The sequence below is a fragment of the Urtica dioica genome, chromosome 12 (genome assembly GCF_054948205.1).
Source record: "Urtica dioica subsp. dioica isolate 48M chromosome 12, U.dioica_male_clone48M_v1_H2, whole genome shotgun sequence".
Lineage (NCBI taxonomy): Eukaryota > Viridiplantae > Streptophyta > Magnoliopsida > Rosales > Urticaceae > Urtica > Urtica dioica.
The window spans coordinates 7,620,108-7,692,196 of record NC_142767.1 but is presented as its reverse complement, the minus strand read 5'-3'; the positions used below and the strand labels follow the sequence as shown (position 1 = coordinate 7,692,196).

The 72,089-nt window shown below is 36.7% G+C and overlaps 4 protein-coding genes and 1 pseudogene across 7 annotated transcripts; 1 reads left to right on the top strand and 4 right to left on the bottom strand.

Annotated features, from left to right (window-relative positions):
- Nucleotides 1–18,075: 18,075 nt before the first annotated feature.
- On the bottom strand, nt 18,076–20,449 carry LOC149378873 (leukocyte immunoglobulin-like receptor family A protein). Its single transcript, XM_089604555.1, has 4 exons — nt 20,296–20,449; nt 19,562–19,651; nt 19,101–19,368; nt 18,076–18,464 (listed from the first exon to the last, which is right to left on the bottom strand). The coding sequence occupies exons 1-4, from the start codon at nt 20,336–20,338 to the stop codon at nt 18,191–18,193; spliced, it is 675 nt and encodes a 224-aa protein (XP_089460681.1). The 5' UTR covers nt 20,339–20,449; the 3' UTR covers nt 18,076–18,190.
- A 5,933-nt stretch (nt 20,450–26,382) lies between these two features.
- LOC149378872 (F1F0-ATPase inhibitor protein) lies at nt 26,383–27,403 on the top strand. Its single transcript, XM_089603754.1, has 3 exons — nt 26,383–26,635; nt 26,724–26,813; nt 27,177–27,403. Exons 1-3 carry the CDS (start codon nt 26,489–26,491, stop codon nt 27,195–27,197), a joined length of 258 nt encoding a protein of 85 aa, XP_089459880.1. The 5' UTR covers nt 26,383–26,488; the 3' UTR covers nt 27,198–27,403.
- A 247-nt stretch (nt 27,404–27,650) lies between these two features.
- Nucleotides 27,651–35,561, bottom strand: LOC149378871 (S-adenosyl-L-methionine-dependent methyltransferases superfamily protein). 4 transcript variants are annotated; one of them, XM_089603751.1, is made up of 6 exons: nt 35,240–35,561; nt 35,028–35,076; nt 34,521–34,713; nt 34,333–34,406; nt 28,080–28,235; nt 27,651–27,948 (listed from the first exon to the last, which is right to left on the bottom strand). In XM_089603751.1, exons 1-6 carry the CDS (start codon nt 35,460–35,462, stop codon nt 27,822–27,824), a joined length of 822 nt encoding a protein of 273 aa, XP_089459877.1. In that variant the 5' UTR covers nt 35,463–35,561; the 3' UTR covers nt 27,651–27,821. The 4 variants fall into 4 exon arrangements, with proteins under 4 accessions (XP_089459877.1, XP_089459876.1, XP_089459878.1 ...); XM_089603750.1 differs by having other exon boundaries at nt 34,997–35,060; XM_089603752.1 differs by having other exon boundaries at nt 28,123–28,235; nt 34,997–35,060.
- A 7,894-nt stretch (nt 35,562–43,455) lies between these two features.
- On the bottom strand, nt 43,456–45,268 carry LOC149378870 (Duplicated homeodomain-like superfamily protein). Its single transcript, XM_089603428.1, has 2 exons — nt 44,800–45,268; nt 43,456–44,133 (listed from the first exon to the last, which is right to left on the bottom strand). The coding sequence occupies exons 1-2, from the start codon at nt 45,126–45,128 to the stop codon at nt 43,791–43,793; spliced, it is 672 nt and encodes a 223-aa protein (XP_089459554.1). The 5' UTR covers nt 45,129–45,268; the 3' UTR covers nt 43,456–43,790.
- Nucleotides 45,269–70,946: 25,678 nt separating this feature from the next.
- On the bottom strand, nt 70,947–71,750 carry LOC149378869 (uncharacterized; annotated as a pseudogene).
- Nucleotides 71,751–72,089: the final 339 nt, after the last annotated feature.

Sequence of the window (72,089 nt, the reverse complement as noted above, 5' to 3'; positions counted from 1 at the left end):
TGTGCAATGATGATGATGTCATCGATAGGGTCTGAACAAGGCCTCCAACACTTGAGCCATTCACATCCTCTGTCTTAGCAGATTGTTGCTATCTCGGAAAGTAAGGCAGTGAAATGCGTGGGTTGCGAGTCCATGATTTCAGGCGAGTCTTATGGATGCGCTCACTATGACTACTTCTTGCATAAACACTGCGCCGAGTCTCCGCTGGAAACATCGCCAAATCTTCGCCACCCTCTCTATGGCCACACTCTTTCGTTCGTTGTCACCGGAAAGAGCTTCAGTTGCAGAATCTGCGAGATGAAAAAGGAAAGCTTGTGCAACTTCAAGCTGAAGTGCAATCACTTGCTAGGCAGTGAACATGAGCAAAATATTTGCACTCCTCGCAATCGTATATGCAGACCGCAAAGCAAGTGATTGCACTTCAGCTTGAAGTTGCATAAGCTTTCCTTTTTCATCTCACAGATTCTGCAGCTGAAGCTCCTTCCGTTGACAACGAACGAAATAGTGTGGCCTAAGAGAGGGTGGCGAAGATTTGGCGATGTTTCCAGCGGAGGCTTGGCGCAGTGTTCATGCAAGAAGTAGTCACAGTGAGCGCATTTATAAACCTCGCCTGAAATCATGGACTCGCAACCCACGCATTTCACTGCCTTACTTTCTGAGACAACAACAAACTGCATTGCTGACTCCACAATGGAAGCAGAATATGTGGCTGCTTGTGAAGCATCCAAAGAGGCTGTATGGCTTAGAAAATTCCTCAAGTATTTGGAAGACGTTCCAAACGTCGACGAGCCCATGACCCTTTATTGTGATAATAGTGGGGATGCCGCTAACTCAAAGGAACCTCGAAGCCATAAGCGCTCTAGGCATATTGAGAGGAAATACCATTTGATTCGAGAGATCGTGTAGCGCGGAGATGTGGTGCTGAAGAAGATCCCAACGGTGGACAACCTAGCAGATCCATTCACTAAGGCCTTATCCAACAAGGTCTTCGACCAACATCGGAAGGGATTAGGCATGAAGGACTACTCACATCTTCTTTGAGTCAAGTGGGAGTTTGTTGTCAATGGTGCCTATAAGAAGAGTAGTTGTCTTTACTTATGTACATTTGATGTAATAAAGTCTCACGAAGACTCTTGCTTGTAACTGCTGAATCATTAATAAAAGTTGAAACGATTATTCATTCTACCTTGTCTGTTTGAAGCTTTATGATAATTTATAGTCTTTAGTCCTTAAACAAACTTAACAACATATGAAGAGACAAATGTAGATTTGCATGAACAAACTCTTCATGGTTTTCTTAAAACAGTATATTCGCAATCTAAGAGTCAAAGGGCTATTGATCCCAGTACAATTGTTAGGAGAATCTATGATGTCTGGTTATGAGGCATAGAGAGTTGGAGACTCTATATTTCTTCTAGGTATCTTCTGAAGGTACATAATTGACCAGTGCACTTTTAGAGACAAAATAAGAACAAACCATTTAACCTCTTATGTCTCGAAGTCAGTACGTATGAATTACATCATGCTTACCTCAATCCTGAAATGAGAAATGTCCTTTCATAACTTACGTATTCTCATTTGAGAAAGTCAGAGTTGGGATTCACTATGTGATTATGAACAGAATCTATTGGTAAAGTACTAAGTTATGAAGATGTCATGAGTAACTTTGTGAAGATCTCATAGATATGGAATTCATGTACAAGATTGCTGAAATGCAATGTATATCACCTCATGCTTTGTTCATTGGAATGTGAATAAACGAACTGGTCAGTGTCCAAATTGAGTCATGACTCTTTTGGATGAATCAATGTGACTTGTTAGCTCCTCGTCATTACATTGTTTCTAACTTATTCACAAGCGACAAAGGAGTTGAGGAAATAACAGTTAGAAAGGTAAAATGGTAATTTTGTAAATCTCGTCTAGTTGATGATATTCATAAAGGGTAAACATAGATAATATTTAGTGGATCCACTCGTCACAACTAAGTTGCATTCTTGAGTAGAAAACAAATTCATTTGAACCAAGAGATTCTCAGTGTCAACTCTTTAGTGGAGTCAGTTGACATTAAGCTAAACTTGGAAAAGGTTTATGTACTTTTGAGTCCAAGTATGTTAGCTCAAGCTTTGTTCATTTGGATCCATGAGGTCACTGTCACAACTCATTTCGAGTAAGATTAGTTAAACTAGAAGCTAAGTCAAAACAAGAACTAGACAAGTTTTACAAAAATTGTCTAAAGGGTAATTTTGTCCTTTTGGACATGGGATGGTATGAATGTCAATAAATAAGTTTTTTGACATTGCCATATGATGACAATGGAAATGGATCACACAGCCGTAATGAATTATTTGGGCCTTGAGGATTAATTTCATTTCATGGAATTTTATTTGAAAATTCTTAATGGACTTTTCTTATGTTGTCATGAACAAATAAAGAAACATCTAGAAGCTCCAAACCGTCCACACCAAAGAGAGAAAAGAATTATTTTGTGCATCTATATATGAAGATACTTGCCAAAAGAAAAATAGGAAACCGATTTCCTCTATGAGGAAACAATATGGGCGGCCAAGGCTAGGAGAGAACAAATGAGGAAACAAATCCAAGGCCGTCTAGAAGGCATCTTGGACGTGTGACATGAGGAAAAAGGGAAGCAAATATTTGCTCGTGAATATGTGATATTCTATGGAAAAGAGGAAACTACCTTTTGAAGGTAAACCTCCTCCTATAATTACCTCACCTCATTCACAACTCACAATACACAATTTTGAGATTGAGAGCTTTTCTCTCTAGATTGTTTGGCCGCCCTTCTCTCTCTCCCTCTAACCCTTCTTGTTCTTTTTTTTTGCACCTATGTCCTCATTAGACCTAGCATTTGTTTTAGCTCTTTGGCTTCAAGACTTGTTCTTGAGTCATCGCGTTTAAAAGTGCCCACATACTAAATCCTAACTACACTCAAAGACTCTAGTGATAGCAACTTTCGTAGTTGCTCAACAGGTTCAAGAAGACTATCTGACACTTTTAATTCTTTTGCTGAGTTGATTTTCAACTTCATCTTTGAACTTTTTGAACATAACTAGTGACTATGACTTTTCATGAATAAGATATATGTAGCTATATCTTGAAAAATCATCTATGAACGTTATAAAATATTGTTGACCGTTCCAAGCATATGCTGGAAAAAGTACACAAATGTCTGTATGAATAAGTGCAAAGACGTCTGAAGTTCTGTTGGCTTCAAATCCCTTCTTACCCGTTTGTTTTCCCTTTACGCAATTCACATAGATGTCAAAGTCCATGAAATCTAAGAGATCTAGAATTTCATATGACACAAGTCTCTCTAATCTACTTTGTGAGATGTGACCTAATCGTTTGTGCCATAACGTAACCGAATTCTCGCTAGTTAGTTTTCTCATTACACCTCGAGTACTTAAATGCAAGGTTCATTAAATGAACCATTTATATCAATGGAATATAAATTATTATATACTAATAAAGAACCGTACTCAACCATATTTGTATTAGCATAGTATATAGCCGCAAAACAACAACCACCATAGTTCCATCAGCGGTCATTGGCCCCATTTAAGGATCCGTACATGTTTGAGCAGTTTCCAGGAGTTCCATGTCTTGCATCCTCATGCTAATAGAGAGAAGGCCACCTCTATACCTAGAATGTAACGCAACAAACCCAAATCATTTATAGCAAAACACCGATCCAAGTCAGACTTCAATGATTCAATCTCATCATAATCATCACCGGTAATAATCATATCATCAACATACAAGAACAGAAGGATACGACATGTACTTGTACGCTTAACGCACAAAGCGGAGGCGTGCTAATTAGGGATAAAGCCAAGAGTGGTGATCACCGTGGAGAACTTCTCAAACCAAGCTCAGGGAGCATGTTAGAAATTTGAATTGCGAAACAAATTAAATTTTTCATTCTCAAATGAACAAGAATAACCGAATTTATCCAAAGAAGAAATAGAAATCAAATTCCGTCTAAAAGACGGTACAACGACAGTTTCATCAAGATCCATACAAAATCCAGTCTTTAACATTAATCTAAATTTCCCGATTGCTTCATCTTTAACCTTCATGCCATCGCGCACATAGATGTATCTTTCTACATCATTTGAATTTCGGCACAAAATTAGTAACTTGTCACAAAATTAGTAAACTTTCGAAAACGATTTTCAAGCTCATAATTTTAATTACATGTACATGCATATCTTTGGCCATAGCTCTGATACCATTTGTTGGAATTGATCTAGGGTTTAAGAAAACATTTAACGCTTCGGGTAAGGGGCGGAATTTCAAAAAATTTCTTTTGAAAAGTAAAACGATTTTAGTAACCTAGACAAAGAGCAAGTACATATAAATAAAAATTATTATAAGCATAAAATAATTTACTAACCTTTGAGAAGCTTGAACGTTGATGAGCCTTCGGAAGGTTGAAACGTTCATCTCCCCTCGCAGCACGTCTCTCTTCTTTCCTCAGCAACTCGAGCAACCACGACAGTTTCTATCACAAGAATCACCCGAGAGAAAATGAATAAGTGAGTGGACACTTTTAAACACAACGACTCGAGAACAAGTCTCAAAGTCGAAGAGCTAAAATTACTAGGTCAAATAAGGACCTAGGTGCCTAAACAAAAACGGAAGAAAATTAGAGAGAGCGAGAGAGAGAGAGCAGAAGTCGGCCAAGTCTAGATAGAGAAGCTCTCAATCTCTAAAACTTTTGAATGAAAGAATGGTGAAGAATTAGGGCTCTATTTATAGGAGAGGTCTCACCTTCAATAAGGTAGTTTCCTCTTCTATAGAATATCACATATTCATTATGCAAATTTCCTCTTCTTCCTTTTATTTCACGCGGCCAAGAGGATCCAAGTAAGTCCTTGGATTTGTTTCCTCTTTTATTTGCTTCTCCCTTGACCCAAGTTGGCCGAAATTCACTTTCCTCTTGGAGGAAATTTGTTTCCTCTTTTTCTTTTTGCAAGTATCTTCTCACATTAATGCACAAAATATCTCCCTTTTTCTTTAGGTGATGGGCGGTCAAGGCTCTCTAGAAGGAGCTTCTAGAAGCTTCTTCATTTGTTCATGACAACATGAGAAAGGTCCATTAAGAATTTTCAATAAAACTCTTATGAAATGAAATTAATCCACAAGGCCCAAACAAATTAACTTGGCTGAGTGGATGTGAGTCATCATATGACCATGTCAAAAAATTTATTTACATTCATTTCATCCTATGTCTAAAAAGACAAAAATACCTTTTTGATAATTTTCATAAAACTTGTCTCGTTCTTGTTTTTACTTAGCTTCTAGTTTAACTATTCCTACTCGATATGATTTGTGACAGTGACCTCATGGATCCAAATGAACAAAACTTGAGCTAAATACTTGGACTCAAAAGTTCACAAACTTTTTCCAAGTTTAGCTTAATGTCAATTGACTCCACTAAAGAGTTGACACTAAAAATCTCTCAGTTCAAATGAATTTATTTTCTACTCAATAATTCAACCTATTTGTAATGAGTGGATCCACTGAATATTATCATTGTTTACCCTTCATGAATATCATCAGTTAGTCGGGATTTACAAAATTACCATTTTACCCTTCTAGTTGTTATTTCCTCAACTCATTTGTCGCTTGTGAATAAGTTAGAAACAATGTATTGACGAGGAGCTAACAAGTCACATTGTTTCATCCAAAAGTGTCAAGACTCAATTTGGACACTGGCCAGTTCATTTATTCACATTCCAAGGAACAAAGCATGAGGTGATATACATTGCATTTCAGCAATCTTGTATATGAATCCATATCTATGAGAACTTCACAAAGTTACTCATGACATCTTCACAACTTAGTACTTCACCAATAGGTCCTGTTCAGAATCACATAGTGAGTCCAAACTCTGACTTTCTCAAATGAGAATACGTAAGTTATGAAATGGCATGTCTCATTTCAGGATTAAGGTAAGCGCGATGCAATTCATACGTAGTCTTCGAGACATAAGAGGTTAGAAGGTTTGTTCTTATTTTTTCTCTAGAAGTGCACTGGTCAATTCAGTACCTTCGGAAGATACCTAGAAGAACTATAGAGTCTCCAACTCTCAATGCCCCATAACCAGACATCATAGATTCTCCTAACAATCGTATTGAGGTCAATAGTCCTTTGACCCTTAGATTTCGAATATATCGTTTTAAGCAAACAACGAAGAGTTTGTTCATGCAAATCTACATTTGTCTCTTCATAAGTTGTTAAGTTTGTTTATGGACTAAAGACTAAGGTTTTATCATAAAGCTTCAAACATACAAGGAAGAATGAATGAACGTTTCAACTTTTATTAATAAATAAGCAATTATAAGCAAGAGTCTTCGTGATACTTTATTACATCAAATGTACAAAAGTAAAGGCTACAACTCTTCTTGTGGGCACCATTGACAACAAACTCCCACTTGACTCAAAGAAGATGTGTGTAGTCCTTCATGCCTAATCCCTCTCGATGTTGGTCGAAGACCTTGTTCGCTAGGGCCTTGGTGAATGGATCTGCCAGGTTGTCCACCGCTGAGATCTTCTTCACTTCCACGTATCCGCGCTGCACGATCTCTCGAATCAAATGGTATTTCCTCTCAATATGTTTGGAGCGCTTATGGCTTTGAGGTTCCTTTGAGTTAGCACAGCCCCACTATTATCACAATAAAGGGTCATGGGCTCGTCGACGTTTGGAACAACTTCCAAATACTTAAGGAATTTTCTAAGCCATACAGCCTCTTTGGATGCTTCACAAGCAGCCACATATTCTGCTTCCATTGTGGAGTCAGACATGCAAGATTGCTTAACACTCCTCCACACAATAGCTCCACCATTACGGATGAACACAGATCCCGAAGTGGATTTTCTGGAATCCTTATCCGCTTGAAAATCGGAGTCGGTATATCCCTTCATAGTCAGGTCAGTACCTGAATATGTAAGCATCAAGTTCCTAGTTCTTCGAATATACTTGAGAACATGCTTAACAGCAATCCGGTGCTCGGGTGCAGGGTTGGATTGAAAACGGCTAACTACGTCAACGGCGAAACAGATGTCAGGTCTAGTGCAAAGCATAGCATACATGAGACTTCCTACGGCTGAGGCGTAAGGAATTTTTCACATGTCCTCAATCTCTTATGCAGTCTTGGGAGACTGGTCCTTAGTGAGTGAGACTCCATGCCTAAAGGGTGTTTGGCCCTTCTTGGAGTCTTGCATCGAGAAGCGATCCATCACCTTATTAATATAAGATGCTTGAGAGAGCGACAGGGTCCAGTTTTTCCGATCTCGAAAGATTTGGATCCCCAGAATGTACGCGGCTTCACATAGATCCTTCATATCGAATTGCTTTGCTCAGATAACTTACCCACATCATTACCTATGAGTAATATATCATCGACATATAGTACCAGAAACACAACTTTGCCTTCGTGCATTAACTTGTAAATGCACGGCTCATCTATTGACTGCTCAAAGCCGAAGCTCTTTATAGTTTCATCGAATCTAATATTCCATAACCTAGATGCTTGCTTTAATCCATAAATGGACTTAAGCAACTCACATACCTTGGTCTCATGACCTTCTTCCATGAAACCATCTGGTTGAGCCATGTAAATACGCTCATCAAGATTGCCATTCAGGAAGGCCGTCTTGACATCCATTTGCTAGATCTCATAGTCGAGAGTTGCAGCTATGGATAGGAGTATGCGGATGGATTTAAGCAACGCGACTGGCGAGAAGGTTTTTTCATAGTCAATCCCTTCTTGTTGGGTATAACCCTTAGCCACAAGTCGTGCTTTAAACGTCTCGACGTTCCCATCCGGACCCATTTTCTTCTTGTATATCCACTTACACCCTATGGGTTTAATCCCTTCAGGATGGTCTACAAGTTTTCAGACTTTGTTGACATACATCAAGTGCATTTCAACTTTCATGGCATCAAGCCAAAGGTTTGATTCAGAACAAGCTATCGCTTGACTATAGGAAACAAGATCATCCATGTCAGAGACGGCTACGAGAGATTCTCCATAGGATATGTACCTGTCAGGCTTTTGAGTAGCCCTCCCACTACGTCGAAGTACTACTTGACGAGATTCTGAAGAGTTAGGTTATGTTTCAGTTGGGGTAAGAACAGTTCTTACAGATGAGGTAGAAGCTTCCTCACCCAACTTTTCTTCAAGCACAATTTTGCTTCTAGGTTTTGCATCCTTCATAAAGTCCTCCTCAAGGAAACGAGCATTCGTGCTAATGAAAGTCGTATCGTCCTTGGAAATATAGAATGTGAAACCTTCGGTTTCCTTTGGATATCCAACGAACAGACATAATTTTGACCTACTAGCCAAATTGCTAGTCTTTTGCCTCAGCACGTGTGCGGGGCAACCCCAAATTTTGATGCGGCCAAGATTTACTTTACGGCCAGTCCATCGTTCATAAGGAGAACCAGGAACCGTATTAGACAGAATTTGGTTCAGAATGTAAGCGGCTGTTTCGAGGGCATATCTCCAAAAGGAAAGATGGAGTGATGAGTAACTCATCATTAATTTAACCATCTCCATAAGAGTTCAATTTCTTCTATATGACACTCCGTTTTGTTGAGGTGTGCCAGGTGCGGTAAACTGAGAAGCGATACATTCTTCTTTAATGAAGTCATCGAACTCTCCAGACATATACTCACCACATCGATCAGATCGAAGGGTTTTGATCACTTTGCCAGTTTGCTTTTCCACTAAAGCCCTAAAGACCTTAAAAACGTTAAAGGTCTTGGAGTGGACCGTCCCTCACAAGTCTCTTAATCTTGTCTAGACTGATATGACCAAGTCTTAAGTGCCAGAGGTATGTTGATTTTGTTAGATCGGATGATTCATAAAGTTTGATCCTCTTTGGCTCCCTAATTAGATCGTTATCTATTTCAATGTCTAAAAGTGAAGGTTGAGTGGGATAAATGTAAAAAAGACCGTTCTTCATACATGCATCAATGACAAAAGAATTTAAAAAAGAAATTCGAATTCCATTCTTTATAAACTTTAAATAATAATCGTGCTCGTAAAGTTGAGCAACAAATATTAGTTTTTCCCAAAGGAAGGAACATATTAAACATTATTCAAATTTAAAATGCGGTCTTCAAAAGACAGCATCATCTTCGCAGACACCATGCTCCCATCACCACACTTGAAGCAGAAGTCGCCATCCTCTAAGCTTTTGCTTTTCCTAAAATCAGTCAAGGAGCAGCAAATATGGTAAGTAGCAGCGGAGTCAATAATCCATGATGATACGTTATCAGTTACTAAACAAGCTTCGGTTATAAGTACAATACCTTTTTCCTTAGTCTTGAGGTAGGCAGGACAATTCCTACGCCAGTGACCAGGCTCATTGCAGTGGTGGCACTTGTTAGATTTGTCCACCTTCGGAGCCTTTGGCGCCTTCTTCTTCTTTTGAACCTTAGGTTGGTTCTTCTTCTCGGCCTTGCGAGATCTCTTCTTAGATCCAGAGATGGAGGCAGTAGCATGTACCTCTCCTAGAGCCCTTTTTTCTTAGTGAGTCCCTCAGCGGTGTGAACCTCCTTCATAAGCTCGGTAACAGTGTACTCTAGCTTGTTCATGGAGTAGTTCAGCTTGAAGGTATCAAAAGACTCGGAGAGAGTTTCCAAGATCATGTCTATTTTAGTCTCCCCATCAATCTCAGATCCAATGATCTCCATTTCGTTTAGATAGCTAATGATCAGCATCATATGATCTCTAATGGGAGTTCCATCTTTCATACGACAATTCATAAACTGTCGGACCGCTTGTTGCCTAGCTTGACATCCGTGCCCTACAAACATCTCATGGAGATTGTAGAGAATATCGGCGGCAGTCTCGATATCACGATGTTGTTGTTGCAACACATTATTCATTGATGCTAGAATATAGCACCTCGCAATCTCATCGGATCGAAGCCAGGCCGCCAAGGCATCTTTCTCCTCTTGTGTCGAATCTTCATTCGTTTGAGGAGGACAGGGGGTGGTGAAAACCTATTTGTGCTTGTCGACATTAAGGACTATGTTGAGGCTACGTTTCCAGTCGACGTAATTGTCGACGTCAAGTTTATTCGAGGAAAGAATGGTTGAGAGAGGGTTGAGAGACATATTTCCTACAAAAGTTGAAACAAGTTTATGATTATTCTTTGGTTTATGATTTAAGTTTTGTTTAAGACTTAATAAAATCCAAAGATGTTATAAACCAAACGATAATTTACTCCCTCAAGAGAAGGCCGTAAAAAATCTCCATTTATAAGTAAATGACACATCATTAATGCTTAGCCAAGATGTCAATACACCAATTTTGACTAGCCACCTTTTAAATTGGTATAATCACTCACATCCTTTCGCAGAGCCGCAAGGGAGGATTATTAGGGATTTGAGCCTAAGTGTGCAACCAACCACTTAGTCAAAAAGATCAACTTTGAAAAAACAATCCCCCAAGAGGAGGCCTTGTCTTCATCGTCTCACTCTCGGACGTAGCTCATTGAGCAATGATCGAAGTAAAAACACCATAGTACTCTCATTTAAGAGATGGCCACAAGAGTGACTCTTAGTCTCACGTTAATTACTTCTTTCATTAGTGTTGGGGATCGTGGGTTACAAAGAACAAGTATAACCCTCCCACTTAGTTTTTGGAGTTGGTACATCGACTCTTATAAGTTCGGAGAGTGGACAACTAGAAAAGAATCCTAGATCTTCATGTTCATAGTAGTGTTAGTGCATAAAGGCACAAGGGAGATAGTCGGATCTTTTCCTATTTTCTATTCGGGAAAGTGCATGAGGGAAGTGTGAACTTCAACTCACTCGAACACTTAAAATTTTGAGATTACAACGAGAAAAAAAAAATTTGCAGACAAAAGGAAAAAAAATATTGATCGACCTCTCGGCCGCCACAACAACCTCACCACCACCATTCTTTTCTCTCTCGCCGCTCCCTCTCTTCTCCTCTCCTGGGCGAGCGCCGAGAGCCCAGCCGTGCGAGCACCGAGAGCCAGCCGCGCGAGCGTCGAGAGCCAGCCGCGCGAGCGCCGAGACCCCGATAGCGCGAGCTTCACCTGCAACACAGAAGAAAAAAAAATTGAATCTCCTCCAAGCTATCTCTCTCGGCCATCATCATCATCATCCCTCCTCGCTATCTTTTTCTTCCTCGCCTTCGTCGCCTTGTCTCCCACGCGTCTCACAGCGGTCTTGCGCCCGCCACCAGCCGAAAGGAGAAAATCGCCGCGCGTTCTAGGAACTCCGGCGAGCACCTCCGGCGAGGAAAAGAGGAAGAAGACGGCTCATATAGTCTGACTCTTCATGCAAGCGCAGTCACAGATCAGGTCGAGATGAGCGAGAGCCGACAGAACTGACCACGTCGAAGCCGGGAAAAAAAGTAGAGAATTCGGAAAAAAAAAAAAAAAAAGATATTAAAGCTAGATCTCACTCGTTCTCGACGCTTCAGAATGTGTTAATGCTCCAGGACGTGTAAAGTCTCGAGAAGCGTGAAAAGCAAGGAAACTCCGGAAGTCAACAAATTTTCAGACGATCTTTTCCGAGTAAGTGTGGAGACTTAAGTCAACTACATACCAAGGGAATAACCTTGTTTACGTGCATTATTGCTTGTTAGTAAACAAGAATAGGAAAAGCTTTAAAATCGAATAATCTCAAAGATTATGGCTTTGGTCGATTTTCCTGAAAACTTAGCCTGAGTTCGCTCAATAAGTTCAAATATAAGATCTATGAATCCCAGCCTCTGCTACGTGATATAATCATCCCTTAAGTTTTGCGGTTGACCCCTTAGAACGGGGGAGACAGGAGAGCCGTGTTTAACTCTCGAATTCGAATCGAGGGTAGAAGTACCGGGAGTCATATCCCGAGTCTTCAACCTAAAATACTAACGAGCATAAAAGGGAAATGAAATCTCTTTCAGGATTTATCCTGAGTCGCTCTCATGTAAGTAGCATAGGTGTGTACTCTGAGTGCTGCGGAGTATCCGAATCCTAAAGAATTGATGTGTCGATAGTACCAAAAGGAAATGAACCCTGACGGGCTATGAGGGCCTGGGGGATGGCGCTGAGTACTCATATCTCGGGAAGTCGACCAAGAGTCGTACCCGACTTTGTTGCCAGGCCATGAAGGCCTGAAGAATGCACCTTGACGGGCTATGTGGGCCTGGGGGTTGCGCCGACGTCGAATGAAGTGGTACCATTAGTGGATCCCAGACAGACGTTAAAACTCTTAGGCCACCGGACGACTGCTGCTTGAAGTCTAAGGCTGGTCTCTTGTCGTTCTGAAGGTTATAGTGATGGATGTGTATAACCTTAAAGACGACAAGTACTAGTTAGAGTGTGCACACATTAGTCATGCTCTAGAACTTGTTAGATTCGCATCAATGCATTCTTATGTGCTTATTTGCACATCACATGTTATCACATGGCATTAGTCACTTTATTTTATAAGTTAGACTCCCACTTGCTGAGTCAATCGACTCATAGTTTATGACCCTTGGTAATGTAGAGAAGGGCAAGACGGCGATGTGAATAACAGAACTAAAGACGAAGACCGGACGTGTATCTCTTGACCTTTGGGCTAATGAGAACTCACCCGGGATCAACCTCTTCTATAGTAATATCTATATTTTGTTGAACCCCTTCCGTACTCTACGCTCCTAAAACTATCTTTTATAATTATACGTAAACACAAGAGCTGATATGTATATATAAAGAGTCGTCGTGAGACTCAAATTCTGAATTGAGAAAAATGAAAAATTTACCCAGGTATTTATATAACGACTTATAATACTTATATGATATCGTATTACGTTTAACATAAGTATTATGATTATTATGTTTATTGGATTCTGTTTCTGTTGGTATGAGATATATTTTTATATTTATGTTGAGACTTGTGACGTAACCCACTGTCGCAGCTCGTGAACCGGCGACGAGAGGTCGAGGGTCGTGACAGGTTTTGTGGTATCTTTTTATTTTTCGGCTCATCTACGAGGAGACTTCCCTCTAAAATTTTCAAGAGCATATAGATTTTGAACATATGTGATATAGATATAGTTTTGAAAATATTTTGAAAACTTATTTGATTTGGATGGCAAAATATTTTCAAGTTTGAAAGCGAAAACGGTTTTTCAAAATTCAAACTAGTTTTGTAAAATTCAATTTCAATTAAATTTTCAAAAATTAAAACATTTTAATATTTCATATTATGTTTATAATCTTATAAAAAAAAATTTCTCAAGAAAATTTTCTCATTAGACTTCTATAACTCATGGTAGTGGGGCTGAAAATCCAGATTTCTAAAAAACTGGACTTTCGGAACAGCCGCGCACCTCAGAGTACAATTGCCATAACCGGAGGCTCTGATGTCCTTTTGACCTAAAACCGGTGGCATTGGAAAGAGAACAGACATACCTTTAATTTGATTTTAGAATCATTAAATTTCGAATTCTGAGCAGAGAGTTATGCCACTTTTACTACGGTTTTTACTCCAGCTCGAAGAAAACATAAATAATTAAAGTTCGGTCTTTGAATGCGTTAAAAGAATCGAGTGTAACGGAACGTTTTAGGAAGTTGTTAAAGCTTTTATTTGTGTTTTATTGACATGGTAATAATATGGTATAAAAGAAATAACAACAAACATAAAAAGATTCAAGTAAATAAAAGAAACTAGTAAGACAAGAAAACTAGTCACAAAATTTACTCGAAATATTCTCAAACTTAAAAACACGTTTTTCAATATAAAAAATTTAAAACTTTTAGAACTGATTCTAATGTGTTTTAATAACATCCCAAACTCATAGAAAATCAACATGATTTTTAATTTAAAGGCAAGAGCAATAAATTAAAAAAAAATATCTAAGAAAACAATTCTAACTTGTCACAAAATTAAAAAACTTTCGAAAACAATTTTCAAACTCATAATTTTAATTACAAGTACATGCATATCTTTGAGCATAAAATAATTTATTAACCTTTGAGAAGCTTGAAAGTTGATGAGCCTTTGGAAGGTTGAAACGTTCGTCTCCTCTCGCAGCACGTCTCTCTTCTTTCCTCAGCAACTCGAGCAACCACAACAGTTTCTATCACAAGAATCAATCGAGAGAAAAGGAATTAGTGAGTGGGCACTTTTAAACACGACGACTCGAGAACAATTCTCAAATTCGAAAAGCTAAAATTAATAGGTCAAATGAGGACATAGGTGCCAAAACTAAAACGAAAGAAAATTAGATAGAGAGAGGAGAAGTCGGCCAAGTCTAGAGAGAGAAGCTCTCAATCTCTAAAACTTTTGAATGAATGAAATGTGAAGAATGAGGGCTCTATTTATAGGAGAGGTCTCACTTTCAATAAGGTAGTTTCCTCTTCTATAGAATATCACATATTCATGAGTCAAATTTCCTCTTCTTCCTTTTATTTCACACGGCCAAGAGGATCCAAGCAAGTCCTTGGATTTGTTTCCTCTTTTATTTGCTTCTCCCTTGACCCTAGTTGGCCGAAATTCACTTTCCTCTTGGAGGAAATTTGTTTCCTCTTTTTCTTTTGGCAAGTATCTTCATACATTAATGCACTAAATAATCTCCCTTTTTCTTTAGGTGATGGGCGGTCAAGGCTCTCTAGAAGGAGCTTCTAGAAGCTTCTTCATTTGTTCATGACAACACGAGAAAGGTCCATTAAGAATTTTCAATAAAACTCTTATGAAATGAAATTAATCCACAAGGCCCAAACAAATTAACTTGGCCGAGTGGATGTGAGTCATCATATGACCATGTCAAAAAATTTATTTACATTCATTTCATCCTATGTCAAAAAAAGACAAAAATACCATTTTGATAATTTTCGTAAAACTTGTCTCGTTCTTGTTTTGACTTAACTTCTAGTTTAACTATTCTTACTCGATATGATTTGTGACAGTGACCTCATGGATCCAAATGAACAAAGCTTGAGCTAAATACTTGGACTCAAAACTTCACAAACCTTTTCCAAGTTTAGCTTAATGTCAACTGACTCTACTAAAGAGTTGACACTGAGAATCTCCCGGTTCAAATGAATTTATTTTCTACTCAAGAATTCAACTAAATTGTGATGAGTGAATCCACTGAAGTTTATCTATGTTTACCCTTCATGAAGATCATCAGCTAGTCGGGATTTACAAAATTACCATTTTACCCTTCTAGTTGTTATTTCCTCAACTCCTTTGTCGCTTGTGAATAAGTTAGAAACAATGTATTGACGAGGAGCTAACAAGTCACATTGTTTCATCCAAAAGAGTCAAGACTCAATTTGGACACTGGCCAGTTCATTTATTCACATTCCAAGGAACAAAGCATGAGGTGATATACATTGCATTTCAGCAATCTTGTACAAGAATTCCATATCTATGAGAACTTCACAAAGTTACTCATGACATCTTCACAACTTAGTACTTCACCAATAGGTCCTGTTCAGAATCACATAGTGAGTCCAAACTCTGACTTTCTCAAATGAGAATACGTAAGTTATGAAATGGCATGTCTCATTTCAGGATTAAGGTAAGCGCGATGCAATTCATACGTAGTCTTCGAGACATAAGAGGTTAGAAGGTTTGTTCTTATTTTTTCTCTAGAAGTGCACTGGTCAATTCAGTACCTTCGGAAGATACCTAGAAGAACTATAGAGTCTCCAACTCTCAATGCCCCATAACCAGACATCATAGATTCTCCTAACAATCGTATTGAGGTCAATAGTCCTTTGACCCTTAGATTTCGAATATATCGTTTTAAGCAAACAACGAAGAGTTTGTTCATGCAAATCTACATTTGTCTCTTCATAAGTTGTTAAGTTTGTTTATGGACTAAAGACTAAGGTTTTATCATAAAGCTTCAAACATACAAGGAAGAATGAATGAACGTTTCAACTTTTATTAATAAATAAGCAATTATAAGCAAGAGTCTTCGTGATACTTTATTACATCAAATGTACAAAAGTAAAGGCTACAACTCTTCTTGTGGGCACCATTGACAACAGGTGTTGTATTTGCAACTTCCTTATCCTTCTTTCTTATCTTTCCATTGTCCTCACTCTTAGAGCTTGAGGCCAAGTCTATTTTATCTTGCTGTAACATTTCCTCTTACTGAACACAGTATGAGATGAGCTCATTCAGAGACAAGGTCTCTTTCTGACAATTGTAGCTCACCTTAAACTGACTAAAATGTGTAGGAAAAGATATCAAAACCAGATGCACTGGCAAGTCCTCTGAGAGTTCAAGCTTAAGTGCTTTCAGCTTTGAAGCAAGATGAGACATCTCCAGTTTGTACTCCCTTATATTACCTTTACCATTTTACTTCATTGAAATCAGACTTGTCAAGAGTGTACCAATTTAAGACTTTTCGTTCTTCACAAATATGTTTCTCAATATCATCAAGGAATTTCATAGTCGTAGCTATAGGATCGGATATAGTGCCCCTGAATGCTTATGGAATGGCTTTCTTCATGATTATCATGCACATGCGATTCGATCTCTCTCACTTTTCTATTTCCCTCTTGTCATCAGAGGTACTCTTTTTCGTAAATGCTGGAGGAGCTTCAGTTCATATCGCCAAGTCAGGATCGATGACCCCGAGAACAATCAGCAAGTTCTCCTTCCATGACTTGAAGTTTGAGTCATTCAACAAAGGAATTGAGTTGATGTTGGCATAAATATTTTCAAGAGTCATAACCGATACAAAGAACAATAAACAAACAAAACATGTTCAGATTTATTCTAAAACAAAATTGAAATTCAAATATGGTAAATCTCATCTCAAGATATCGTGCATTCCATCAATATTGTGTCTTTGTACAAGAATAATGACTTGTAAGTGATATCTTGGTGCACTAATCAAATACGTACAATAATGAACATATCAAATAATAAATCCTCATTTGGGCCGATTACTATTTACATGTAAAACCTAAGAATCATCACATATTTATTAATACATGCATATATGCAATTAAGTTAAACATTTACCTTCTTTTGAGCCGATAAATATCCATACAAAAATTAAACGTACAAAACTTTTTTATACTTTAAAATAAATAAATTTCCACAAGATAGGCCACTTTGGTGACATGTTGCTTCAATCGACTTATTTTAAAATATATACACATCAAATAATACCAATATTTTATTTAATGGCTTAAAAAAATCGCAGCCCAAACAGAAACTAAATAATGGATCAGAACCCAAACTTTGTGAAAACCTAGAGTTTCATTCCATGACGGCCAAAATTGACCGCCAATCCTGAGTCCCGGAAAACAAGACATCGCTCACATACATAAATATAATATGCAAATAACCATCTATAAATGTAATTACTAAAATCAGTCAAAAATAATTTTTAATTACCATTTATTTTTTAATTTGTTGTAACAAACGTGAATATAAAAACCAATTATATTCCGCATTTATTACCATTTATTTTTTACCATTATGTTAAAACAAATCACACAATCTAGGTCACTTGAAACGTTGGATTTGTAATCTAGCCAATGTTTTATATATTTTAAAATCTAGACTCAGTTAATGACGTGACCTCATTAGTCTAATAATATTTTATGACTGCTCCTAACATTTTCATATGTTAATTTTGGTAAATGGCTAATTTATTGAAATAAACGAATCGTTGACTAGTTCTTTAAAGTTAAATTTAAAATTGACTAGATAATTAGAACGATCTTATAATAATAATAATAATAATAAAGCCATTAATGACTCATGAGAACAAACTTCCACATTCTTTACCATTTATTAATTATTATTTATAAAAACGGATTCGCTTTAATTAAGGAACCAATTTCAATGATTCAATATTTAAACTTGACTTTTTATTTATTTATTTATTTTTTGGTTTTAGAGTGGGTATATATATCATACCACCGTTAGCCTTAATTCTCATATCAATTTGGGTTCCAAGTCTAACCCAACTTATCATTACTTATTTCGGTTTTTTTTTTCTTTTTCTTTTTTCTTTTTCAAATCTAAACTTTGTGTTTTAAAGTGCAAAATCCATATATCATATAATAATATTGAGAATATTAATACCAATAGTTAACATGTCAGCTTACATAGGAGAAATGAAAAGAGCAAATAAAGTTTAACAAAGCGGTAATAGCTGGGTCGCAGCTCTCAGTCGGAGTCGGAATCGTGTCTCCTGCGCTTCTTTTCCTTTTCCTTGCCGTGCTTCCTCTTCTCGTCTCGTCTGCTTTCGCGCCTCTCTCGCTTCTCATGTTTCCTCTCCTCACGCTTCCTCCTTTTCCGACTGCTTTCATCCTCGGAAGACTCTTCTTTGGGGCTCCTCGTCGCTACATTCTGAATCGCAGCCTTTGGCATCTCAGCGGGAACAACGTCCCCCTTGATCGTCGAATGAAGAGTATCAGAATCTACATGAGGACGGTTTGCTCTGCACTCAAAGAAAAAAAAAGAAAGGGTAGTGAATACAAGATTCTGAATACTCACAATTGTAAGAAAAAAATGATAAAAAGTCATTTTTGGTGTGTTCCACTTCCACCTACACTTTTGCCCATCTCGTTTCCTATTCTACCAAACAAGCAAATTTTCATTTTCCTCTCTCTAAATCACTCACTAATTTGCTTCCTTCCTAGGAATAGTGTTGGGTCAAGCAGCCAGATCCAAGGTTTACATGGTTTTCGAGGCGTACGCCTCAATACGTAATGAAGCGTAAGCATCAAGCCAATACATATCGGGTTTAAATGGGCTATATACCTAACTCCCCCAATAAATTAACTAAAGCTTATAAGACCAAAGCCTAGATCAATTTATAAATTGAATTCGTCTTTGGATGAAAAAAGGCATAAGGCTTAGTATGCCTCATCTAAGCCTCACCGCCTCTGCTCAGCAAGGTGTAAGCCTTAGAGGCGTTTTCTCCACACCTCACACGCCATTAAAAATGTGGTCAAATCCATAGTTTGCTTTCCCATGTGATACGGGATTTGAATCTTCATAAGGGATCCGAGTTAAGAAAAAATTGTGAGCACGGAAATTTATCTAGGGAGTTAGTTTTGTGAGTGTGACATACTTTGAGAAACCAAGGCCGTGGACGTGAGCGGCCTCGGAGTGGCCTGCGCCGACATCCTCGGCGGTTGAGCCTCGCTTCACAAGCTCGGAGAACTCGTGCTTGTCGAGCCGGTTGCCCTGAGGCCGGCTCGCCCGCTTCGGAGCTAACCCTAGAGCCTCTCTCATCGCCTGCTCTTCCTCTTCCTTTATCCTTCTGATCTCTTCTTTCGCCGCCTCTATATCTGCGCTTCGAGCACCCTTGTCCCTCGCATACCATGTCAGATCTTTCCCTGGACAAATCAACAAATTTCTCGTGATTAAAACGAATTTATTAAGTGGTTTAACTACTCGTTGGTATCTGAAATGAGATCTAAGACTCTCACGGAGTAGTTTGCAAGGTAGATATTTCAAATAAAACAGCAAAACATACAAGAAAAAAAAGTGCTAGAGTATACAGCAAAGTTTGACTATCAAAATAGTTACCTTTCTGCCATCTTCCAACCGGAGCCTTGACACTGTGGCCGAGATAGTTCTCTCGGTGCTTGTCGGCCTTCACATCGTCCCAACTGAACTCTGTACGTTGCGACAGAAACATAGAAACCCGAAATGTCAAAATCAGTCATATGGGCACACCAAAAAAAAAACTAATATCAAAACTATAAGGCATAACTGCAACTCTTAAGTCTGCCACGTATCAGTGAAAAGATTAGAAACTCTGAACACTCTCTCAGCATGGTAGATTAATTCAATATAAAAATTGTTTTCAAATAAGCTAGTGAGTATTTATGCCCACAAAACACATTTCTTGACCACAACCAAGTACTTTACAGAAGAAAATATGTAGATACAAACAATAACAAATAACTCCCACACGCTGATATAAAAAAGAACCTTCAATTAATCCTTCGCTAAAGATCTTGCTTTTACGCTTCCCATAAAAAAAAACCCCCAAAAAACGATTAGGGATTTAACCAAACAGAATCGAAACTTTTAGTAGCCCCAAACTTGTTTGTTTCTTGAAAAGAGGAAAGAAAGAAAGAAAGAAAAAGAAATTAAGATACACAGTTCTACCAATCCAAAGGGAAAATTCGCAATTAAAAGGATAATCGAACCAGAAACCTAATTCGCGTTCATGGTCCAACCGGTTGTTGGATATAAAAAAAAGAGTGATATAAGATAATAAATAAAAAGAAGAGAAAAGGGGAGAAAGTGCATACGATCTCGGCCACCGCGAACGCCACCTCTAGTGGGATGATACATTTTGGGTCACCACCGCGATTCTTCTGTTTCCCTTCAACTGGATGTGGACGTTAGTTTAAAGTATCTAAGTCATTGGTGTTAAAGGCTAATAATCCTTTAAAGTATCTAAGTCATTGGTGTTAAAGGCTAATAATCCATAGTTGAGAAAAATTGGGGGTAATCTATAGTTGCTTTTTAGAGCAAATAGACCTTCTACTTTTGTAGTTGTGCTATTAGTCCCTAACCTTTATTTTGGAGTACTTTGGTCTAGGGCTGTACAAAACCGAACCGAAAATCGGATAAAACCGATATACAAACCGAACCGAAACCGAAATTTGGAGCCACGTCAGCTAACCGAAATTCGGATTCGGATAACCGATCCGGTTTACAAAACTGGACCGGATATCGGATTTGATTTTGGGAAAATCTGGATATCGGTTATTTAACCGATTTTTTTTAATTAAAAATAAATAGATATTAAAAAAAAGACTTGATCCTGTTGTATGGCGAGAATACATGGATGAAGTGGAAGCACTAAATGATTCTAAGCAAGTTGTTTCGGGTAAGATAATTAATTTGATATTTTATTTGACATATTCATTTGTTGTTTGTTTATTAAAACAAATTTATTTTAAATTTATGTCATTATTATTAACAGATGATGGTCAAGTTGTCATAGAAGAATAAACTTCTCATATATCAACTCATACTACTATTACAACTTGATTATGTGATCTATAAAGGTAACATACAAATTCAATTGTTGTACGGTTTATTATGATCATTAGGGTTGTAATTTTAATTTTATATTATGATATTTACATGTGCAGGTAGTTTGAGACGAGTGTCCTTTTGAATTTTATTTATTTTTACTCAGTTTTAGATTATGTATTGTCATTTTGGAGCTTTATAAGAGTCGTTTGTACTCGTTTTTTGAATTTTTACAAACCGGATTTGAATTTTAGAAACTTGATATCCATTTGATAAAACTGGATATTAAACTGGATCTGAAATTTTACAAACTGGATTACCGAATTTTAAAAATTGGATACTGGACTGGATACTGGATTTAAGAAACCAAATAACCGAATATTCGGATAATCGAATTTCGGTTTTAGACTAAATTGGACCGGATACTGGACCAAGTTTTTAAAAACCGAAAATTCATATTCGGATACTAAAAATGTCAAAAACCGAACCGAACCGATCCAGTTTCACCCCTACTTTGGTCCCTAGCCTATTAATTTAGTAGCTTTCTTGTCCTTTTCGAAGAAAAACTATTTTATTAAAATAAAATTTAACACGTTTAAAAATTAAAGAGTTAATGACACTTTTAGACCATCAACTTTGTCACCTTAACAAAGAAGTGTGGCCTGCAATTGGAAGACTTCATTGTTCTTCGTCCCATCTTACAGTCGGACGCCTGTTTCTCACAACTTTTTCAGGTCATCAACGAGTGGTCGCACGAATACATTGATTTCTTTTCCAGGCCACCTCGAGCCCGAGATAGAAGCGTCAACATCAAGTACTCAAATTTTATGCAAAGCAATGGAGGCAAATTGTACGCGGTCAATACCACCGGCTACATGCTATAAGACAAGCCCATGTACCATGATGTACACGCCTACCACAATGCTTATTGAGCCTTGTAGGCTGATTTAAATTGCATTTTTTCAAGCTCATTTAAATCTAAGTGATATTCCAAAATTACTTAAACAATTAATAACTTATTCGTAAAATACTTTATTACGAATGCGAAAGAAACTGCAACCACGATTCAGTAGTGAGAGTGTAATCCATTATCTAATTATTACGAGCATCTTAATCCATCTTATCAGAGTCACCTTTGGAAATATGGGACCTAGTAACTGAAGCTCCTACAAATCCGAACAAATAGACGAAATCTCTATTTTTCTTATTCATTCGATTCGTCAATCTCGGCATCACTCCACAAGATGAACCGAGACTGCACTCTTCTTGTTATTAGAATTGTATTTAATTAGTGAGTAAAGAGTTGGCACACGCCTTGGTCCTTGTTTATTCGGAGAACTGCTCGGAAGACTTGGTGTCGATCAATCCACGAAAAACGTGAGGAACTCAAAGACCTTGAAGATTGTCAACCGGTGTAGAAATTCAAATATCAGAATTTCAGGTGAGTTTTTCTTGATCCTTCTATTTAGAATTGTTCTTATTAGTTATATATATATATATATATATATATATATAATATATATAGTAGTTCATCAATATGTTTAATTAAAATTGAAACTAGATATGTTGTTCATGTTTACATATAATCTAAATCGTTTAGGATTCTAATTTCCGCATTTGTGAAATATGTTTATTTCTCAACAAAATATTCATTTGTTGGAATCTTTGGCATGACAACATTGACTGATTTTAGCTTTTATTCGGGAATTCTCATGTTCTCAACTTGGGAAAAACGAATCCAATTTTGATATTTACGGACTAAGGTGTTCAAGAGACTCCACAGGCGGAAGACAAGCTTTTCTCAGGAAGTGGCAAAGAGAATCTTATTAAATTGGTAATTCAATCGATCCCTAATTATACTATGGGAACTTTTAAATTGTCGTTTTCAATTTGCCAAGAGATGGAACAATTGTGTACAGATTTTTGGTGGGGTTCCGAAGGAAAAAGAAAAACAAATTTCACTGGAAAAAATGGAAATATCTATGCAAGCTTAAGGAAGATGAAGGTTGGGATTTCGTCGGCTCCAAAAATTCAAACAAGCTCTTCTACAAAATCAAGTTTGGAGATTGGCTAACAACTTGAAATATCCAGTCGGTCGAATTCTCAAAGGGAAACATTTCCCGACATTGTCCATTTTGGAGGCACAAATTTTTGATGGGTGCTCATATATGTGTTGTAAAGTCTAATGTCGAGGAAAGAACTTATCAATCAAGGGTGGCGATGGCGGGTCCGAGATGGAAGGTCGATTAAAGTTTATGAGGACATATGGCTATCCGAGGCTAAACTTTCAAGATTCAATCTCCTAAAACGAAGCGCAAATTGTTGATGGGTGCTCACATGTGTTGTAAAGTCTAATGTCGAGGAAAGAACTTATCGATCAAGGGTGGCGATGGCGGGTCCGAGATGGAAGGTCGATTAGAGTTTATGAGGATATATGGCTACCCAAGGCTAAACTTTCAAGATTCAATCTCCTAAAACGATGGCGATGGAGACGAAGGTTAGCGCTCTTATGTTACCAAATGGCACCTGGAACAAGCAGCTTATACTCTATGAAGATAGGGATCTGACCCTATTGCTTGGCAGTTTGACAACAACAAATCATATTCTACAAGGATAGGTTACCGTCTAGCCAAGAAAGAGGAGACTCAAGCTTCAAACGGGGGCCAGCTACACCAATCTTAGAGAAAAGCAATAGCAATACCCAAACTTGGGTACGACCGAAACTAGGTTTAGTGAAAATAAATGTTGACGCGACGTTCAAAGCGGAAAATATTTTCATGGGAGTCGGTTGATGTATAAGACGCGACAATGAGAGTTTGGAAGCAGCGACGACACGCTCTCAAAGATCAGTTTATTATGCTCTTGAGGCAGAACAACTGGCAATCCGAGATGACATAAGGTTTGCGATCAGACTTGATTTCTCAGAGTACGAGATTGAGTACGACTGTCAAACGGCGAACAAATTACTTGAGCAACGGAGCAGCTCAAGACTGAAAGCAGGGAGTCTAGTTGAATATATTTTAATGCCTCTTTTAATTTTAATTTCAGTTTTTGCTTTACAAAAGGTAATTGTAACTCCTTAGCTAATTCCCTTGCTGCATTCGGCAAGGCGTGAAGAACAAAAAAAAACACTTGGTTCACTGAACCACTTTCTTGTATTATGGATATTTTTTAGACCGAGATGTTAAACTCCGGTAGTCGTAAATTGAAAGCTGAATGTTTCTCTAAAAAAGTGGGAAAATCTTATGTTTGAAATTGCTCCTATGAATTATAAACACAATGATCTAAATATATTTAACGTAATTCATTTTCTAAATTTAAAAACGGTTTATAATAATACATTAAAATTTAAAAATGGTTTATAATAATACATTAAGGAGTAATTCTATAAATTCTCATGTGTAGTAACCACTTGCCCCTAATTTAATCGTGTAAAACATTCACCTTAAAAATCTAATACATTAGAAATTTCATCTATGTTGGCATAACAGATTTACTAAAATACCCCCTCTCAATTAATTTAATATATAACCACCTATAAAAGTATTCATTTAACCTTAATTTATGATAAAATTAAAATAAATACATTTTGATTGTGACGGCGACCATGCCCTATATTCCCCGCTGAGGGTGGTTGTTGAGTGTCGAAAGAGGTAATGCATCTTAGACAGTGCAGATGAAGGAAGGCAAGATTGCCCTTAAATTGACGAAGATGGAGCTTCTCTCTCTCTCTCTCTCTCTCTCTCTCTCTCTCTCTCCCTTGTGAGTTCCGTTCTATATTTTTCTCGAACACAAAGGGTTGAGATCAATTTACAATTTAAGTGGCTCGTCCGACGTTAATTTTTATTGGCAATTAGTCATAAAATTATTCACAATTGTAAATTGGTAAAAGCAAAAAAGAACATAAATTTAAATTAAATTTTACTTTTATTTTTGTTAACTTCCATGAACTTAAGTGACTAATTTCTATTAGATATTGAATGAAATAAATAAATATGTAACTTGTTAAGAATATAAGGTAAAGTTTTTTTACGAAACATAAGGAAAAGTTGTTACTGTCTAAGCTCATAGGGAATTATATGTAATTCCTAAAATTAAAGTGGACAAACAAATAGAGCAATTATTTGAGAAATGGACACTTGTTCCATTTTTAACCGTTGACATTATGCTCCACAAGGAAATTTGAGAAGTCAAGTTTAATGTTACATCACATTTGAAAATCAAGCTTTGTTATGCACTAAACAAAATCAAATCGAACTTTAGGTAAGTAAAACATCTAAAATATCCCTATTAAAAAACTTCGAAAGGATGAGAAAAATGAAACTAAAAGCTTTAAAATTACTAGAAAAAGGAAGAGAAAACCGTTGAAGTCAACATAAATATAAAGACAAAAACTTCGAAAACATATTACCATGACGTTGGTGATTTGATAGCTTTTTTCCTTCATCACTTTAATGGTTTCAAAAGTTTTGCCTTCATTTTTCGAGTAATTTCGAAGTTACTGTGTTTATCCTTCTAATAATTTCAAATTTTTTAACATATGATATTTTAGATTTTTACTTACGCAAAAACTTGATTTTCTTAAAATGTTCAATATAGGGTTTGGTTTTCAAATATTAGGTAACATTATGCTTGTTTTCTCTAAATTTATTTCTACACCAATGTCAATTTGTGGTATAAAATTTGATCTATATAATGGCTGTGTTTGACATAGCTTTGCCTTTTAAAAAAGTGATTTTAAAATAGCTGTACGAAAAAACTGTTGTTTTAAAAAACAGATGAGTGTTTGGTAAACTATTGTAAAATAGATGTAGTTGTTAATAAAAGCTGATTTAGTGTTTGGTAAAATATATATTAATATTTATTTGTAATAATTATTTATATAAAATGTAATTAATAATAATAATAAGATATATTTTGGTATATAAAAAATATATCAAAGTGGGTGTCTATAGAATGTAAAAAATAAATTATAAATTTTGGTGACGTCAAAAAAATTATTTGATAAAAGCATATAAAGATAATTAGAATTAAAAGTTAGTGTAAGAGAAAATAAAAGTTAAGAGAGATAAACTACAAACCAAAAACTAAAGCTACGTATAAAAGCTACAAATAGTAGCTTTTAGTTTTTTAGTTAAAATATTCAAAAACACTTTTCAGCTTTTAGAAAAAACAATTTTACCAAACACTTGAACATGATTTAACTTTTAGAAAAAGCTAAAATCAAGCTTAATAAGCTGAGCCAAACATAATCAATATATATGAGGCGCTTAAAAAAACATAAAATGGAGCCATTTTCACTCATTTTTTTTCTTCTTTAAAAAAACAAGCTATGACGTAGGATCCAAACCCAACCCGAACCGTATTGAGCCAAATAAAGAAAAGGTAAAAAAATGAGTAGGCGTAATTTCTAGGGCACGTTGACCAGAAGCGACGCACTAAACCGACAGAGAAACAAAAATGGCAATGAGATCAGTGCTACTGAGCCGATCCGCCGTGTTGACTCGTTCGATGGAGACGACTCGTGGAGCGACTCGCTACTTCAGCGACGGAAAAGGAAGAATCCTGAGCGAGGAAGAACGCGCCAAAGAGAACGTCTACATCCAGGTCCGTACCGTCTTTCCTTTGGGATCATTTGAAATCATTTCCGATCTCATTTCTGTTTTGCGTTTCTTTGTGTTTTTGTTTTGTAAAGAGAATGGAGAGGGAGAGACTGGACAAACTGAAGCTCAAGGCTGAGCAGGGAAAGGAAAAGGCCCAAAAGGAAAAGGAGAGCGCTGAGAAGGTATTTTTTTTTTATATATATATTTTAGGAAAGTATTCCAAGAATGGTAATGTTTGAGCTAAGAATGGGTTTGAAGCAGATTAGGTCTATTCAATATGTTGTGTGTGATTAACTTTGATATTGTGAGCCCTTGTGTGGGATAGGGATTCTATTAATATGGATGTGATGTTGCTTAGTTCTGATCAAAATATTTCCAATCATGTATATGTGCGTATTAGGGCTGTATAGTGGGGTTATCATGTTTAGATGTGTATTCCTTCTTCCTCTTTCTATCGGTCTCTCTTTTCTGAGCTTCATTATTTATTATAGCCGGACCGCAATGTTGACTAGCATATCAATTTATCTATTTATCTATTTATGCAGAAATCTGAAGGAAGCCATTGAAGCTGAAACTGTGATCTACACGTGAACAATGGAAGTCAAGACGAAGATCTAAATAAAACTGGACACGGTTTTAACCACCTGATGAGTGGTTGTTTGGTTGTACAGACTATATAGTGTTACGGTGTCTGATAAAACCTTTTCATATTTGTTGTGTGCAAATACTTGACGATCTACTAAATCTCTTTCGCTTTATTGCTTTCATCATCTTTCTGCTCGTTTCCTAATTTTTCTCTTCCACTTTTGGACTCGCATCCCATTTTTATTTCATCGCAGAAAAATGACGGCGAAGCAAAATAAGAGTTGTGGATTTATTGATGTTTTAATGGTCTGGTATTTGATGATATCAGTCAATATCTTCAAAGAAGTAGACTAAAATTGAATATCAATATCTTCAACTATGAATCTACTCTTTCCTTCGAAGGCCCTCTTTGGTAGTTGGTAAAAGGAAAAGCCTTGAACATCAATAACATACTGTAATTGATAAAGATAAAATTCATTCCTATGTTTTGACAGAAATTAACATGTCAGATGCTATATATTAGTGTTAGTTGGTTAATTCCCAATCAAGCACTCGGTTCTTGCCTGCTTTTATTATCCTAAATGCCATTTCCGACAATCCTCAGACTATGATTTCTTGTACAAGAAAATAAGAACAGGACAGAGCGGTCGGTTTAGCATCTGGAACTTGCAGCAGATCCAACTCCCGACTGGTAATTCGGAAGAAAACTCTTCGACGGTCTCCAATTCCTGGCTGTAATAATAAATGAACACATAGTATGTAAAATAAAAATATACATACCAATTTGAATAATTTTATTGCCTATGACTCGCATGCTTCGCGTAAGAGATTATCATAATATAGCATTAAAAAAAAAAAAATACCCTCCACCGGGGTGACCCATGTAAACTACTAAGCTGATCAGACCTCCAGGCATTACGATATCCTTTGCAGCTTTCAAAGCCTCGAGTGTTGTTTTTGGCTCTGTGATTACTTTTTTATCGCCTCCAGGAAGATAACCCAGGTTGAAAGCTACAAGCCTGAAAAAGAAATAGCCGAAGTAGTTTCATCTTATTTCATAACCGAAAAGATGATTGGCGTTCCCGGGCCTTGGCTTGACCAAAAGGATGCAAGTTGAACAGGATTATAGTAAGATTCGTTCCGATTTCTTCCAGATTTCGGATAATGATAAAACTAAAGCTGCTCCATCTATATTTTTTGGGATCTGCATTGTGTTTTTTTTTTACTTTAGTATTTGTAACATTTTAGCTTATGGATTTTTAGAAGCTCAATCGTCCCATGGGCGAAATCAAGGATTGTTCAATTTCTCAAACTCGAACCAGTGATTTCTACCAAAGTTCTCCCCTTTGTGTTTAATCAATGCCTTAGAGCTTAAGACGTTTGAACAGTAATCTAAAGCACATGAGGACGATGTTATCCTCAATGATACAAGTACAGAGGCAATCGTGCTATAAGCAACCAAATTTTAAAAAAATAAAAAATAAATAAATAAATAAAAAATACAGAACAGAAAACGCTGAAATTCCATATTTTCAGAATAAATATATACATATATATATATATATGTAGAAGTGTGAAGCCCGGATGCACACCTGGCCCAGCCCATCAACAGGTATTTGGTTCGTGTCGTGTAGGGTGAAAAACGACAGCTTGTAGCAGCCTCTTTTGTGTTGCTCGCTGGAAGTCGTTTTATGCCACACGACTTGAGCCATTGGATGACCAAAGGATGAGCGGCTAGGATTGCAGCAAGGGATATTCGTGAAGATATAACGAGTGCTATCGAAGACCAAGAGTCGGAGCGAGAGTCATTCATTAGTCTTCATCTTTTCTAGGGTTTTCTTCTGGTGAGAGCAATTCAGAGAGAAATTGGGATTCCAGAGTTGTGATCTGTTTTTGTTGAGAGTTCGGTTGAGAATATCTCAGTTCTTGATCGCTGTATTGTTCTGGTTGTTTTCTCGGTCAAAGATTGTATCTCTGTAACAAAACCTTGGAAGTTTGAGTAGTAACCCCGATATCGGTCAGCGAGTTCCGTCACCGGAGCTCAACGTGCACGTAGCTGTGTTTTACAGTGAAGCACGATAAAATTTCTTGTGTATTTTTCGTTCCTTGCAAATCCCGATCCCAAATCGTGCTTGGCCGTCTGAGTGAATGTGTGTTCGATCCAATCGCACAACAGTGGTATCAGAGCATTAGGTTAAACACAATTCCTCTCTTGTCGAGTCTTTTTCTAAACACCATCCCCAAAATTCCCGTGTCTAGGGTTTTGGTCTAGAAATCCTGTGTTCTTGAGTGTTGTACTGGTGTTCGTTCGGTGATCGGTGTCTGTCCAAGAAATTGTCTGCACAATCGGTGGTGTGTTCTTGCAAACTCGCAAGAATGAGTTCTTTGAAGATGGAGTTTTCGGTGTTCGACGGCAAAGGAGACTTCGCCAGCTGGAGCAAGCGAATCCGAGCCCTCCTCTCCCACAACAAGGTCCTCATAGCCCTCGAGCCCGACGAAAAGAAGCGGAGCGAGGACGCCTTGAAGAAGAAGGACGAGATTCTGGAGGAAGCCTACAATCTCCTCATTCTGAATCTCTCTGACGCCATTCTCCGGAAGATCGATGGCGCCGAGACGGCTCTGCAAGTCTGGGAGAAGCTAAAGTCCATCTACTCTGATCAGACAGCCCCTAGCTTGGCGTTCTTGAAAGGTGCAATCTTCAACTACAAGATGGACCCGTCCAAGTCAATCGAAGAAAACCTGGACGAGTTCTTGAAGATGAATCAACTCCTCAAGGGGACTAAGCAATCCCTCGATGACACCAGTCTGGCGGTAATCCTCCTAAATTCACTCCCGGAATCTTTCTCGGTGGTAAAAGATTCACTGCAATACACCGGCACTGTTCCCTCCCTCGATCTGGTTATTTCCGGCCTCAAAACTCGTGAGCTGGAACTCAGAAACCAAAAGAGAAGCGCTGGTTCGAATCTTTTCGTGAAAGATAAGCCTGATCATGCCTCGTCAAACAATCCTCCGAAGGGCAAGAAGAAAGGCAAGAATGCCGGCAATGGCAAGACTGAAGGACGCAAGTGCTTCTACTGCAAGAAAACCGGGCACGTGAAGGACTGTTACAAGTGACTGAACAAGCAGAAGAGTGAGAGCAACGAGACGAATGTGGCAGGCAATAAGACCACGGAGAACAATGTCTTTGAAGTCCTCAATGTCTCAGACAGTATACGCGCAAAGGAGTGGGTTCTCGACTCCGGCTGCACATTCCACATGTGTCCCTACGCAGACTGGTTCTCGGATCTGAAGACTGTTCAGAATTGCACGGTGTACATGGGCAACAACCACCCCTGCAAGGTCAAGGCTATCGGCAGCATCTCTTTCAAGCTTGAGGACAACAAGAACCTGATCCTCACCAACGTGCGTCTTATACCAGAGCTCAAGAGAAACCTCATCTCCCTGGGTACTCTAGACGACCTTGGTTACAAGAGTGTTGCAGAAAATGGACTCCTCACAGTGAGTAAGGGTGGTAAGGTTTTTCTTACAGGAAAGAAACACAATGGCTTGTACATTTTATGTGGTTCACAATGTTGTTTCTCTGCCCCTGTTTCTCTTGTTTCCACTAACACATGAGTCAGAGGGGCCTTGAGATCCTCGGCAAACAAGGTAGTTTTGGTAAGGACAAATTTACCAACATCAGTTTTTGTGAAACTTGTATTATGGGGAAACAACAACGTCTGAAATTTTCTAAGGGAACACACTTATCCAAACATGTTCTTGAATATACTCATGCTGACTTGTGGGGCCCAGATAAGACCACCACTCACGGAGGGTATCGTTATTTCTTGTCTATTGTGGATGACTTTAGTAGAATGGTTTGGACTTATCTTTTGAAATCTAAGGATGAGGCTTTTGAAAGTTTTAAAAACTGGCAGATTTTGGTTGAAAACCAATCTGATCAGAAAGTTAAAAGTCTCAGAACTGATAATGGTTTAGAATTCTGTAACTATTTGTTTGATGAGTATTGCAGTAGCAAGGGGATTGTAAGGCACAGAACTGTCCGACTCACGCCTCAACAGAACGGAGTGGCTGAGCGTATGAATCGTACAATCCTAGAAAAGGTAAGGTGTCTTCTCTTTACATCTGGTTTATCTAAGCCCTTTTGGGGTGAAGCCCTTGCTACTGCCTGTTATCTCATTAACCTAAGCCCCTCTAGTGCTATCAGTTTTAAGTCACCTTTAGAAGTTTGGTCTGGTAGAACTCCCAACCTGAGTCATCTCCGTGTGTTTGGGTGTGCTGCTTATGCACACACCCGTGAAGGCAAGCTTGACCCTAGATCCATAAGATGTGTTTTTCTAGGATACCCTAGTGGGACAAAAGGCTACAGGTTGTGGGAACTAGGAGGTAAGGGCATTAAGATCATTGTGAGTAGGGATGTGATCTTCAATGAGAGTGTTTTTCCTTGCCGTGAGTCAGAAAAACCAGAGAGACCCCAACCTGAAACCCTTAGCAACTCCAGAAACCCCGATAGCATAAACCTTGAGGTGGAGTTGGACCCTAAACCCATAGAGCCTGAACCTGACCCTGAGCTTGAACATGCCGAACCTATAGGGATTCAAGATGGCGAGGATGAACATGTTCAAGTGTACCAGTTAGATAGAACTGATCAAGAAGAGCTAGAGACCTACCAGTTAGCTCGTGATAGGTCTAGGAGAGAGATCAGACCCCCCAATAGGTACTCTTTTGCTGATCTGGTTTTCACAGCCTTAGTGGCTGCTCATGAGATCCAAGTGGTGGAACCGAACAGCTACAAAGAGGCTATGGAATCCAAGGACAAGTCCTTGTGGCTTGCAGCGATGGAGGATGAGATGAAATCCTTAGCCGTAAACCAAACCTGGAAATTAGTTCCTAAACCTTCAGACCGGAAGCTCATAGATTGCAGGTGGTTGTTTAAGATCAAGGATGGCCTGACCCCTAAAGAACCCTTGAGATATAAGGCAAGACTCGTGGCAAAAGGCTTCACCCAACGTGAGGGGGTAGATTTCAATGAAATTTTTTCCCCTGTTGTGAAATACAAGACTATCAGGATTATGCTATCCATTGCTGCACACTCTGATCTTGAGGTGGAGCAAATGGATGTTAAAACTGCGTTTTTACACGGTGAACTTGAGGAAACTCTTTATATGTCACAGCCCGAGGGTTTCCATGATAAGAAACACCCAGATTGGGTTTGCCTTCTTCAGAAATCATTGTATGGTTTAAAACAATCTCATCGCCAGTGGTATAAAAGATTTGATGGTTTTGTTGTGAGCATTGGCTTCCATAGAAGCAATTATGATGCTTGTTTCTATTTTTCTTGTGATACCTACCCTGTGTACTTCTCTATGTAGATGACATGCTTTTGATCAGTAAGTCCAAGTCTAAAATAAAAGAGCTGAAAGACAAACTTCAGTTCTGAGTTTGATATGAAAGACTTGGGAAATGTGAGAAAAATCTTGGGTATGATGGTTGATAGATGCAGGGGAAAGAAAGAGCTGAAGATTCATCAGTCACCTTATTTGCAGAAGCTGATTGACAAGTATGGTCATAGGAATCATAAGCCTGTTCATGTCCCTCTAGCTGGACATTTCTTGTTGAGAAGGCACCAGTGCCCAACAACTCTGTCAGAGATCTCCAAAATGGAGAATGTGCCCTATTCCAGTGTGATTGGGTCTGTTATGTACTCAATGATCAGCTCTCGCCCAGATTTGGCCTTCTCCATATCTCAGCTGAGCCGTTACATGTCCAATCCTGGACATGAACACTGGAAGGCTCTCCAATGGGTTTTGAGTTACATTAATAGTACTATTTTTGTTGGATTAAATTACAAACGCAGATATGAGTCACTTGACCTTGTTGGGTATGTTGATTCTGATTTTGCAGGTGGTAGAGACTCAAGGAAATCAACAACGGCATACTATTTCACTCTTGGAGGAAATTGCATCAGCTGGAAATCGCAGCTTCAACCATTGGTAGCACAATCCACAGCAGAGGCAGAGTATGTAGCACTTGCAGATGCTACAAAGGAGGGTATTTGGCTGCAAGGAATGCTCGAAGAAGCTAAGCTGTTAACAGGAAAGGCCGTGATCTACTCTGACAATCAGAGTGCTATTCATCTCAGCAAGAACCCGATCCACCATGAAAGAACGAAGCACGTGGACATCAGATATCATTTCGTGCGAGACAAAGTGGCAGAAGGTGAGATTGACGTGAAGAAGGTGCCGACAGAAGACAATCCGGCAGACATGGGAACTAAGGTGGTTACGAACACAAAGTTCAAGCATTGCTTGAATTTGTTGTTCATCGGATAAGAAGAAGGTGAGTGAGCGAAGATGGTGACGAGATAATATGCGACTGATATCGAGGAGGTATGCATTCAGACTTCAAGGTGGAGAATGTAGAAGTGTGAAGCCCGGATGCACACCTGGCCCAGCCCATCAACAGGTATTTGGTTCGTGTCGTGTAGGGTGAAAAACGACAGCTTGTAGCAGCCTCTTTTGTGTTGCTCGCTGGAAGTCGTTTTATGCCACACGACTTGAGCCATTGGATGACCAAAGGATGAGCGGCTAGGATTGCAGCAAGGGATATTCGTGAAGATATAACGAGTGCTATCGAAGACCAAGAGTCGGAGCGAGTCATTCATTAGTCTTCATCTTTTCTAGGGTTTTCTTCTGGTGAGAGCAATTCAGAGAGAAATTGGGATTCCAGAGTTGTGATCTGTTTTTGTTGAGATTTCGGTTGAGAATATCTCAGTTCTTGATCGCTGTATTGTTCTGGTTGTTTTCTCGGTCAAAGATTGTATCTCTGTAACAAAACCTTGGAAGTTTGAGTAGTAACCCCGATATCGGTCAGCGAGTTCCGTCACCGGAGCTCAACGTGCACGTAGCTGTGTTTTACAGTGAAGCACAGTAAAATTTCTTGTGTATTTTTCGTTCCTTGCAAATCCCGATCCCAAATCGTGCTTGGCCGTCTGAGTGAATGTGTGTTCGATCCAATCGCACAACAATATATATATATATATATATATATATATATATATATATATATAAGAAAAAACCTATCAAAATATAATCACAATATTAGAGAAGAGAGTACCTGACTGGAACATCTTTGGGAAGAACTTCAGCCATTTTGCTATGACATTTCTCGAAGAGCTTGACAGCTTCTTTCTGCAAATAAAATACATTTAACCCATGACACGACCCACAGCTGAGCTCTAAACTAAACGATCACAACATTGGTTCTTCATTATGGCCTCAACATTGGTTCGTTGAAGAACATACCTTGTTTGGAGTGGCCAATCGGTCAAGCAAATCCGAGGTGCTGTCTAAGGCCTCTCTCTGGATATCGAACCCATAAACACATCCCTCACCGGACTCACCGGAAACCATATTGAGCATCGTTAAGGTGTCGTGACCGTTCCCACAAGTGGCATCGACCACCGTGTCCCCCTTTTGGACCACACACTCCCAAACCCTGAGATAAATCAATTCGGTCATTGACGACGACTGATATTGAAAACTTGAGGAAACGACACAGTCTAGATTCGATTTGTTCTACTTCCTAACTATTTTTCAGCTGAGAATCTTGTTTACTAACACTCGAAGCAGAACAGTATTTCATAATTGGACACAATTGTGAGTGGTTCTTTTTCGCCCTTATGAACTACAAAAATAAAACTATTCCTGTCCGATTCGTTGTATGCAATACTAATTAAAATTATAACAATAATCAACAAAAGATTGAAAAGTAATCATACTTGTGAGCAACTTCAGTGGCCTTTCTCTTACCAAAGATGAAGCTTGTCAAAACATCCTCTACGCCTGATCAAATTCATTACTCGGGTATGTAAATCATGTCAAAATTCATATAACCGAGAAACGAGCAAACAAAATAGTCCACTTTTCTTTTATCCAACCTAAACAAAAATCTGTTTGGTTTATGAGAAAATGCACAAGAGAAAAAGCACAAAGATTTCGAAAGAGATAAGTTAAATGAGTACCGGAAAAAGGAGAGTCCTCTGATTGAGAAACCGAAGTGGAGGAGAAAGCAACACTGGTCAGGGAAGCAGAAATGGCGGAAGCTTCGAATACGTTTCGACGAGAATAACAAGACTTTGTTGGGATGGAGAGAGAAACGTTTTTCATTGAAGAGGAAAGTACTGGTCTGTCTGCGAAGCTTGCGATAAGAGATTTGTGCAATCCTGAGAGAAATCTCAGCGACATTTTCTTTTACCGTTTTTGTTTTCCCTCGCTTCCAAATACAACTGTGTATCTTCTGTGCACTCTCTGTTAGTTTTGTGGTTCTTCTTTGGCAGAGAGTTAAACAACAAGCGTCGACCAGGGCCAAACGATGTCCTTTTGTATCATTGTGGCATCGAATGTTGTCGTTTATTAAATATTTTCATTGTCGGCCAAACAACATTCGACAACATGTGGTTCTTCTTCAGGGCCAAACGATATCCTTTTGTATCATTGTGGCGTCAAATGTTGTCGTTTATTAAATTTTTTCATTTTCGCATCGAATGTTGTCGACCAGAGCCAAACAACATTCGACAACATTGATTTTTCGGAAGAAATCATGCTCATGGCATACTCAGGAGACGTGTAGCCACTGCATTTGAGCACAACATAATGGGAGCCGCCCAAATTAACATGTTGAGAAATTAAAATGTTGAATGAAAATAAGAAAAAGACTTATTACGTTCCGACCAATCGTTGGGTATGAGAGACATTGTGCATCTCCTCGAAAATCCTAGCAAATCCAAAGTCTGATATCTTTGGATTCGTCTTGTCATCAAGGAGAACATTGTTCGCCTAGAGGTCTCGATGTATTACCATTATAAAGGAATTCCGGAGGAGATATACGAGACTCCTCGCAACGCCGATAATAATGTTGAAGCATCTCACTTCTTCTTGAACCTAAATAATTGAAATCAAAGGATTTCTTAGGATGGGATAATCGTTAAAAAAAAAAAAAAAAAAAAAAATTATAGTTCGTGCTAGTTTAGGGAGTGACTTACCAAAGGTAGCACTAGCCAAGCTATTGTTTGGCATGTACTAATAAACGAGCAAGTTCTCGTTGTTCTCCATGCAAAAAACCAAGAAACTGAAAAAGATTTCTGCGTTGGAGCTTGAAAAGTAATTACATCTCGTTCTGAAACTCTCGCATGCCTTGTTTGGAACTGCTATCAGTCTCTTAACCGTTATCTCTATGTCGTATTGCATTATTCCTTGCAAACCAGTCCCTGAAATTTTCAGCCCATAATGTTACATTTTTAGGATAATTAAAATAGATCTATTGAAACTAGGATGACAATTTAGTCCGGACACGAAACAGTTACGACACGATTTAATGCGGATGTGGATCTCAATAAATGGGCCGGTTCTTAATTGGGTCAGAGACGCTAACACGATTAAATAATGGGTCAAAACAACGCGATTACGGTAACATGATTAATATCCAATTAACACGATTATTAAATAATCGACAAGAAACACGATTACGACCCGCATGCAGTGGCGGACCCAGAAATTAAAGTCGAGGGTGGCCGAAAATATATACATGATAAATAATTATCGGTAGTTAATTTTTAATACTTTTTATTTTAAAATATTAATCAATTATTGGTGTTTTCATTAAGAAAAAAAGTTGTACATATACAATATTTAAATATCTTACACAAATTTTTTATTAAAATAATATATAACTAATTTAGTCCGGACACGAAACAGTTACGACACGATTTAATGCGGATGCGGATCTCAATAAATGGGCCGGTTCTTAATTGGGTCAGAGACGCTAACACGATTAAATAATGGGTCAAAACAACGCGATTACGGTAACATGATTAATATCCAATTAACACGATTATTAAATAATCGACAAGAAACACGATTACGACCCGCATGCAGTGGCGGACCCAGAAATTAAAGTCGAGGGTGGCCGAAAATATATACATGATAAATAATTATCGGTAGTTAATTTTTAATACTTTTTATTTTAAAATATTAATCAATTATTGGTGTTTTCATTAAGAAAAAAAGTTGTACATATACAATATTTAAATATCTTACACAAATTTTTTATTAAAATAATATATAACTAATTTCTAATGTTTAAATTAACAAATTATCAATCCCTAAACAAATCTCTAAAATATTGTTTTAACAAATACCCTAAGAAATAAAAATAATCTTAATTTTCAACTATACATGTACAATGTCACTACTCCACTGTTATATAATCAGTTTGTTTTGGAGTTAAAAAATTCCTCTTTTTTTAAAATATAGTTGGATACAATATTCCACTATTTTTTTAGAAGAAAATTCATACCTCACAGCAAATTACTACTCCTATTTCATGATGTTGGTGTTCTGACTCAAGTAAAAAGCAAAAAATAAACTTCTCAATCTGAAGCCTAATCCGCAAAAGTCACGGCAGACTAGGATAGAACAGTAGAGAAGCCAAAAATAATAATAATAATAAAAAATGGAAATACCAAATTACAAGAAAATAATGTTATAATACCAAATTACAAGAATAAAAGACGTTAAAGTAAGGCTTTTTTCAGACTCTTTGGTCTTTTAACATAATATATAATGTTATAATATTTTTTAAGAGCCGAGAAACCAGCGTCCAACAAAGAGATATTAACAAAGAAACATAAAAAAAAAATATAAAAACACATAATTAATTATTTTTTCTCAAAGAGTTAGGGGTGGCCTGGGCCACTCCCATGATCCACGTGGGTCCGCCCCTGCCCGCATGAATATGACCAAACTAATACGATTACAATCCAATTAAAACAAAATTAATATTATATATGTATAATTATTACTATATATAAAAGTGATATATATATAGTTTTGAGAATAGTTAAATTTAACTATTCAGGTAGAACAACATATAGTTTTTCAATCAATTAGATTATATAGAACAATTGGGAACAATAACAATTTAAGAGGAACAATCTTTTAATCATATAGTTGTTTTGTTAATGGTCAATTAGCTTTGAAATCAAAAATATCGTAGATACATATTTAGATTGTTAATAGGTTTGATATGAATATGTTTATTCATTATGAAAGCATAATAACTAAATCAAATGTAAATGTTATATAGTTTTAGCATAAAATGTTATATAATTTTAAGAAGTTATAATGAATTTTATTCAATTTAAATAATTATATTTAATTTTATTTAATTTAAAGAGCCATAACATGTTGACTTTCTAAGCCCTAATCTTTCAATCATATAGTTGTATTATCATCGGGAAAAAAATATTGACCAATCTAGTCTATTGGAACAGGACCTATATAGACCCATGGATCCATACATCTCGTTCGGAAAAGAATCAATAGAATGTCATATAGGCCCGAGTCGGACATCCAATTGCTTCGATTTGAATTTTTGACTTTTATATATTTTATATCGAATGTAAATATTATGTACAGACCAGCCCGTGCTAAAATCATGTAATGATAAGACTTATAAGAGGCCTATGCTATCAATCAGCCCAGCAAAAGCTAAAATCGTCAATATTAAAAAAAAATCACCTATATTAAGATGAAGCCCATTCACCTGAAGATTCGTCACCGAAGAGGACGGTCCCATTCCGAAGTCTCTTGGAATCACGACCCTTACCGAGCGCTTCCTTGATATTTGTGGTTTCCTTGCGATTTAGAAATTGACATTTTCCCCGTGGTTGACCGTTTCGGAGGGATTTTAGGACTTGACGCCATTATCAGGCTTAGGCCAATAGCGACATTTCCTTCGAGAGCAAAGGAAAGGCGGTCACCCATCAATCTCACGGCGCACGCGCTCAGACCTCTCCACGGCGTGAGTGTCGCAAATGTGATGCAAAAAAACCACATCAACACAGAGCATTATCAGATTGTTAATCAATACGAACTATTACCGAAAGTAGACGTTTCACCAATACCAAAAGGAAGTTGTACCTCCAAAAAATATTTACCAAAAAAATAGGAAATTTTATCAACTGCTAATCTCTTCTAATACATGCATGAATGCCTGATAGGAAAGGTAGCCAAAACTAAGTTTGTTGAGTCCTGCCTACTTACAAACCATGTGAGCAAGAACATTGTCACATCTAGAGATACAACACATATTAAATGCGACAAATGGGTCTAACAAAATTTTACAGGCTTCAAACATGCCTATAAATTTCCAATTTGGGCTACTAGCAGCAAAACCCAGCGCCTCCACCAACGCCTTAGAGTCATAGACTCATAGTGAATCCATACCTTGAGCCATCCTTTGTCCTTTTGCACATTTGCACCACTTCCAAAGTGCTGTCGCCTTTCCCAGGTCCACGGATACAAACCAGTAGATTGTCGTCGCCTTTACCTTAAAATAGCCCAACTCATGACTATGTCTTACTTGAGTTTGAACTATTTTCTTAATTTTTCGAAACCTTGGCTAGAATTTTAATATAGGAGATTTAAATGGGTTATATATACAATTCTCCGAATTAATATGCATTGATAGCAGACCTCAAAAAAAAATAGTTGTCCATTGGACTTCGTCCACAAGGCAGACCCTCGAAGATAGGCCCGAAAAACGAGAAGGAAAAAAGAGGGCGATAGAGCAAGACCAACACAAAGGAAGCATAGTCCACTTCCAAAATTTCGATGAGAAGAAGAAAAGGGATTATTCCTATTCTATGACTTGTATCATGATTTTGGACCAAAATCTATTAAACTCAAATAAATCCTAAACTATGACTTAATGAAATGAGTAATTACATATTTATCCTTCATATTTAGTTTATTTTTATTAGTTAATTAATAAAACAAAAACAATTAGTTAGTTTATATTATGAAAACAAACATCATTACAAAAATCCGGAGAGTAGCCTTGGGAATCTTCGACGCTGAAGCTCCTGGGAACGACGGTCATGGCCGCCGGAGAGCAGCCCATGGCCATCCCGGCGGCGGCGACCTCGAAGTGTCCACTGGAACAGCCCACCATGGATTCCGCGTAGAATTTCTGTGGTTTTTAAAGTTAAAAAACAAAGAAAAAACGATTCTCGGGATTCTGGATAATTTTGAAAAGTTTCTGAAAATTTCTGGGTTTTCGTTGAAGACTTATTGACGTTGATGTCAATAAAAATGCATATTTATTGACATCAATGTCAATAAATCTTCAAAGGAATTTTCCAGAATCGTTGAAGATTAATCTTCAAAGGAATTTTCCAGAATCGTTGAAGATTTATTGACATTGATGTCAATAAATATGCATTTTTATTGACATTAATGTCAATAAATCTTCAACGTTTCTGGGTTTTCGTTGAAGATTTGATTCTGGATAATTTTGAAAAGTTTCTGAAAATTTCTGGGTTTTTGTTGAAGATTTATTTACATTAATGTCAATAAAAATGCATATTTATTGATATCAATGTCAATAAATCTTCAACGAAAACCCATAAATTTTCAGATGCTTATCAAAATTTTCCAGAATCTCGAGAATCGTTTTTTCTTTGTTTTTTAACTTCAAAAACCACAGAAATTCAACGACTTAAACACTTTGAATAGGATCAAATTTTTTTCATGAAAATCTCTAACCTTAAACTAAAAAGACAAACAAAGATTACGAACTGAAAAACGAAAAAAGATAGTGGAAGAGAGCTGAACCCAAAACGAAAAAAAAGTCAAATAATTAAATAAGAAAGAAAATCAAATATTATTAAAAGTAAGGGTATTTTTGTATTTAGTGAAAATAGGTAGTCATAGTTTAGGATTTATTTGGGTTTAGTAGATTTTTGTCCAAAATCTTGGTACAAGTCATAGAATATGAATAATCCCAGAAGAAAATGAGAGGATGAATTCTCTCATTTAATGACTCGAAAAAAAAAAAAAAAAAAAAAAAAAAAAAAAAAAAAAAAAAAAAAAAAACTTCAAAAATATGTAACCAATGTAATAATTAGATTTTATTGCATATCATGAAGTAAAAATAGAAATGTATAGGTCACATTAATTGAAGATGTTGATTACGACAATATAATTGTACAAGTTAGAGCCCGGAAGTAGGGCTGGATTTTTGATATTTTGGGATTATCATATCACACTAAAATCAAGAAGCTTTTTTTTCATTCGAACCTTTGTTACTTTCGAGCATCGACATTTTTTTTATTATTATTATCATTGTCTTCTGATCACAAATTTGGAATCCCGAGACAAGGATTTAGCCTTTTTCCTTCTTAACACAAATCGAGTATCATTAACGGGGTATTCGTGACTGTTGACTTCGGCGATTTCTACATCAACAACAGTCATAAACCATAAGCTTCATATAATTTCAAACAATCCTAAAATTAATCTTGTTACACCCAATAAATCTTAAAAAATAAATTAATCCAGATAAACAAATTATCAACCTATATAATTTAATATGAATTTAACAAATAAGTCAAATAAACTGATGGTGAAATTCATGAGAGCATCAATCGCTAAATAAAGGTGAGATTTTGTGATCGTTTTAGACTCAAACGATTCGCACTTGAATGAAATAGAATTATCTATGAATTTACTACATGTGTACACTAAATAAAAAATTTAGACGCTACTTACGTGTCTTTATAAAAATCATGCTCAAAAGTCATTTGGGTGCAACTCAAGTTGCGTCTAAGTACTAATAAGACATGCAAGAGCTCTTAGAGAAATATCTAGATATTGCTTCTAGACACAAATTTGAATATATAGAGATGAGTGGTGCTCTTGTTCATATATAATATCTGTTGAAGCCATGCTTTGGTCGATCAACAAAAAATCAGTCTTTAAAAATAACTTTTTAGGTATTTGATAAGATAAATAAACGAACAAAAGAGTATAGAAGCAAGGTAAATGATCTAAAAACTGTTCTTGATCTGATAAATTAGAATTGGCAGATGGAAATAAAGTTAGAAATAAATGATTTATCATTCAACGAAGTTAATTTAGCTATGAATTGGAAATCTCATTTAAAAGCCTTTATAAATAATAAAAATGATTTGAATATTAAGTATAAAAGCAAAAATAATTCCCATACATATTTAGCTTCTGCCCCAAATCTTTTGGGTTGGTGCAAAGAATAAGTACCTTACATATCTCTACTCATGCATTGACCTATTTTTACTTCCCAAACGAACCTAATTATCATCAAATAGCGAGTCAACCAATGAATGAGCTCTCTTTCCATTCAATAGGACTTATTCTCGAAAATGATGGTCCGCAAGTTTTCTGTCAGTCAACGAAACAACCCTTATCCAATTCATTTAAACTCTTTAAATATTAAAACTTGTGATTTAAATGTGAAGCGTGGTGGACTATTTGGTTACTTGTGTCTTGCCAATTTCAATACCCAATTTTTATGCTGTCTTATTTGCTAAATTTTCGGCCAAATCACAACTCAAATTTTAATACAGAGTCTACTGATTTTCAAGAATGTTTGTCATTGGAAGGTGGATTGAAATGAAAAAAAAAAAAAAAAAAAAAAACAATTTGATAGCCACAATGTTGGATCCCACTGATTGCAAGGTTATATTTAAATTGTAATATTTCAATATGTGATTCGAACTTAGAGAATTGACTTTTTTTTTTCTTTTTTTTTTACTTAAACATGAGATTTGACTTTTTTTATACCTATTGCTTAAGTACTAATTAAAGCTGCTATACTTCAATACAAATCCATCCATCTTCTGACACCAGGTCGTACAAAGTTTCCTGTAGTACTATGTACTATCAACTAATTAATTCATATATCAAATTAAATTATTTCTATAACTTCTTTATTGGCAATGGTCCATGAAGATGATGCAGTAATATTCCTCGTTTAAAATCCTCTTAGATTCCTCAAATCGTTTTACATATACAATGAAATCGTTTCTTGAAAAGTTGACAAGGAGAGGAAAGTTTGATTTACTTAACCACCATTTTCAGTTACAACAGAGGATTCCTAATTTGTTTTATTATTAATTTTTTTTTTCCAACTAATGTAATATATATTATATTGAATATTCCCTGTTTTTTTTTTTTTTTTATCAGAATAATAATGCTAGTTGATAGGTTTAGCTGTGCATGCAAGACCATGTGTAAGAAAATAATAGTGGATAAGGCTATAACGGCATGTCTTTGAAGTTAAAGTCTGCTGACGCTGATTTTCAAACCTATCTCAAGCAACGTTCATATCTCACAACCATTCATTCACTTGGGCAAAATATATATATATATATATATATATATATATCAATAACTTATTTTTTTGTATCAATGTATGAATTCATTTATCCCCACAACATAATCAACATCATCATCTAATGACCGACAATACATACCCAATGCTTCACAGACCACCAATAAAACTCATATATCATCTCTACACTGTATGTCTGTCCCTAAATATACCCTCCCCTCCTCTAAGGAAACAAGAAACTATTCAAACAAACAAACGAAACAAGAAACTAATAATAACTGTGATCACTAAATGCTATAGCAACCTTTCTGTGTGTTTTGTGTATGTACAAAAAGACCACTCGTGTGGTCGGGTCTGGTCTCTCACATATGGAAGCGGTAGTTCTGGTAGTCGGGTTGCGGGGGCACGGGACGGTGGGTGAGGAAGTCCGGGGGCGGGTAGGGTTGGTGAGGTGGCGGGACGTGATTGGGGATGGGGTGGGAGAAGAGACACGTGTTTTGCTGGGGGGGACGGGGTGCTGAGGTGTCGGCGCTGGTGATGTCGTGGATGCTGGAGCGCTTGCGCTCCCTCTTCCCGGAGCCCTGTCGGAGGTAGTACTTCTGGGCGTGGCTGGCCACCTGTGTCGGAGTCCGAGTCACCACAAAGTTCCGAGATATGCTCCTCCAATCGCCCTTCCCGTATTGCTGAAGCCCCAGCAGAAACAGTCTGATCCACCCAAAAACAAACCAGATAACGCTTAAATGACACTGATTATGATGCTATGTTTGCTCTATGACAGCTTCGAATTAATCAGACAATGTTGCTTCATATTTGCGATATGCGAGACAGACAGCAATGATTTATTTATGAACGCGCTATGAATTCAACAGACTTCTCAACTAAGCATTGTACATAAGCCGTGAGCTGTTTTTGTGTTTTTTTTTCCTTGTTTTCTTTTAATAGTTTTACGCGGTTAGATAAGCTTCTAGGAATTCCCAAAAATTTAAAAAAAAAAAATAGTAACAAAAATATAAAAGGAGTTTTATCCAAAAATACCCCATTACGAGTCACTAATTAACCGCTAACTGAACAATAAAAACTTTCTCGGTAAATGTTACTAACAACCATATTCACATTAATAAAAAAAAAAAAAAAAAAAACCAACAACTCAGCAATCTTTTTTTTTTTTTTCGCTGAACCTGCAATATTATAATTCCAAAGACTAGTAATTAAGGCTAAAACGTCGAGAACAATTGATTTTTTCGCAAGTTCGAGAAAATTCGAAGCACAAACCAAACGAGTTAATAAAATTAAGTCAATTTTCTGAAAAACAAAACGAACAAGTAATTTATTGAAAAATGAAAAGAAAAAAAAAAGGAAAAGAGAAAAGACCTGTGTTCTTCTTCAGTCCAAGGAGTCCCTTTCTTCCTATCGGGATCGGATTTGGGCTTCCCGCCACCGAAGGAGATCTGATTTTCAGCTCTGGCCTCCGACGAATCCCAGCTTCCCGGCAAATCGTCGTAATTTGGAGGGTCAATTCGACCGGCTTCGATCTCCTCGACGTCGTGGACGAGGTCGGCGTAGTGCGCCGCCACTTGCTCCGGCGTCTTCTCCGGAAGAAGCTGAGCGATCGCCTTGAAGTCGGGATTTCCGTCGGGATACCCAATCAGAGCTTGCTCGAACTTCATGTCCTCCTCGCGAGTCCACCGAGCCTGAAACATGGTTTGGGGTTTCAAGGGTTTTGTTTGGAGAGAGAGAGAGAGAGAGTCTTTCTTGGAGGTTTCGCGTGTTTGGTGGGAGATTTTCAATTGCTTGCTTGGGATGGCCGATTGTGTATATTGTTTGTTTTTGTGTTGTTTGTGTCTCTATTACGACTGAAATGTTTCTCTTTATATATAGACTTGGGCTGGGCTGGGCTGGGCAGGTCAAATATTCATTTTCATTTCTTTTACTAATTAAGTATATTTAATTTCCCAGAGCGCTGTATAGTACAGATATATGAGAGAGAAAGATAGATAGCGACAGAGTTGTTTGAGAAAATGACGTGTCATTTAAAATTGTTTTCTAGTTTTTCTTTTTTAATTTTAGAATATCTGGGGCTAAGTACCAAACTCAGCAGAGTCCTAATTCAACACGTTTTTGCTTTTATTGGAGATTTTCACCTTTCTTTTAATTTACCTTTTTTAATCTCTTTTTCTTTTTATTGGATGATGCATTTCTATATATTGCTTTGTTTTTTAATCGTTGATGGCGATTTTTTTTTTTTTTTGAAAACAAAATATAAAAAATTCGAGATAAACTCTTATAGATTAACCGAGACTGTTCAGTGAAAGAGTCCAAAAAAATTATAAAGAGAATTATAACTCATGAAAGGTAAATAATAACAGAGATGACGAAATGCATTTGACGAGATTGCTCCATCGCCCTCCAAAGAAGAGAACTAATTTTTTTATTTTCAGATTGTATAGAAAAATGTCTAATAGAGTTTTCCGAGTGGAAAAGTGGACGATGGTTAACCCGTCTCCAATCTAAAAAAATACAGTTAGATAAGTTGTATATTTTAATTTAATAAATACTAAACTGAAAAAACTAGTTGAAATGCGGAATGCCATTCCCCTCGTTTTTTATTTACTAAGTTTTTATTTTTAATATTTTTCGTCACTAAGTCTATAGCTGAATAGAGTTTTCAATTGAATTTAAGTATAAAAGAATATGTAATAATAAAAAATAAAAACTTGACTCAGTGTTGTTCATAGGGCAGGCAATTTATCTTGCTCAAATTAGACCACTCTTTTAAAACTATAGTCCAACTATGAGTTTAATTGGTTAACTAACTCAATTCACTAAAAAAAAGTATATTCCTATTATACCCCTCCAAACAATTTGTGTGCCACAAACTACAATTCTCAATCATTCATTGCTGACAGATCATTGAAGGTCTTCATCGCCGGACACTGCGGCCTTGTCCGTTCCATCATTTTACGGAAGCTCAAAACCCTAGGCTTCCAAACCTCCTACTCTGAACCCACGCCGAGCTTGACCTAACTTTTCAAAGCGAAGTCGAGTCCTTCTTCGCTGCCGAGAAGCCCGAATTCGTGATCCTCGCCGGGACGGAGTACATTACTACAAATACTATTTTCCGGTGCGGAAGACATTCGGGTGCGACTTTTCGCACCCAAAATTCGCACCAAATGAGTCTTTCAGGTGCGACTTGTCACACCCAAAACTAAACCAGCATATACAAATTTTCGCTGATTTTTTTAAACTTTGGGTGCGACTTTTCGCACCCAAAAGTTCGTCAAAACTTTTGGGTGCGACTTAGTCGCACCCAATGCTTCATCAAAACTATTAGTCGCACCTATAGTCTTAAAACATTTGAGCGGTCAACTTCCCCCCTCTTTTTTGTGAAATACTATTAGGTGCGACTTTTCGCACCCAAAAGTACTAACGTCTTAAATTTTATCGCGGTCAAATTTTTCCCCTCTTTTTTTGAAATACTATTAGCTGCGACTTTGTCGCACCCAAAGGTACTGACAAATATCATTGGGTGCAACTTTGTCGCACCCAAAAGTGTCATTTTGTCGCACCCAAATTATAGGTCAGGATATAAAATAAATTTTCACTGCGATTTTCATTCATTCTCTCACATTCCGAGCCTCTCTCTCTCTCTCTCTCTCTCTCTCTCTGAGTTCTCTCCTACCACCACCACCAGTCCACCGAGCCTCTCTCTCCACCGAACCTCTCTCCGACCACCACCGACGGGTACCACCACCATCGAGCGTCCTAAGGTGAGTTTCCTCTCCCTTGCTTTTTTTTCTTCCTCTTTAATTTCGGCCAGCCGCAAACTCGACTCTTCTTTATTTTCTTCCTCTTTGCAGGTACCGCCCTTCGCACCCTCAACCTCAGCTCCAACGCCTTCACCGGCAACCTCCCTCCCGGCCTCTGCTCCCGCGGCGAGCGGCCTCTCGAGAACCCTCGACCTCAGCCCCAAATTTTCTAGGGTTTGGAACTTGAATTTGGGGCTTTTGTGGAAATGAGTTGACGTTGGCCGTGTGTTTCTGGTGTTGGCCGTGTGTTTTTGACGCTGGCCGTGTGTTGAGTTTGATTTTGTGATGTGATTATGAAATTGTTTAATGTTTGGGTTGAAAGGCATGGTTTTAATTTTGTTAGATTTTTCGGACGAATTTTGAGTAATATGTGGACTTTGCCGTATGAAGTTTTGGATGTGTTTTATGAATTGAGGAATTCTGCTTGATGATGTGTTGAGGCTGTAATGATTTTTTTTTTTGCGAATTCTGGATATTTGGATTGGGTTGTGTTTCGACCGAGGGATTTGGTTATTTGGCCGAGGGATTTGGTCGCCATTTTTTTTTGGTGACTTTTTAGGTGCGACTTTAGGTGCGGAAAGTCGCAGCAAAATGAGGCACCCGAAAGTCAAGACTTTTTGGGTGCGACTTTTTGCACCCAAGACTTTTAGTTGCGGACTTTCGGGTGCAGAAAAGTCGCACCTAAAGATATCTTTGGGTGCAAAAATTGACTTTTGGATGCGAAAAAAGTCGCACCCAAATGTCTTTTTTGTACTAGTGAGTAGCGATCAGATTAACTCATGCAGAGTTAATCCGATCAACCTTCACAGTTAATCGGATTACCTATCACAGTTAATACGCAGAACTGGACTTGCGACCTTCGAACGGTCGGAACGGCGCAACCACGGGACTCGCCGATGTTCAAGATTGTTTCCAAAGGAGGATCGTCATAGTTAATCGGATTAACCTTCATAGTTAATCCGATTAACTATCAAAGTTAATATATGCAGAACTGCACTTACGACCTTTAAATGGTCAGATCGACGTAACTACGAGACTCGCCAATGTTCGAGTTCATTTTCGGAAGAGGTTCATCATAGTTAATCAGATTAACCTTTATAGTTAATCAAATTAACTATCGCGTGCTCTGTTTCTGTCTCTCTCTCTGAGATTTTCCCTTGTGTGTTTTCTCATCTCCATCGTCGAAATTTTCTCTTCACCCAAATTTTCTCTCTTCCAGAAGCCTCTCGATGCCTCACCTCTCCGATCGATGCATGATTCCAGCCCAGGTGCCGAAGAATCTCACTCCAACGCCGGCCATTCCTCCGGAGATTTCAGCGGCAAAGAAATCGTCGAAGAGAATGATGATAGAGGAGGAAGCAAATCAGGATATACCTAGGTTGTTCCCGAGGAATCGCCGCAGGAGGATTAGAGCTTTTTCCAATTGGAATCTCCGTCCGTGCAGTGGTGACGGAGCAAGGCCTCCTAGAAGCAGAGAACTCCGGCGTAGTGGGTGGCGATGAAGTGCTTGGCGTCGTGGAGGTGGCGGAGATTGATGAGATCTGCGGCGACTGTGGAGGAGGTTTGGGATTTCTAGTGATCTTGAATTGAGAGATAGTTTTTTTGGGTTATATAGGTATATAGCCACACGGCTATAGGGGAATTTGATTTTATCCAACCTTCTGTTAATTTCCTGTTAATAGCCACAGCAATCTATTTACAGCATGTTAAAAGACTTGAATGACCTCAAATAATTCCCGCCCATTTTCACCCCAAAATTAAAAAAAAATCGTGCATTAATTAGAATCCAGTCAAATCCCGCCCATAAATTTCAACCCATTAATTAAAAAGGAAAAAAAATTAATCAGCCATAACTACATCGCGCAAATTGAGGGATACAATTAACACGGGATAGTAAACCATCTGACCAAAACCAAATTTCACGCAGCAAAAAAAAGGAGAGTCTCGGTGTCGGAGCGGCGATGCTCCAACGATGAAGGACTCTCCGTCGCCTGTAAAGAAGAAGAATTGGGAAAGAAGAACCCAAATATTTTACAGAAAGAAGAATTGGTAAAGAAGAACCCAAATGTTTTATTTTTTTATTAATTAAGATCCTTCATTTTTTTTTTTCTCTCTTCTTCTTCTTCTTCTTCTTCTTTTTTCATCGGAATTGCTGGTGGTTTTGAGTGTATGAGATTTGTTTCAGTGATTGTGAATTTGTTGAGATTTTGGTTCGGGTGAATTCTTATTCAGTATTGTAAATACAACATTGATTTACAGTTAATACCAATTGTTTCATCGTAAAATGCATTGTAAATACAAAGATGATTTTTTTTTTCTCTCTTCTAATTCTTCTTTTTTATCATCGGAATTGCTAGTGGTTTTGAGTGTATGAGATTTGTTTCAGTAATTGTGAATTTGCTAAATTTTTGGTTCTGGTGAATTCTTATCCAGAATTGTAAATACGACTTTATTTACAATCAATACCTATTTTTTTATCGTAAAATTCATTGTAAATACAAAGATGATTTACAGTATATTCGTGTAAATAAACTGAAAAAAATTCTGAAAATATTTTGGACGCTCTAAAATTATGAAACAAATAATATCAATAAATGAAGAATATATTTACAGATTTTATCCATAATAAATTGCCACGAAAATAGAAACTAATTAGTTAAAGTCAACGCTGAAAATTTTCAAATACACATTAACAATCTTTCCAAATCGGTTAGATTCAAAATTTAAAAAAAAAACTGCCTAATTCAATTAGTAGGTGTAATAAATAAGGGCAAATGTGTAAAACTAATTCAATTAATAAGATGCCACGTAAGCAAGATGGCAATTTACGGGAAATTAACGAAAGATTGGCTAAAACCAAATTGCTAATTTTTAAGATGGCTACGCAGCCAATTATTTGTAGTTTTTTTTATCAGAATGTGGGAGATGGGTTTGAATCTCCGAGAGTGAGAGAGGAAGTCAAGAAGTTGGCAGTTAAATTTGGGGGGTTTTTTTGAAAACTCTGATTAGTGTTGGCTATTTACTTAAATAAATTCATAGTTCGGCTATTATTTTAATCTCCCCCTGATAAAGAGGTTAGATATTAATAAATCTCTTGTTAGTATTTAACTATAAACTGTTTATTTCTCATGCCTTCTAAATTTCTACTTATGTCAATGTGATTATCTGAATTTTCATATTTTAAATATTTCAAATTTTTATATATTATTTATTTTGATAGTTGTCATTATTATAGCTGATAGGTTAAATCTTTTGCTCTATTGGTTTTTCAAAAGAAAAAAATTATTGAAAATTTAATTATTCCAGATTCATTTGCCAAATCATTTGCATAATTAATTGGTTGATTCCTTAAGAAGATCCTTCATAATTATCTAGAGATAGCTATTATAATGTGCTAGATTTTCTAATTTATATATAGTTACTCTAGATATCAAGCATTATTGCATGTCCTAAATTAATGTAAAACTTATCTGAAAAAAATCCTATATCATGCATGTCCATATTCTCTTGGGAAATTATTATCAAAAAATCCAAATCAATTACTTGCTATTTTAAAGAAGATTCCAAGATTGCCACACACAACCATAAAAAATCAAGCACTTAATGTAAGATTAGTTTCTTAATACTTATCGTCACTCGGATTTAATGATGCCACAAAAATCCAGTTTGACAACATCATTAGTAATTACTTCCCCGAAAAAAAAAAATCATTTGTAATTTCATTATGCAATTATATTTTGCAATGGGAATGACTACAAAATATATATATATATATATATATATATATATATATATATATCGGTATATTATAGCAAAACTAGTTTATAAAAATGAGGTTAATTATACCCTCCATTCTTCCTCTAATTAATAATTTAAAATATTCTAAATAAGATTTTTAATGCAAAATAGTATTAACGTCTCACAATGTACAGTGAACTAGTCATTTGAGCATGTTAGTCATAGTTTAAGTTTTATTAGTTCTCTAACAATTTTTTAAAATGATGAATACTTAGTAAAATCATGTGTCAAACATAGTTATAATTAGGGATGAGAGTTTCGTGTTCGTGTCGTAATCGTGTCGTTTTAATCGTGTTTGCATAAATAATTGCTAGAACTAAATCCGACTATTTATTAATCGTGTTTGAAATCTAGATACAAATCTGACCGTTTATTTTTTTACAGATCCATAACCGTTTAAATTAAACCGTTTAATAGTCGTGTTAAATGAGTATTTAACCGTGTTTAGACATTCGAACTCAATTAATTGCGATATAATTATCAAAAACATAATAGTCATAGATTAGAATTGTCCTCTTTCTTTTTGCACTAACTTCCGATACATTGACACTGAGTCACGTGGCTAACTAATACTTTTGTTTTTCCTTTATTCTTTTCTTATTTTTTCACACAAAAAATTTGGCAAAATATATAAAAAAAAGGAGGGAAAATAATGAAGGGTAAAAGTAAACAAAATAGGTAGTTGAAATTTTATGGAGAATATGGAGGGAATGTTATGGAGGGATATCAAATATAAATATTAGTCTAATTATTTATAGTTTCATGAAATAATAATAGAAATTTATAATTATATGAATGTTTTATTTGGATAAAAATTAGATATTGAATTTGAAAACAAATGGAGGTAATAAGTCATTTTATTATAATTGAAATCAAATAAAATTGAATACGATACGTTATTATGAGACTATAGTTATTGTGATAGTCAAATTTAAATTGTGATTGTTCGATATGAATTGAATTAAATTGAAATTAAATAAAATTGAATATGTTACGTTATTATGAGTCTATAGTTATTGTGATTGTGAATTGAAATCAAATAAATTGAATATGATACGTTATTGTGAGATGATAGTTATTGTGATTGTGAATTGAATTGAATTAAAATCAAATAAAATTGAATATGGTACGTTATTATGATATGATAGTTATTGTGATTGTTAATTGTGAATTGTGATTGTTCGATATGAATTGAATTGAAATAAAACAAAATTGAATATGATACGTTATTATGAGATGATAGTTATTGTGATTGTGAATTGAATTGAATTAAAATCAAATCAAATTGAATATGATACGTTATTATGAGATGATAGTTAAGGTGATTGTGAATTTTATTGAATTAAAATCAAATAAAATTGAATATGATAAGTTATTATGAGATGATAGCTATTGTGATTGTGAATTGTAATGGTTCGATATGAATTGAAATAAAACAAAATTAAATATGATACGTTATTATGAGACTATAGTTATTCTGACTGTCAATTTTAAATTGTGATTTTTCAATATGAATTGAATTGAAATCCAATAAAATTGAATATGATACGTTATTATGAGATGATAGTTATTGTCATTGTGAATTGAAATTGTTTTATATAAATTGAATTGAATTGAAATAAAATAAAATTGAATATGATACGTTATTATGAGATAATAGTTATTATGATTGTCAATTTTAACTTGTGATTTTTCAATATGAATTGAATTGAATTGAAATTCAATAAAACAGAATATGATACATTATTATGAAACTATAGTTATTGTGATTGTGAATCGTGATTGTTCGATATGAATTGAATTAAAATTGAAATCGAATAAAATTGAATTTAATACATTATTATGATACTATAGTAATTTTGATTGCTCGATATGAATTGTGATTCTTATTGCTCCGGTTAAGTCAATTGGTATACTATTGACCATATATTATCATATGTGAATTGATATTTATACAAATATACTTTATTTTATTATATCATATTTTCTAATATCAATTTTATGTTTATAATTATAAATTTATGTTTATAGTTATAACTTTATAATTTTACATATATAATATTAATGGTGTTTAAATGGATCGTAATCGTGCTATCACTCGTAATCATGTTAATTGGATCCTATTCGTGCGGGTCGTAATCGTGTTTCGTGTCGATATTTTAATCATCATGTTAATCGGTTTTTTATCGTGTTACCGTAATCGTGTCGTTTTGAACCATTATTTAATCGTGTTAGCGTGTTTGATCCAATTAAGAATCGGCCCATTTATTAAGATTCAAATCCGATTTAAATCGTGTCGTAACCGTTTCGTGTTTCATATCCGGACCAAATTGTCAACCCTAGCTATAATCTTACTATAATATTGCTTAACTTGAATAAGAAATATAATCTTAACTTAATCAAACAAATCGCCTGTAGCTTGAATAAGAAGAAGAAAAAAATCCATTATCACGCATGTCCATATTCTCTTCCATAATTATCCAAAAAATCCAAAATAAGTTATTCAGTATTTTAAAGAAGACTGCGAGATAATTTAGAAAAAAAGAAGATGATGAGATAATCAATTACTTTCTATATATTAAAGAAAATTCTGAGATTATCATATGCAATGCAACCATGAAATTTTAAATGCTGTGTATGGTCTGTTTCTTAATACGTAGTCTCACTCGAATTCAGTGCAGCCACGCGAATTCAGCTGACGACATCATTAGTAATTTAATCGTTCACATGTATTTCCTATGGGAAGTAACTACATGGTAAACTAGCACTGCCCGTTTATAAAAATGGGGTTAATTAATTTTATAAAAAGAAATTTGTAACTTACTACAATTCCAAACATCACGTTTGAGATATAGCCAACGTTTGAAAATTTATTAAAAGATAGTTAAACAGATGAAGTGATAATTGAATAAACCATTTAAAATTTTCATTTTGTCATTCCAACCGATTTTGCTTTGTTTTGTTTTGTTTTTTTTTTTGTTACGCTGATTCGTCACTTATCTCTCATACAATTTCTTTTTTCTCATCAAAACTTCAAAAATCCATATCTTCCTCATATGAACTCGAAATTGAGTGATTCAAAATCCTACGGATTTGTGGCGAAGAGAGCTTCAAAAATAGACCCATTGTATTGAATGAAAAATCATGTCTACTATTCTAGAATTCCGCCGGAGTTCACAACTGGTACATTAATTATCGAATTTATAAATTATTTACATTTTTTTTGTTAATTATAACATGTTTAATATAATGATATTTAAGTCAAATATAATTGTCATTGGCTATTGTTATGCCGTTATTTTCACACGGTATAAATAACACCCCGAGAGCAAAAAAATGACACATCAAGCCCATACACAAGGCTCAAGCCCACAAGCATTCACGAGCCAAGCTCCGAATCAACACTCATAAAATGTCTTTCAAAAGAGACTCTCAAAGAATGTTTTCAAACTAGACTTCTTGACAAATCTTCAAGACAAAACCACAAAAATGACCACCCGGTTGTTGGAATCGATCTAGGGTTTAAGAAAATAATTAACGCTTCGGTAAGCGGCGGAATTTTAAAAAAAAAAATTTCAAGTAAAAACAGTTTTTTTTTACTAACCTAGACAAAGAGCAAGTACATGTAATTAAAAACTATTATGAGTATAGAAGTTTACTAACTTTTCTTGAAGCTTGAACTTTGAAGAAGCTTTTGGAAAGTTTGCAACGCTCGTCTCCCCTCGCAGCACGTCTCTCTTTCTTTGCTCGGCACCTCGAGCAACCACGAAAGTTTCTATCACTAAATCACTCGAAATAAAGGAATTAGTGAGTGGGCACTTTTAAACACTACGACTTAAGAACGAGTCTTGAAGTCGCAGAGCTAAACACTAGGTCGAATGAGGACCTAGGTGCCAAAACAAAAAATCGAAAATAAACTAGAGAGAGAGAGGAAGGGGCGGCCAAAGTTCTAGAGAGAGAGTCTCTCAAATCTCTTAAACTTGGATGAATGAAAAGTGTGGAATGAGGCTCCTATTTATAGGAGAGGTCTCACCTTCAATAAGGTAGTTTCCTCTTCTATAGAATATCACATATTCATGGGCCAATTTCCCTTTTCCTTCAAAGAGTCACACGGCCAAGACTTGCCAAGCAAGTCCTTGGATTTGTTTCCTCTTTTATTTGCTTCTCTCTTGACTTATTTGGGCGCCCACCTTGGTTTCCCCTTAGGGGAAATTTATTTCCTCTTTTTTTTTTGACAAGTATCTTCATACATTCATGCACAAAATATTCTCTTTATTTGGGTATGTTGGGCGCCTATACCATCTAGAAAAAGGCTTCTAGAAGCTTTTCCATTTGTTCATAACAACATGAAAAAGGCCCATTAAGAATTTTCAATAAAATTCTTATGAAATGAAATTAATCCACAAGGCCCAATTAATCTTATTATGGCCGAGTGTTACTTGTCATCAAATGACCATGTCAAAAAATTTATTGACATTCATTTCATCCTATGTCTCAAAAGACAAAAATACCCTTTTGACAATTTTCGTTCTTGTTTTGACTTAGCTTCCAGTTTAACTATTCCTAATCAATGTGATTCGTGACAGTGACCTCATGGATCCAAATGAACAAAGCTTGAGCTAAATACTTGGACTCAAAAGTTCACAAACCTTTTCCAAGTTTAGCTTAATGTCAACTGACTCCACTAAAGAGTTGACACTGAAAATCTCTCGGTTCAAATGAATTTATTTTCTACTCAAGAATTCAACCTAATTATGATGAGCGGATCCACTGAATATTATCTATGTTTACCCTTCATGAATGTCATCAGCTAGTCGGGATTTACTAAATTACCATTTTACCCTTCTAGCTGTTATTTCCTCAACTCCTTTGTCGCTTGTGAATAAGTTAGAAACAATGTATTGACGAGGAGCTAACAAGTCACATTGTTTCATCCAAAAAGAGTCAGGACTCAATTTGGACACTGGCCAGTTCATTTATTCACACTCCAAGGAACAAAGCATGAGGTGATATACATTGCATTTCAGCAATCTTGTACATGAATTTCATATCTATGAGAACTTCACAAAGTTACTCATGACATTCTCACAACTTAGTACTTCACCAATATGCCCTGTTCGGAATCACATAGTGAGTCCGAACTCTGACTTTCTCAAATGAGAATACGTAAGCTGTGAAATGGCATGTCTCATTTCAGGATTAAGGTAAGCATGATGCAATTCATACATAGTGACTTCGAGACATAAGAGGTTAAATGGTTTGTTCTTATCTTGTCTCTAGAAGTGCACTGGTCAATTCAGTACCTTCGGAAGATACCTAGAAGAACTATAGAGTCTCCAACTCTCAATGCCTCATAACCAGACATCATAGATTCTTCTAACAATCGTACTGAGGTCAATAGTCCTTTGACCCTAAGATTGCGAATATATCGTTTTAAGCAAACTACGAAGAGTTTGTTCATGCAAATCTACATTTGTCTCTTCGTAAGTTGTTAAGTTTGTTTATGGACTAAAAGACTAAGGTTTTATCATAAAGCTTCAAACAAAGAAAGAATGAATGAACGTCTCAACTTTATTATTAAATGAATAGGCAATTACAAGCAAGAGTCTTCATGAGACTTTATTACATCAAATGTACAAAATAAAGACTACAACTCTTCTTGTGGGCACCATTGACAACACCGGTCGGCCAAAGAAAATGATCACTCGGATGGTCAAAGAAAATGACCACCCGGTCATCTTCACTCGGCCAATATCACCCGGTCATCTTCATCCTGCCAAGACCACCCAGCCATCTTCACTCGGCCAAAATCACCGTCGTCTTCACTCGGCCAAGATCACCCGATCGTCTTCACTCGGCCAAGACTACTCGGTCATCTCAATCACGCAGTCAAGTACTTTTCACCAAACTCTTGGCTCCTATAAATACCACATTCATTCACAACACAAGGTAAGTTTTTCTCAACTTGACAAAACTCTACAAAAATCATATTACAACTCTCACTCTCTCTCTCTAGAAAACATAGAGACGAGTACAAATCATTCACCAAGAACAAAAAACAACACGACTAATAATGTTGAGCGTCGGAGCACGCGTCGAGGGAAAACCCTCCGTGTTCCTCTAGATTAACATTTTCTTATGGTTAGGTGAAGGTGCAAGGATTCGAAGACCCGACGAAGAACATGAAGAACGTGGAAGATCCAAAGACGCGGCGACTCGAAGATCCGAAGACCCGGACACTTGAATATCCGAAGAACACGATGAAACGAAGAACACAAACACGTGAAAAACACGGAGAACGTGGAAGATTCAAAGGGTTGAAGACTCAAAGAAACAAAGACCCAAGAACTCAACAAAAAACGCGAAGAACACGAACACGGCGAGAAGAGAAGAACTTCACCAAACCCAACCTACGTGCGATCATAGGGTCCGGCCCTAGATCGAACCATGGACGGTTCTTAGTGCTAATCCAAAAACACGATTATCAACTATTTTCCTAAACATTTTCAAACGTTGGCTAAATCTCAATTTTATAGTTTAGTTTTGTCTACCAATCTACAATGCCCTTATAAAAATGGGTTATTTAATCTTTTTTGTTTGAAGTGTTAATTAGACCATGAATTCTACCTCTAATATATAAGATTCCAAATAAACATAAATTATTCGTTTATTCAAACTTATTATAAATTAACTTCTATATTTTATTATCAAAGTATAGAAAAATAGGCATGTTAGATGATTTTTTGGGTTCGCTAGATATATAGAATTATAAAACATAATAAAATTACCGTATAACCAATATTTCGTTAATCAGGGAAAATGACAGCAAAAATAATCACAACGAACTATGCTTAAGGCGGCAGGGAGGCAATGAGGTTGGGACCACCGCTGCATTAGACGAGGCGACCATAGGATACAACGACAATTCCCGATGGCGTAAAGTTGGCGAGCGTTTCAAGGATTTGTAATGAGCTCTTTTTTCACTAGGCTTTCTAATCCTTCCTATCCTCCAACTCCAATATCCCTTCCAGATATGCATTCAAATCATTGCTCATCAATTTCGTGATATAGAAGTTGGATTCGGGATTTCTTGGTGACTTCTTCCTTTATCTTTGATGTTGGAAGATCGAGGGTGATGACCCTGAGGCTTTAAAGATTATGCACCGAACCAAGTTACTAGGACAAATTAGGCTTTCAACTGCGGATGACTATTAGATGCTAGTCGCATCCAAAAGAGTCACATAATTCATAAATTTTTTTTGCTAATTTAAGTGTGTATTTTTTACCATTGACGACTAGTCGTATCCAATGGTTGTGACGTCATTGGATGCGAGTAGTCACATTTAAATGTCAAAATTTGTAGCGAAATTTAATTTTCCCTTATTTTTCGTTTAGCTATCTGACGTGGCATTATTTTAATTAATTTATATTTAATATTTTCGGATGCGACTTGTCGTATCCTTTGACGTTCGGATGCGACTAGTCGCATCACTTGGTCCTATTGAAAATAACAAGTCTCATCCAATTGCTAGGTATTTTTTTATTATTTAAAGTCGGCTTCTTCTTCGTCTTCCTCACTCACCTCCCTCTTCATTCTCTCTCTCTAAATCCACCAAAACCCCCCAAAATCGATCACCCATAAACAACCTTCACTATTTTCTCCGACCACCCACCACCAATACCCCCCCGCCCCTCTCTCTCTCTCGTTCTCTCTCCCTCTTCGAACCACCACTACCACTGACCAGACCTCCGGTGCGACCACCCTTCTCAGACAAAACCTCTGCCATCTTCTCCTCTGTCTTTTTTCTTCGACCACACCAGCACAACATTGTCGAAATCCCTCCGCCATTCTCCGAAATCCAGCACGGCACCTTGACCACCACAGATCTCGAACCACGTTCCATTGCTCCTCTAACCACGAAGCTCCTCTGATTCTCTTTCATAAAAGGGCTCGTCTCTCTCTCTCTCTCTCATTCCTCATTCTCTCCCTCTCTGATTCCCCCCCCCCCCCCTCTCTCTCTCTCAAATATAAGGTCTCCGACCACTGACACTGTCGTGAGACTCTTCCATTGACGCCATGCTTCGCCGCTATTTTTTTTTTTTCTGTGCACCGACTGAGCCGCTGAACCAAAACAGCCTTTAGGTAAATAGTTTAACGTGAAATTTTAATTTTAAACTATTTGCACAAAACAGCCTTTAGGTAAATAGTTTAACGTGAAATTGTAATTTTAATCAGGAATTTTTTGTAATTGTAATTAGTAAAGTTAATTTAGTTATTGTAAATGTAATTGATTTAGTTAATTTGAATTAAAATTTGTGTTAAAATTGATTATTAGTTTGAAATTGATACATAGATTAAAAATGATTATATGGTTGAAATTGTAGTTCATCTCTTTAATTAATATGTTTGCTCGAAGAAATCCTTGACTGATATGCTCTCCTTGCAGATCTTCTTGGTGGTTTAGGCACTAGTTTGAATTCAACGAACTTTGACGTAATCAGAGGTTCTTTGACAGAAATAGGTAACTAGAAGTGATTCATCCAACTCTTTCCCAATAGGTCTGATCAAGACGAGGAAGAAAATTAAACCAACAAATGCTGATGGAAAAAGAAATGCTAATGTATTCTTTTCTTCTCTTTATACTGTTAAGTTGGGTTATATTTTAATTAAATAGTGTATTTTTATTTTAATTTATAAATAATTAAAAAAGGTTAAATCTGAGTCTACACTTTTCCTTTTAACGGTGTAGGTAGTAATTGTGCAACTAAAATATAACATTAGGTATTTTTTTTGAAAAAAGAAGAATAGGTATATACGTGTTATTTCAGGTAAACTTTAGGTATTTTTCTGTCATTTCTCCGTTAATTATAAGTAAAAATTTATGCTTTTTTTTTTTATTAACATGCCCAAATTTATAAAAATATCTAAATTTACGTAATACACAAGGGATATTATGGAATGACCGAATTGTGCACATTATGTCATATAAAAAAATTTAGTGACTTAATTACTTAGAAATTTGTAAAAAAAAAAAATAACAAAACAATCTAAGGTTCTCCTCTATATAAGCTCAAGTCTTTTTAATTTCAAATTTGATGGCTTCTCTCTAACAACTATAAAAGTTATTTTGTGAACATCAAATAAATAGATTGCTAAATGTGTTCGTTGTTGGATTGGAGGCAATAAGAGAAGTTGTAGCTAGGGGACAATGAGGAGATATGACGAATATCATCAACGATGAGTCCCAATTCAGTGGTTGGAATTGTTGCGGAGAGGAGAGCAGCTGAATGACGTAGAGGAAATCAGAGAACAAAACAACCTTGACAACATTACGAGTGCAGGCAAGCTTTAGTCCTTCAAGGATGACCATAGCTTCGGTAATATATGGGATGATGAGGGCAAATATCGAAAGATTAGGAGGCCGTGACTAGTGGTGGTGCAGTGAATGGTACTGAGGCCGCTGCAAAGATTTGGCGCTTTGATTGCAACGTCTATAGTGACGAGGGTTGTGTCTGGGTTGAGGATAGCTGTGGCAAGTGGGTTTGCTTGGCTACGGTCGGCGTTGGGTCCGTATGCCGAGCATGGTAAAGGGTATGAAGGTTGTCGAGGAGGTGGTGGGTTCGATCGCGGAGGTATCACGGATCTAGGCAAGTTTGGCATTGTGAAATTGGTTGCAATAAGTCCAATGCGACCAGACAAGAACTACGAAGAGGCGGAAAATGTCGGACGTGAGGACGTTCGCTGCATTTAGAAGGAAACCAATGCGATATCCAGTAAGCCGTGAGTCAATGGTGTGGTCGAGGTCGCAGCTTTGCCAAAGAGAGAAGGCATCAGGGCATGTCCAAATAGCATAGACAACAGTCTTCGGGACAAATCTGCAATACAAACAAATCGGATAAAAAATGATTGTTCTCCGCGTGAGGGTGGCATTGGTGGGCTATCCATGGTTGATTCTCCAATTTTTTCTTTTGATTTTAGGTTGAGGTTGAGCTTCCATAACCACTTTCACCATGATTCCAAAGAAGTAGAATTCGAGGGCGCATCAGACTGGGTGGATGAAAAGGCAATATAGTAACCGCTCTTAATATTGTATTCACCATTCTTCAAATAATGCCAACGAAGACAGTCATCAATTACATGGTTACTAAGAGGTATGCTAATGACAAGAGTTGCATCTTCCGGGGTGAACACGTCATGGATAAGGTCGATGTTCCATTTTCCGTTCCCGAAGTGAAGGTCTGCCACACGAAGGTCTTCCGAGAGATAGGGTCGTTCGATGAAGGAGAAAGTGGTAGGTTGGGGCAGCCCTTTGTCATGACAGATTCGAAGTACTATGTTAAGGAAAGTAGCTAGCTTGGAGTACGCAGGAAACTAGGGAAGTGGGATGGCGAAGGATTCTCCAAACTTGTTTGGCAAGAAGTGCTTGGTTGAAAGCGCCAAGATCTTGGAAGCCGAGACCCCCTTCGGGTTTACTCTTGCAAATGTGTTTCCATGTGCACCAATGAGTTTTTTTTTTCTTTTCATCGGTAGAGCCCCACCAAAATCGAGCAAAGAGGCGGTGGATCACGGTGATGAGGTGAATGGGAAACCGGAAGCAACTCATGGCATATGTGGGGATTCCTTGGACAATGGATTTTATGAGTACTTCTTTACCGGCTTGGGAAAAGAGAGAAGGTTTTCATCCCCTAATCTCGCTCCACACACGATTGTTATCATGAGAGAAAAAGGTTTTCTTACTTTGGCCGACGAAGGCGGGGATGCCGAGTTATTTCTCGTGGCATGAGACAATACGGACGTCTAAGGAGTTGGTGATAAGGATTAAGTAGTCTATACCAACTGAGCACCCAAAATAGAGTTCCTATTTATCAACGTTGATTTGTTGTCCTGAAATGGCCGAGCAAGTGTTAAGGATATTTCGAATGGCTAGGTCCTCGTGGTTTAAGGCGTCGAAAAAAATGAGGCTATTATAGGGAAAAAAATATATGGGATATGATAGATCCTAAGGTTCCAAAGGTTAGGCCACTGATTGGGTTGCTTGTTTCGGCTTCATGGAAAAGGAAATAGAGCCCATCCGAACAAAAGAGAAAGAGGAATGGAGAAAGTGGATCGCCTTGGCGGAGGCCCCGGCTCGGATTGATTTTTCCATGAATAGAGCCATTAAGGCTAAATGAGTAGGTCATGGTACTAAAACAATTCATGATATTTTTTAATCCATCGGTCATTGTATCCAAGCTTGAGCATCATGGTCTGGATGAAAGGCCATTCGACACGATCAAATGCTTTATAAATATCAAGCTTAAGGGCAGCCTTATGACCACTACCAAACCGACTGAGTCTCATGGAATGAAGGGCTTCGAAGCCGATGGTGGCGTAATCAAAGATTTGTTGTCCATGAACAAAGGCTGATTGGGTTGCAAGGAATTTGGAGGGCATGGTGGCTTTGAGGCGGTTGGCTAGGCAAGATGATATAATTTTGTAGATGGGAGCAAAGGCTTATTGGCCGAAGGTCTTTCATGTGTTTGGGCTTGTTGATTTTTAGGATAAGGCTAATGAGGGTGTGGTTGATCTCTCGGGCTGACCAATTTTCATTGAGAACTCCTAAGCAAACCCGAGTGAATAGGTTGCCTAAGGTATCCCACTAGAAAAAGCAAGCGGGAAGTCATCAATACACAGGGTTTTATATGGGGCATCTTGAAAAGAGTTTCTCAGATTTCATCCGGCTCAAATGATTGTAGAAGGATTTCATTGGTGGAGGCAGAGATTCTAATGGGTACACAAGCCAGGAAAGCTGATGTGATTGATTGAAAAGGGTTGGTGGACTGGTAAATGGATCGAAAGTATGTGGAGATTACTTTCGGCATGGTGTGGAGTTGGTCTGCCATCGACCATGAGAGTCGAAGAGACCTGTGATGGTGTTTTTTCATTTTCTTTGTGTGGCCTTGCGATGAAAATATCGCGTGTTGCGATCGTCGTGTTGGAGCCAGAGAGCACGACTTCGTTGGCGCCAGTAACGTTCTTCTTTGTCAAGGAGGACATTGAGAATGTCCTATTCGTTATGGAAGTGAGCTACTGAATTAACGGTGATTTTTGATTCCAACTGCGAGCAACTTTGCTTTTTGACGTTTGATAGAGTTCAGAGGCTTCGGAATTGGTCTCGATTCCATGTACGGAGGCGTGACTCGCATTGGAGATTGGCATTTGAGTCGTTTATTTAGAGGACATGTACATTCAAAATGACCACTTGTTATAACTTATGTTTAAAGCTTCTTATACATTAATTAAACCTTCCATTAAAAAACAATAGAAATATCGCATGTTTTTTAATATGCCAGTTTTACATGCCATTAGAAATAAACATTCTCATGCATGTGCATATCCAAAATGATGTTTAATAATTAAATACTAAGTGTTTTACAAATAGGCATGACTCAGGAGCTAAGTAGTGATGACATTGATGACCCTTTTTTTTCTTTGAATCATAGAGTAGTGACGTGGACTAAAACAACCAATTACCACTTTTTTCAAGAGCAACTTACAAAACCCATGTCCTTTTTAAATAAATAAATAAACTTATCTTGTTTGAAAAGTAGTGCGCAATGGTGTTGTAGGTCTCTACAAAGTTCTACACCGAGCTTTCCAACAAAAAAAAGAAAAAAAATCTATACGACGACCAAACTTTTCAAAGGCAAAAATGTAGCACTATTAACATAATACTTTTAAGTGGTAGTTATAAACAGAATCCAATTCCACAGTTGATGGAAAGTTGGTATTTATCTTGAACAATAATTAATTTTTAAGAAAAAAAAATTTACAAAGCTTAATGGAAATCAGCTGTTGCCTGATGGAGCAGCTAAAATACAATAATTAAAATAAAAAGATATATGTATAATAAAAAAAAACTGGTAAGAAGGATTAAGAGGGAATTGATGAATTCTCTTACAAGGAAAAAAATGTTAAATAATTTTTCAGGTATGTTTGATAAAAATGAAAAAATGATAAATAAATGAATTGTTTTGAATGTATATTTGTAAAAAAAAACAAAAAAAAACTTTTTTTTTTCTCAAATTAGAACGATTAAAAATAGTAAGTTCGGTATATTATGAATTCCTCCAATCTTTCATATTTTCTACATCAAAAAAAAAAAAAAAATCAATCCTTCCTCTCCTCTTGGCCTCTACGTAACAAAGCCTAGCTGTCGCCTATGATGGAAGTATGAGACTAGAACTTTTAAATTTTGAGGATAAAACGAAAATATCCATTCGTAAGCTTTAATATGGCTGCTTTTTAAGATTTGTTGTTAGCAATATTGTATTAATATTGATGTAAAATAAGACAAATTGCATGGAAAGAAAAACACATAAAACCAATTACATATAAACCGGAAAAGCCAAAACGGAAAACTAGTCGAGGTCCGTTGGACGGTTTCCTTGAAGCTTTTTATTGCTCTCCCACGGATGCTGGACTAAACGAGCGATAGCCTCCCCAGGATACAACGACTTCAGAGGCAAGTTTAACACCAAAAGACTTGACTCGCAGCGAACTGGAACCTGTGCGAAAACTATCACCACGACAAAACAAAAGAAAATTTCTGGGAAGGAGAGATACTTGGGAACAGTGGGGAATAAGATGGATTTTTTTTTTTCTCATCCTGAATGAGGGCTGAAGCCTCTTTATATAGGCCAAGGCTATGGTTTGAACTTCAAAAACGTCCAGCCATAAAGGCATTAACGCAGGCTATAACACCCAGCCATTTAACACACCGTTTTGAATTCAAAACCATGCGAACAGTCCAACGTTTTCAGCCTTAATGGCATTATTACACAGCCATAATGCGCACTTAAAGCTCAAAACCCATTGAATTGAACCATACAAACCGTTGGCTTTAATTCTCAAACGTACACTTCGTCACTTCGTCCGGTCGAGCTCGTCCAGTCGAGCTCGTCCAGTCGAGCTCGTCCAGTCGAGCTGGAATGACTTCGTCACTTCGTCCAATCGACCTCGCCCAGTCGAGCTGGAATGACTTCGTCACTTCGTCCAATCGACCTCGTCACTTCGTCCAGTCCAGCTCGTCACTTTCTCATTCACCTTAGGTCCGATTTTGGCAAACAAATATTCAACTTTATAACCCTCGTTACGAGAAATCCGTATCACTTGGAATTATTGAATTCCGATGAGTGGAGCCCACTCAAAATTTTGCCACAAATCAGCCATACACATGTTTAATTCCAACATTTGTTTCTAATGATATCAGATTCTTGAAATATACATTCGGATCGGATTTTGGCATGGAAAGTATACTGTGGATTTTTTTTATACGCTTCGCCAACTGTTGAATTTTTTTTTGTAGTCAAAATCGTAGAAAATGATTTGATTATTTCTTTCTGGATGGTCTTACATGCGTACCAGCCTATGATTACAAAGATCATGAGATTATTTGCTTGATAATGTTTTATCTTTGCCCATCTAAATCTATAATATATTAGAAAGCGATTGAAAGCGACTTAACTTGAGCAAAAGCATCAATAATGATTGAAACTACTACTTGTCCGTGAAATATATTTATGCGTGATGATAGTTTAATCTTCCGAAATAAATATTTATTTATTTATTATTTTTTTTGTGATCTGAGTTTCAATGTTTCATGTAATTAATTATACAATATATGAACGAAGAAAAAAAAACATTTATTCGCAATTTGAGCATAGAAAATAAAACTACAAATCACACAAAAAACACTAAATATCCCCGAGAGTTACCAACATGATACAATATCATATTATTTCAAAAATAGCTTTCTATAGTAGATAATTTATTATGCTAATAATTTGAACTTACTTAAAAATCAAATAAATCCTCGCATGAACTACGAGAATCACAAGGCGAAGGCATTACATAGAAAAATTAAATTCTTAGTAAAAATGAACTCGCATTAGAATTTCTTTTAAATGCAATTATCAATTATATCAAATAAGAAAATAACAAAAAAGCTCTAACCAAATGAATCAAAAGCTCGAAATGAACACATGGAAAGCTCAAGAAAGACGAACGTCAGTTATTGACGAGACAAGAACGACGAGAATAGAAGGCTTCACCACAACACAACCTACATGCAATTATAGGTTCCGGCTCTAGATCGAACCGCAGATGGTTCCAAGTGTTGACCAAAAAATAGTGTTAACAACAACCATGCCAGAAAAAAAGTGAAATTCTATTAGAATTATGAGTCACTCCTTATGTTTTGACTGTTATAATGAACATGATAATTCATAAGAATAATATTACATAAAACGGCACGCACAACGTTAGTATTATTTTAAAAAATACCATTACTTTTATGTTTTTTTATTTCACTTTTTATACCATTATATATATATTTAATTTTTGTAACAATGGTTTAAACTTTAAAGCCAGAAATATATCTTACATGCTTAGTTATTTTTATTTATTGAGTTAATGATATTTTTGGCCACTCAACTACAACCACTTGAACGAAACCCATAATTGACTTGGCTGAATAAAATTCTTGAAAAAATGTCTCTCTCTGCGTGCATAATTCTTGATAATGTGTGTATTTGAAGAATTATTGGGTTCGAGTCTTAGGGTTTTGTTAAAACTTGAATTTTTGATGTTTTTTCTTTTGTTCGTGTGATAAACTTATTAGCGATCTTGCACATTGTGAATTTTTTTTCTTATGTGTCGCAATTTGCTATTTTCATTTGTGATTGGAATAACCGGAGGTGGCGTTGAGGCGATAATCACTGGGGGATGAGTGAAAGTCACCGGCGAAGGCGTTGCGAAAGTCAAATCGGGTGGCGGAAGGGATGAGTTTGTCAAATCATGTTGTTACCTCGGTGACTAATTACGCCAGTCTCGGAGAATTTCTTCTCTTGACTCGCATTCGTCGGCTTTAATCCGGTGCAGCACTTCACCGCCGCCGACGACCGACGAGCCGCGAAAGCTACGGTGGCATAACCGACGACTTCGTGCGCGAGCAACGGCTTCGTACTGAATCACAACGTATGCCATCGTTTTGAAAGTCTCGGAGCCTCCTGAAATATCAGAAAGAACTATGTAACCTTGAACCTCTTCGATTTTGTCTCCGCCTCCATCTTCTTCATCTTCTCCGGCGACAGCGCTAAGGTTTCGGTCTCTGGCTAAAATGAGAATTTAGGGTTTGAATTGGGATGGAGAAAGGGACTGGGATTGGGATTTGATTTTTTATTTTTTATTTATATATAATAATAATAATAATAATAATAATAATAATAATAATAATAATCCATAACATAGTTAAAAAGAGACAATGCCTCTCTAACTTTTATCCTGGTGCCGCCACGTGGCGCCTCCAGGAGGCGACACGTGGCGGCACCAGGATCCGACACGTGGCTTTTTTTTTTTTTTTTTTTTTTTTTCCAATTTTGAATTTTTTTTCCCTTCCAAATATCAATATATTTTGTATAATTTTTTTATGTATATTATAATCATAATTACCAATACTATATCAATAACATATATTATCATTTTTTTTCCCGATCTTTAATATTTTTCCCCTCTCTCATCAATATATTTTGTATATATTTTTATTTCAACTTGAATCCTGGTGTCGCCAGGCAACGACACGTGGAATCCATTTTTTTTCCCTTCCGATTTTGATTTTTTTTTTACTTCCGATTTTGATTTTTTTCTTTCCAATTTGATTTTTTTTTATATATTTTTTATGTATATTATAATCATAATTATTAATAATATATTATACTATATCAATAACATATATTATCATTTATTTTTTTCCGACCTTGTAATTTTTTTCCCTCTCTCATCAATATATTTTGTATATATATTTTTTTCGAACTTGAATCTTGGTCCGCCAGGCAGCGACACGTTGAAGCCATTTTTTTTTTCCTTCCAATTTTGATTTTTTTTTTACTTCCGATTTTGATTTTTTTTTTTTTGCTTTCCAATTTTGATTTTTTTTCCCTTCCAAACATCAATATATTTTGTATGTTTTTTTTATGTATATTATAATCATAATACTAATACTATATTATACTATATCAATAACATATGTTATCGTTTAAAGTTAGAAGTTCCATATGAAGCGGGTAATATGCCGATTGAGCCTGCTTTGTTGAAGGACGATATTGATGTTAAGTATTATACGAAGTGCAAAAGTCGTAGAAAATATGCACTTTGTGTAACTTTGATATCGAAAGAAATCATAGCGTTTAGTGCAAACAAAGTAGATAAAGGAAAAAATGTTATCAATGAAGAGTTGCGTCGTGTTGAACTCAACAAGAGACGAAAGAATTTGATAATCACCGATCGAGATGATGAAGTATACGTGCATGACATAGATGATTATCACAACAACGAGGAAGATGATGAAGAACAAAATAACAAAGTTGAGGAAGATAAAAGTGACAAGGGAGAAAATGGACACAACAGTGACAAAGAAACAGAATTCGAAGAGTTTGCGAATCATGAAGAATATAAAGATTTTGTTAAACATTTTGCAGTATCATCAGGACACGGTGAACCATCAAAACAAGGTGAACCGTCACGTGACCCTCGTAAAGATGTTTCACAAACGGATTTCGTGCGTTATTCATGGGAAGTCTCTAACTTCACAGCCGATGATGTTGTCAAAGAAGAACGTAATGAAGGTCCAACTCTGTTGTCACATTCTTCCACATGTATTAAAAATAATGAGATCTACTTATAGTATGGAAAATGTTATGTTATATATTTTATAACCATTGATTACATGCAATAGGTAGCACATAAGATATATACCTTGGGAAAGAGTTTGAGCCAAAGAAACAGATGAAGCAACAGATTCATGTTTTTGCTCTAAAAAATAATTTTGAGTTTAGAGTGAAATCATCTTCGAAAAAGAGATGGTATGTCATATGCAAAAATGAGATGTGCACTTGGAAGCTGAGGGGTGTTGTGCTGTGGTCTGATATGTGGCAGATAACGTCGTATGAGAGTAGACATTCTTGCGCGCGTGTGGTTCGAACAGAAGGTCATATAGGAGCTGCACCTTGGGTTATTGGGCACGCCTTCAAAGATAAGTACAACATTAGCTCTATGGCTGAATATTCAGCGCATAACGTGAGAGAGGAAGTCAAGACAAGATGGGGTGTTGGCATATCGTACTTGAAAGCTTGGAGAACAAGGGAGAAATCAATTTCTTACGTAAGGGGTACGCCAGAAGAATCTTATCAGAAGTTACCATCTTGGTTATACATGTTGGAGCAGAAGAATCCAGGGACTCTTACGGCGTTTGTGAAAGATGGCGATAGATTCAAATACGTGTTCTTTTCTATTGGGGCGTGTCGTAGAGGGTTCAAGTCTTGTCGACCAGTCATCTCATTAGACGGTGCATTTTTTAAGACAAAATACGGTGGACAGTTGCTATGCGCAATTGCAATGGATGCTAATTCTCAGTTGTATCCACTTGCATTCGGGGTAGTAGATAGCGAGTGTCATGCTTCGTGGATTTGGTTTTTGAGAAAATTGAGAGAAGCTATCGGTGAAGACGTTGAAGAGTTGGTGTTCATATCCGATCGACATGTTAGCATTATACATGGCGTCGAAGTGGTGTTCCCCGGTATCCCTCATGGAACATGCTTCCATCATCTCAAACTAAATGTCCAATACAAATTCAAGACTGATCATTGTGGTATTGAACTGTATGATGCCGCTTATGCCTTCAATAAGCGGACTTTCGAAGCTCATTTTCGGCAATTGAGGAGAAAATATGTCGAGATGGCTAAGTATCTCGAGGAAGTCGGTTTTGATCGGTGGGCAAGAGCATTTTTCCCTGGAAAACGGTAAAACTAAAACTTTTTCCTTTGTCATTACAAGTATTTAACTATATGTGTAACGTCACTAATATGTAACTGTTTATATAGGTATGATTTAATGACAAGCAATAATGCAGAAAGCTTCAACAATAAGACGAGGAATGCTAGAACGTTTCCCATCACTACTTTGCTTGAGTTCATCAGATTCACACTTCAAACGTGGTTTTTTAATCGAGAAGAAATTGCTAGAAAATGTGATACAAGACTGTCCCCGAAGTTTCAAGATAATCTCGAACATCTGAACGACAAGGCACAATACGTGAATACCTACGGACTCGGGATGTTTGAATGTAATGTTAGAGACGAGAAAGGTGACTTTGATGTGCATTTGATGAATAACACATGCACTTGTAGACTACCACAACTACTTGGAATCCCATGCGAGCATGTCATCGCATCCGCACAACACAGGAGTGTGGACATTTATTCGTTTTGCAGTCCTTTCTATTCGAAGGAGATATGGATTGAGATGTACAAGGAATCTATATATCCTGTTGGGAATGAAGATCAGTGGAACGTTCCGGATGACATAAAAAATATGAAGGTGTTGGAACCCGTTGAAAAGAAACAAGCCGGTCGACCGAAGAAAAGTAAACAAGGAAGGCGAAGAGTCAATCGATACCCATCTCAAGGAGAAAAAGTTGTTATTCATCGCAAATGTGGTAAATGTGGTGGTATGAGACATAACAGGAAGACATGCACATGGAGAGAATGAAAACATATTTATATTTATTAAGTTGATCGTTATGTTTATTTTTTAAAACTTATTTTGTTGAACAATTGACGTTTAAGTTTGAGTTGAACATGTTTGTGGTTATGTTTATGTTTATATTTTTATTTATTACTTTAAAATATTTAAATGTGAATTTAATGACATGAAACTATATAATGACATGAAACTTAAGATATCCAATATATTTAATGACATAAATAATTTTAATGACATGAAACTAAAGATATCCAATATATTTAATGACATCAAACTAGAGATATCCAAAATATTTAATGAAATAAAACTAGAGATATCCTAATATTTAATACATATCATCGCTCTTCTAATTGGAAAAATAGGTCCGTCGACCATTTCTTCCTGAACGTCTTAATGTTCTCGCTTCGTAGTGTATCAAAACTGGCGTCGACAAGGCTGTGCTCCATGTATTTGAGTGCGAACATCCCACAATCACCATTGAAAGACAAAATCACAAAATGTTATACACAAATAACTCTTAAATAATTATACACAATTTTTTTTACATACCTTGTCACACATTGTGGAACGGTATCGTCAACTAGCCATAAGAACGGTGGAAGTCGAATTTCCCCGCCATCTAGCTCTCGCTCCGCCCTCGGATGCTCGTTGAATAATCTCGACATTGCCATAACCTTCGATATCGCTTGACACCAATCCTACATTAACATAAGAATGTAAGAAAATAAATATACGATTTACTATAAACTTTAAAGTTTACTAACCTCCATCATCGTTCTGAAGTTGGCATGTTCTCTATTCTTCACAATGTCATTTTGGCAGTCCAAGACGGTTATGGTCCACTCTTGGAGGTCGACTCGGAACGTGAACCAATGCATCTGTCTGAAGTTGACGATGAACAAAATCTCTCGCGCACAATTCCACGGCAAGACTTGAGAGTTTCTGTATCCAGTCATAGGATCAAACACGATTCGTTGATCACAGTCTACGATCTCCGTCTCTTTGCCTTTTTCGTCGGTAATCTTCTTGTACTCTTGTTCTTTTGTATAACGCCCGTATACATGTTGGACCCACTGGGTATCCATGATGCAGACGTCTTGACGATACCCATCATATTGTCATTGGCGTCTCCGTAGCATATGTATAATAGCATCAACATGCTGTCAACGTATTTGGATTAAAAAATATATTTAAGACATAATAATTAACTTTTACTATAAATACATATTAAAAGTAAAGTAGTTATACATACCGTGTCGTTTAGTCATTTTTCGTTCTCGAGAAGGATCTTGAAGAAATCTTCTTCCACGCTAGCGATCTTCACATAAATCTTCGGCATAAAATGACCATCAAGTTTATGCGTTTTACTCCACTTCACGACGGCTTCCCAATCTTTAAGTATTGGCTCCTTCAATGGTTTGAACGGCGATACCCGCTTATTTGTTGCATACTTCATCCGCGTCGGGTCCGTGAAATCG

Excerpts from the sequence above, each read along its gene's own strand:
- LOC149378872 (XM_089603754.1), top strand. The coding sequence starts at position 26,489 with ATGGCAATGAGATCAGTGCTACTGAGCCGATCCGCCGTGTTGACTCGT. Across the intron at positions 26,636-26,723 it reads AAGAGAACGTCTACATCCAG|AGAATGGAGAGGGAGAGACT; the intron begins GTCCGTACCGTC and ends TGTTTTGTAAAG. Across the intron at positions 26,814-27,176 it reads AAAAGGAGAGCGCTGAGAAG|AAATCTGAAGGAAGCCATTG; the intron begins GTATTTTTTTTT and ends CTATTTATGCAG.
- LOC149378873 (XM_089604555.1), bottom strand. The coding sequence starts at position 20,338 with ATGTATCATCCCACTAGAGGTGGCGTTCGCGGTGGCCGAGATC. Across the intron at positions 19,369-19,561 it reads GGTTGGAAGATGGCAGAAAG|GGAAAGATCTGACATGGTAT; the intron begins GTAACTATTTTG and ends TGATTTGTCCAG. Across the intron at positions 18,465-19,100 it reads CACGGCCTTGGTTTCTCAAA|AGCAAACCGTCCTCATGTAG; the intron begins GTATGTCACACT and ends CTTTGAGTGCAG.
- LOC149378870 (XM_089603428.1), bottom strand. The coding sequence starts at position 45,128 with ATGTTTCAGGCTCGGTGGACTCGCGAGGAGGACATGAAGTTCGAGCAA. Across the intron at positions 44,134-44,799 it reads TGGACTGAAGAAGAACACAG|ACTGTTTCTGCTGGGGCTTC; the intron begins GTCTTTTCTCTT and ends TGGGTGGATCAG.
- LOC149378871 (XM_089603750.1), bottom strand. The coding sequence starts at position 35,462 with ATGTCGCTGAGATTTCTCTCAGGATTGCACAAATCTCTTATCGCAAGC. Across the intron at positions 34,714-34,996 it reads GCCACTGAAGTTGCTCACAA|GGTTTGGGAGTGTGTGGTCC; the intron begins GTATGATTACTT and ends GATTTATCTCAG. Across the intron at positions 28,236-34,332 it reads CCCAAAGATGTTCCAGTCAG|GCTTGTAGCTTTCAACCTGG; the intron begins GTACTCTCTTCT and ends TTTCTTTTTCAG.